Genomic DNA, 70,797 nt, shown 5'->3' with positions numbered 1-70,797 from the left:
TCATTTAGACTCTAGAGCCGCTGATTATGAACATTACAACATCTCCCATCATAATTATGCAGATTGTGTGTTGGCTCTATATATTAGTCTCGGTGAGTGACCAAAGCGTCTTATACTAGCTGAGTGTACAAATGAAAATAATGAGTATGTGTGTCAAATGTTTTTACAACTTAACCTAGAGAAAACTAAGGTCATTGTTTTGGGCCCCATAAAAGAAAGGTCAGCACTCATATTGACTCCATGTCACTCAGGACATCAAATCAAGTCAGAAATCTGCATATAATTTGGGACTCAGACCAGAAATTCAACAACCACATGAAACGTTCTCATTGAGAATAATAAAGTCAGCTTCCTACCATCTCATAAAAGGTTTCCTGACTGAACAAGATTCAGAGAGACTTGTTCATGCCTTTATTTCCAGCAGGCTGGCTCATTGTAATGGTGTGTTTATATGTGTGAGTTAAAAATGTGTTAGACAGCCGCAGCTCACCAACACAAAAGAGTGTGTCAAAGGAAACACTTCAAAATCTTACTTCTTGTCTTTAATGATTTTAATGGTCTTTGGCCTAAATTAATCTCAGATTAACTAGCAGGATATGAAACATCCAGACATCTGAGGTTCTCAGGAAGATCTATAATAAGTGTTTCAGTCAGAAGAAACCAGGTGAATCAGATTTTAGTTCCTACACTCCTCACGTATGGAACAAACTTACTGAACACCTGTGGACCGCTGACACACTTAAATCGGGCCATAAAATGTTATTATTTGCTCAGGATTTCAAATAAACAACAGACAGAACTATTAGTTAATTGCCTTTTGTCTGACGGGTGCTTTTAAGAACAAACGTGCCTTGTATTTTCCTCAATTGTGTTTTTCAAGTCCAATATACTTAATTGTACGTGTGAAACATTCATTTAAAGTGCAGCTATTGTACATCTACAGTACTGTTTCATTCAGTGAGAGATTCATGGTGGTCCTGCTGCTATATCTACCCGGGTGGACGCTGCACAGGTCGGTGTTCTCTGCCCGGACCGGCGCTCCTCTGCAGCCACCGTGTCCGCTCCTCACGCACCGCGGTCCAGCTGAAGCCGCTCCGTCCCGCCCCGCAGACGGGACTCGGCTTCCGGCTGCACAGCCCGAGCATGACACGGCCAAACTTACTGGAGAGCATGTTGCCGACCTGTTTGGTGCCTTTCAGGAGTGAAGGTGCTCACTTGACCCACACGGTCCTCCTCCTCTTCTTCTGTTATTGCTCTTCTTCGGCTGTGAAATATACCAAGCTGCTCTCCGGTGAGGTTTCACAGTACTGCCATCTACTGGACGCCGAGCTCTTTGCACCTCACCTTTCCTCAGAGCAAGTTCTCGTCATGTTGTAAAGGTTTTACTGATCTATCTCATTTAAAGTAGTACTTGTGATCAGTCCCGACAGGTCGGCTGCTGCTCAGAGCTTCGACCACTACGAATACAAATGAATCATTCAAAGCACTCACTTCATGTCACATTTTTTGTAAGAAAGTTGCTTTATTAAAAAAAGAAAAATGGATTGATTGAACTGTTTTCTTGCACTCACGGGAGTAAACGAAATCCTTAATTTTTCGGACGGTGAGTCTGATAGAAAACCCTAATTTCTTTGATTGCACACTTGTACAGAGGTAAACATGAAAAGCTTTCCTGTGCCTAAAGAATCAAGTGGATGCTCCTCTAAAGTGACATTCAACGTTTGCATCAGTTGTTGTGAAAACAACTTCAAAAACCTTGAAAAAAGTATAACGCCAGGAGCTGTAGGCTACATTACATGAAACGACATTACGTATGCATCATTGCGCTTCGGACAAAACATTGGATGGAATATGTATCAATGCAACTCACATAATTCAAATACATCAAATCTGAGGTTCGAGTTTAAGTACATGTGGTTATTATAAGATTGTCAGAAGAAAGGGTACGAGTGCTTACGGCCCTGGCAGGGGATTTGAGGTGATATAGAATAGTATGACTGATTTCACTTGATATTTTACAGAACTGTTGATTTGTCCAGGATAGCCTGTCTCTGCTTAGTTGGCCCAAGAGCCGCTCATATTGCTGGGCGATATATCAAGATTTGGCCTTCGAGGTTCACCTGACAGTTTAATTGTTCTGTGATTTATACTACTTTCTGTTTCCATGTTTGCACAAAACATTGTTTGAACAGCATCTGCAGTTGACAAGGTGAAAACATGTCTACCTTAATGTGAACATATTGTATATGTCTCTGAAGAGCAAGCTCGTGGCCTTTTTTTTTTTTTGCTCTGTATATGTTTAGTTTACATTTTGCAGTTGCCATATCGCTCAGCCCAAATCTAATGTGATGCAAAAAGAAGCTGCAAGAATCAAATGTTTCATTTTACTTGCAGGTAACTCTGGATGTGTCCAGTCATGAATTCATTGCTATATTTGCCCTACATACATTTGAATTGCCACTCATGCAATGGTTGTGTTTCTCTGGTGAAGCCACCACAGCACTAGTAGGCAGTGCGGATCGTTCAGGCAGCGCGAGCAGCCGGCTTATCCTTCCATCCACTGCCTGCTGGATTTTACCACCGGAAGCTGCTCCGTTCTGCGCAAAGCCCTGCTGAGACTCTCGGTTCCGACTTCCTTGTTTGGATTCCTGCCGCTGCATCCAGGGGAGGGCAGGAGATATGGGCAAGGGGAAAGACCTGAGCGACGATGTCAAACACCAGATCGTGGCGGCCAGGAAGCTGGGTCGGAGTCTGTCTGAGACGGCGAGGCTCGCGGGGTGTTCCCGAGCGGCGGTGGCCAGGATCTACCAGCAGTGGTCCAGGGATGGGACGGTCACCAGCCGCCGCCAAGGGGTGGGCCGGCCCAGGCTCATCGACAAGCGGGGGCTGCGCAGGCTGTCCCGGCTGGTGCAGAACAACAGCACGGCCACGGTGGCGCAGGTCGCACACCACTTCAACGACGGGTGCGGGAAGAACGTGTCGGAGCACACGGTGCATCGCGCCCTGCTGCGCATGGGGCTGCGGAGCCGCAGGCCGGTCGCGCTGCCCACCCTGACACCCGCACACTGGCAGAAGCGGCTGCAGTGGGCCCGCGAGCACCGCGGCTGGTCCGCGGAGGACTGGAAGAAGGTGGCGTGGTCCGGCGTGTCCCGGTTTGTTTTGCACCGGGCGGACGGGAGGGTGCGGGTGCGTCGCGAGTGCGCGCAGGATCCGGCGCCGGCGTGCGCCGTGGAGCGGAGGAGAGCCGACGAGGACAGCGTGATGCTCTGGGCCATGTTCAGCTGGGAGACGCTGGGATGCTGCATGTGTTTGGGAGACGGCGCGACCCCTGCCGCCTACTTGAACATAGTCGCAGACCACGTGCACTCGTTCATGTCGGCCGTGTACCCGGATGGCGGCGGCGTCTTCCAGCAGGACGCCGCCCCCTGCCCCACGGTGCGGGACTGGTTCCACGAACACACGGACGAGTTTAAAGTGCTGGCGTGGCCTCCGAACTCCTCGGACCTCAATCCCATCGGTCACCTCTGGGACGCGCTGGAGGAGCACGTGCAGTCGGTCACGGATCCGCCCCGCAGCGTGGAGGAGTTAAAGGACCTGCTGGTGACTTCTTGGTACCGGACCACGGTGGACTCCTTCAGGGGGGCGGTGGAGTCCATGCCCGGCCGCGTCGCTGCGGTTTTAGGAGTGGGCGGGGCGCAGAGCGGTCCTAATAGTTTGGCGCATAAACATTCGACCACAGCGGACTGCCAGGCGACAAAAGATGAGAGTGCGAGCGCAGAAGCGGAGTGGTTGGCCAGTTATGCCTTTAGTTTGTGTCAGAGCAGCTTATTATCAGGGGCGTATGGAGAAGACCTGGACTCTGGAGCCCAACATGAAGCGGGGCTGCAGTGGGGGGGCCACACCTCTGCAGATATTAATCCTGTGTGAGCAACAGTATAAATACAGGGGCAGGATCAGTTTATTGCACAGGTGGCTTGGTTGCTTTTCAGTTCAGAACAGATTAATTCCCCCAGGAGGGTTCCGCCCCACCCCTTGACAACCATAAGATTAAATCTTGGTGCCAACAGGGCATCAGTGAGGTTTAAGTTTGGGAAGACTTTTCCAGAAAGGCTTTTGTTGTAGGAAAATATGCATTTAATCATGGCTTTTTCTGTTTTATTTGTGGGAATGCATCTGCTAACCAGAGGTCACTTCTACTGCACCTTTTAATATTGAATATTGAGCTGTTCAGTGAATCAAGTGTTTGATGTCTTGTTTTTGTATGTGAAACTGACCCATCAGACTTTTGACCCTCTATTGCATTTTTATTTTATTTTTTTTATGTAAACATTTTCTAAAGTCAATCCCCAATCCATCTTTTAAATATGTTTATAAAGGCATGGAGTGAAGGAAAGTATGGACTATAGACGTCACTGATTGTAGAGTGTTTACTTCATTGGCATCAAGACCAAAGACACCGAGAGCGAAGAGAAGGACAAACAAATTTTATTGGACATTTACAATAATGTTTGGAAAAATGTGAATCCTGTTACGTGTTAAAATGGTACAACTTGCCTTTTTAGTGTCTCATTAACTTTTGCATAATGATACCAACGAAAGCTCCTACCATTCAAAATGTGTTGTTCGCCAGTCACACTTTAAGAAGAACATATTTACAATGAAAGAAATGTATGACGGGAAGGTTTCACCTACACAACTGCCTCTACAATGAGACAATGCTGCTCAACTCATGGAATTTAAAATGGTAAAATGCACAGATCAGGGCGTCAACTGTGCTCCTCAGCGTCTGCTACGACGGGAGGGGGACGCAGACCTGAAAGAGAGGCGTGGACACGACATTAATACTGCACCAGTCACAGTTTCCAGTGCAGACTACAAGATACAGGCATGCAAAATAGCCCGCCCCACCAAACATGCTGCCAGAAGCATTCAACATTGTGTCAACATCCCAAAAAAAAAAAGTTTGGTTCTGGAGATTCTAGAAAGGAAACGTATCCTGCAGAGCAAAGCCACACGAGCAATTCTATGTTTGTTTTCAACTAAGGAAAGTCACATTTTATTAAAAAGGTGCTTCGAGGATTAGATAAGGCAACAGTGGCAAAATGTAAAGTGGGTTAAGTTAGGCTAAGAGCAAATTTGCATTTGACAGAGGAAGTGGTTCAGAGTTGACACGGCTAAGCTGGTGGCTGCATTTGACAGTTTTTCTTTACTCAGCAGATCAAGTCAAAGGACTCCAGAGAAATGACATTGATTAACACAAATGAGGAAATACAGTAGGTATAAAGAAAGAGGAATTAAACGAATACTACCTTGATCGTGACTTAGACTTGTGTTTGCGGCTTGCCTTCTTACCAGACTTGTGAGATTTTTCCGTCGACCTTGAGCGACTACGTTTGGATTTTTTAGATTTCTTTTCCTTGCTAACTTCAGGGGAAGGGGATCTACTGGAGTCAGAGTCTGAGTGTCTCTTGCTAGCTTTGGCAGAGCCCTTCTTGCTGGCTTTGCTGTCTTGTCGAGAGCGTTTGTCACTATGAGAGTCCGTGCATGAGTCACTATTTTTCCTTTTCTTTGATTTGCCATTCTCCTCCGCTACCGCAGAGCTGCCTTTATCCTTCTCCCTCTCTTTGGCCTTTGGCTTCTCTTTTTTTTTGTCTAGTTCTTTCTCCCTGTCCTTGTCTTTATCCTTCTTTTTCTTGTCTTTTTCATGGCTGCGACTCCGGTCCCTCCTCCTCTCTCTGTCTTTGCTGGAGGCTTTCTGTTTGTGTTTGCTGCTGCGGCTGTGGCTGCTGTCCCTGCGCTCCCTGCTCCTTTTCCTCTCCTTCTCCTTCTCCCTGTCCCGGTCTCTGCTGCGACTGCGGCTGTCTCTGCCTCGGGCTCTCCCCCTGTCTCTGTCCCTGGACCTGGATCTACTTCTACGGCTCCTGCGGTCTCTGGAATCGCTGCGGTCTTTCTTGTGGCGGCCGGACCGCTCCACGCTGCTCCTCCTCCTGTCCCTGACCTTCTCGCCGCGGTGCCTGTGGGAGCTGTGGCTGCGGCTGCGCCGGCGGGCCTTGTGGGAAGAAGAGCGACTACGCCTCCTTTTCCGTGGCGGCGAGGAAGACCGAGAGGAGCTACGAGAGGACGCCGAGGAAGAGGACGAGGAGGAAGACGAGCGACTGCTGCTGTGGCTGGAGGTGGAGCGGGAGCTGCTGCTGTGACCGTTTGCGGGGGACTCACTGGCACCTCTGGCAGATCGCTCCTTCCCTCGCCCCGAGTGCTTGACCTCGCTACCCTCCCTCTCACTACGGGACCTACGCCTCTCTACTGAGGGCTCTGCCTCCCTCTCCTTTGTTTCCTGCTTGTGTGCATTTTCTAACGGGCTCTCTTCATATTCTCCCCTTTCCCTGCTCAACCTCTCCTTTGCCATCTCTTCTGTAAAACATAGAAAAGATGCAGGTTAAAAAGAAAAAAAAGCAACAGCGGCTACTGTGAAGACTGAGAACACGATACACTACTTGTGTTCAGCTCGAGTTGTTGCGTGAAAATTAAACTATATCGGTGACAGATTTTCCATATATCTTTACAGCTGTAACTGCAGGCCTTTGTTGATTCTAGTTTGAAACTATTCCGTGGACACAAGCCTTCAGTTCTTACCTCTTGCAAGCTGAGCCTCCTGAGCTTGTTTCTCTTGCAGCTGCTGCATCTCCCGCTCTTTCCTTCGGAAAGCGTCCTGCTTCTCCCGGATGCGGTGGCGCAACTCTTCCTCGTCCGTGTCGGAGGACTCGGATCCCCGGACGCTGCGGCCATCCTCATCCTCGCTCTCATCTGAACCATAGTCACCAAGCCCGCCTGCCACAACAGATCCCCCGATTGTTGAGTGTTGGGACGGCGGCCAAGATTCATTCTAGCACTGAGCTTCCAATTATGAAACCACTCAATCCCAACCCAAGGTCTCACATGAAAGGCACTTAACCTGCAGTTTAGTATTCCCCACCAATAAGCCTTTGGAAATCAAAACATATACATACAGCTCTTAAACAGTTTAAACACTCACGTAAATGCTTTACATTGGATTGCATGCGTCCATTATCTAAGTCAGAGGCCACTTGTGTCTAAGCCACGTGGGTGCCGAGTGTGGTGTAAACAGCTCTCCCCGATATCCTAATAACGCCTCGTCATGATCTAAAAATAAAGCCCACGTTCCTTCCCTCCCCCCAGTGACAGAAAAGGGGATACTCACTGAGACCAGTCAGAGAAGCCAGTGCACTTGACTGTGCCAGCTGTTTTGCAGGAGCTTTGATTCACATCAACAACAGGAACAACATGTTAAAACACATACTGCCATTTTCTCAAAGGCAAGAGAGCCGCTAGAAGGGGGTCACAGATAAAGCACTATTCACAAGAGCTGCCGTTGGTCACAAAATAAAAGAAAAAAAAAAAAGAAAATGGAGAAGAGAGAGAAGGTTAAAACAAACAAACGAACGAACGAACAAACAAACGTCTGTCACACAATCCAAGTCAAACAGTCGAACAGGAGGGAGAGAACCAATCTGTACTAATGCACAGTCACTTCAATGGAGGAAGTCACTCGTGTCTAAAGGTGAGTTCAGGTCGCAGTCAGTGCTGAGACTTCATTCAGTCGTACAGCTTTTCAGCCAGACCTTTAATACCAGGATGAAGAGGTTTCCAAAAACTCTTTATGACAAACATTGCTCTGCTTTCTCCATCTGATGCATTAGCAGAGAATGGTTGAAAATGCATATCAAACGTATTCCCGTGTTTGCTGCTAGATCGCCCCCTTTAGAGGGCGTGAGTACGTCTTTTAAAGAGATCAGATTTGATAAGATTGGATTCTGTCCATACTTAAAACATATCGTCTTGGTGACGAGCAGAGATGATGTATAAACTAAAAAAGACAAGAGCAGACCTCGAGTGGCTTTTCTATGAGTCTCTCTGGCTACGTGCAGGATCTCCTCATTAGTAACCTCGAGAAGGATCTCTGTCAGAAGAGTTTTGGTGATGATCATCTGGAAAGACAAGGAAAACATATGACAATGGTTCCTGTTGGAGGAGTCTGCAGTCAGTGAACATAACGTTACTAATCAAACTGACCAGCTGGAACTCTTTCTCCTCCTCAGTCATTTCAGGCTCGCTGTCCTCTGCAGGAGGGGAGGGGCTGCGGCCAGAAAACTCCTTCTTTATGGAAACCTTCTCCTCCTCTTCGTTGTCATCGTTCCCTTCATCATCACTGTCCTGGTGAAGACAGAGGCGGAGGCAGGCTGAGTTTCAACCAGCATAAATGCAAGAGGAAAGCACAGCCACAAACAGCTGTGTTTGATTATATTGTTGCCAAGTCCAGAAATTAGTTGCTTACAAATTTACTCTTGCGGGGTAAACGTGGCACGTCGCCAGGCTCGTCCGCCTCGTGATCTTTGACATCATCTTTTGTCATTTCCGAGCGCTCCTTCTCCATTCGCTCCCGCTCCAGCTTCTTCTGCTTCTCCCTGTCCATCTTTTCAAGACCCTCGCGGATCCACGCGGGTAGTGTCCGTCTTTTTACGGCATCTGAAGAGAAAATTTAGGGTTTGAATTGCTCTTCCTGTTAACTACACGTTATTTAACACTTTTAAACTGTAAGTGTAAACTTACGCTTTTAACCTGCTTAATTTTCTATCCAAAACACGTTAAAAAAAGAGGGTTGAAAACTGCCCTTGTGAACTGAAGTGTGCAATCTTGATCTCAGTTTTGATCATTCGAGTGAAAACATGCTGTGTTCTTTCAAGGTCAGCTGAATTAGGTCGATGCTTTATGAGACCTTTAAAGTTGAAATACTGTTCACACAGCTGACAAAAAACGCTTATTTATCTATTCAGGAATGTTGAATTGTTGACATTAAAACTAAGATTTCCACCTTTTTATCGGGATTCACCAACGGGTAAACAGTTTATGATCACAAATTAAATAAAATTTTTGGGGGGTGACTATGTTCTGTGCTTTGTGGAGTTGCTGAATCGTCTTTTATCAATGAAGACAAATACCTGAGCATTCATTTTGAATGAATACAAAATTAAGTTAGATAAGCAGCAACACAACAGACATATAATAATTATATGTGCATGAAATTAACATAAGATCTGTTCAATCAGCAATCATTGTTTAAGGGAACCCCCCCCCCCCCCCACACACACACACAGATGAATCAATATTTTATGGCCTTTGACGAATGATTAGAACACTGTGCCAATTTTGACACAATGGCAGGAAAAATGTGCAAGTGTAAGGAAACTGAGCCGGGGCATCTATAAAACCTGTGGATCCTACAAGGTCAGCAGTCGGCAACCTGCAACAGTCAAAGAGCCTTTCGGGCTCGTTTCCCACTGAGCAGAAACACTGGTAAAACCATCATGACATAAAACTGAAGATAACACTGCATATATCAATTTTAACGTCTATGCTACGTAAAAATACTGAGGAAAGGTGGATGGAAAATAAAAAAGAATAAACAAAACCATGTTTAAAAAATGTAATAAACATATGTAAATAAATAAATGCACTGATGAGGACTCAAATCTCTGGTCTCCCCACACGGCAGATAAGAGTCATAACCACCACAGCAGCTGCACAGGTGAAGCAGCTTCCTACAAAGATTTTATCACTGCATCACGCAGGTCAATCTTTTCGACAAAGGTTTTGGTCCCTATTACATCTTCTCATTAAAAATACACTACATAAGTGAGGAGGGGGAGAGAGAGAGAGAGGCTGCAGCTCCTTTCAGACCAGAAGCTTGTGACCAACCAGGAATCGAGCAGCACCTTCTCTGTGTTAAGAGTCATCCGTCCCCCGACCCCGCCTGCCTGCGCGCCCACCCGCCAGACGCCGCTATAATATTATCTATTATTCAATATATGCAGGAGTTTAGAGATTTTAGAACCATGAGTGTGAGCGGTGTGGCTTTCAATGTCATTCAGTTGTTGTATTGATCTTGATTATTGAATGTTAAGTGAATAATTGCCACTGTCTGTGGCAGTGAGGTGAAGAAGTGAAGGACTTTCGTCAGCATCGTTCCTCTACAGGTCTGTTGACTGATAGTGATGATTGTCACTCTCAACAACCTGCAATATCTAATAATCTCATCGGCGGGAAACTCTCCCATTATTGTTTACTTGAGCCGCTTTCCGCACACTGGTTGATTTTTTGACTCGGTTTATTGAAACGTTGGCGCTCCACAAAGCACCGCGGCCCAATGAGGAGGTGCAGACACTCCTCTCCGTAACAGGAGAGGAGGAAATTCAGCATGAGCTGTACGCCACTGTTCAGGATGACAAAACATTCCACTGTGTCACAGAGAACGGAGGCTTGCGGCTTTTCTCAAGCGGCCGCAACTTCCACGTTGGTGTCACGAGTACTGTTGCGTAATGACGTTAAATACCTGCATGTTATTTGGCGTTCACAACACCGCCTACATTTTAACCGTACTCTCTGTGGTAGGATTACACAATAGAGTTGGGTCTGGGTGTGCTTCGCCATAAGTTGCCGACCCCTGTACAAGGTATTTCTGTTCTGCTTGACTAAGAACTAAAAAATTCCCAGCAGGGAATTGCTAAAGCTGCACAAACAGCAATTCCCTGCGGGGATCTCCTGGTTGAGGGATTTTTGTGAATCTCTCTTTGACATGCATCACACATCTGTAAATATTTGCAGATCAAATATACCTTCTTGAGGAAACTGTATATTTATAGCATGTGCTTGTTTAAGTAGGATTAAGCAGCCAGACATGCTTCAAACATTATCCAGGAATGAAATCATAGACTTGGCCTACAAAATCTCTAGATCAAATGAATTGAATTCTGTGAAGCCACACTTACGGAACTTAAAATATCTGCAGCTAACACCTGCAACTGCACACCTTCAAACGTCTGCCAGCATCCACACTGCAATGTGTGAGGGATGTGCTGGTAACAGACAGTAGACCTATACAGTTCTAGGCAGGTGGCCAGAATGAGGTGGAAAAACTGCTGTGCATTTGCTGGGTTGAGCTACAAAATGTTTTGATACACAAAAACATGAAATCTGAAATTTCATTCGAAGCTCAGCTCAGTTCCCGACTCACCTAATGGAGCCGGGGCCTCTGGTTTGACAGGGAGCTGGATGGGGGATCTGGGCCGCTCTCTGAACCCAGGGGGTCTGGCTTCTCGTCTGTTCTGAGGAGGACCCTGCCAGTATGGTGAGTGGAAGCCGGCAGGTGTTGGGGAAAAGGTTGAAGCTGCTCCATGCTGCGGAGAAAAAAGAAAAATTGGAAATGAAAACAGTAGTTCCGACTACTGTCCTCTTCTTCTAGAAGACTGAGTTGTTATTTTAATCTTTGCTAGAACATGTTGACTTAGATTCATCCAGCACTTGTGACTGGGATTAAAGAAAATCGGTTAAAAAAAATAAAAATAAAGCTTATAAAAATAATACCAAACCATGCTGGATCCTCAACAAGCCAACACTTTTCACTGCAAGCAACGACTGATACACCTAGACGCCTGGAGCCGGCACAGTTTCTACTCATGGCGCCTTCTGGTTTTACTTGGCTGTTACATTTAAACCAAAACGGTTCAACAGTTTCTACTGTAGCATCTGCATACCTGATAATCAAACTGGTTCATGGCCATGGGGGCCATGGCGTAGCTGTCGGGCTGTGCCCCATACCCATGGCTGTTCTGGGGGTAAACCCCGTGGTGGGCCTCAGAGTTGAACTCCACGCTGTCCTGGCTGTTGCTGTCCTCGCTGGGGTTCACCACATCCATTGGTCCTGACCCTGGAGGGATCCATGTCTGATCAGGGGGCGGTGGAGGAGGAGGGGGCTGGCCATGCATTCCCCACTCTATTGATGACATAATATTTAATAAACAAACAAAGAAATAAATAAAAATTGGAATGGCAGAAGAGAGAGATGTGTATGAATAACAAACTACCTGAAATGCTTTTCTTCACTTTACCTGGCTGCCACATTCTGCCAAACGCTGGGTCACCCTGGAAGGTACCGTGATTGCCCTGTGCAACAGCTTCAACGCTGGGGATGTCTTGTCCATTGGGCTGCATGTTCTGCGGTTCTGCTCCGGTCGACTCCTTCTGGGCTATCCATGCCTGTGCCAGGGCAGCCCAGTCGACTTGACCTTATAATAAAACACATCAAAGACAAGATATAGTGTGCACTCGACCTTCCAGCTGTAGTCATATCCTGTTCATGTGGAAAATAAGACTTAAGAGGGGTTTTTCGCTCCCTCACTCACCAGGATCCTGCTGGTGCTGGAAGGACTGCATCCACTGCTGTTGGCTCAGAGGCCACTGCGGCCAGGGTTGTCCTCCCTGGTCCCACATTGCTCCTCTCCGGGGTTACACCTGAAGCATCCACAGCAGCGAGTCAACTGGGAATCTCTGACTAACAGCACATGAGCTGGCTGGCTGCGTCTTTGAGCAATGTGTTTATCCTTCGATCAACCGACTGAAAGCGGCTTCAGCTTCGATGCATCTGCTAATTTTAGCACACCGACCCGGCTAGCTGTGTTAGCGACCCGAGCTAATCGGGCACCGTATCCCCGTTATCACGGCTCAGCAGACACGGAATGTTGTGATACGTGAAACAAGAGATAAATTTAGTCTCGGGGTAGAGATTACGACCCCCTGCAGCTGTCTGGGGGTCCTGCGTTCAACGGCTGAGAAAACTCACCCGAGCTAAAGGAAGCTAATGCTAGCCGAGCTGAGTTTGAAGGCTCGCAGGCAGAAATACAGTAAATCCTCACGGCCAAACGGGACTTGTTTTTGCAGTAGACTTATGTTTTGACGGGGAAGTGTGAGGGTAAATCTCGAGCAAGCTGTGCTTTATGTGACAAAACTCCCACCTTTTAGCAGACACTGTCGCTCCGGCGTTGCAGCTCCGGTTCAAAATGGCGGCGCTGGTGAACGGAGGAAGTGTTGCTTTGCTGCGTTCACGGACCGTCGGGACTTTAGCTATACAGAGCTTGAAGGGAAAGCTGGAAATTCAGTGCGTGAAAACAAAATATCCTTAACAATCTCGCCAACACTTAATATAATGTTGAGGTTAAGGTTTTTTTTTTTTAATAGGTTTATTGCCAACCACTATTTTCTATATTGAAGTCTAACTTTCGTATTGATTCTAACGCAATAATGTCTGCAAGCAAAATGCCTCCAGCCCCAAGGTGAGACTAGAAAATTCCAGGGGAAATTTTATCGCAACAGATGTGGATCTTCTTTGATCTCCTTCATGAGGTGCCTCTCCCATCCGCTGTTGTATGGGAAATAATTTTTTTGCAGTTTTTTGCAATTTATTCGGAAATGGTCTGCTGGATTGTCAACAAAAGTCATAGGAACATATTACCGAACGTTCCCGCTCGTTTTGATGAGATTTTTGTTTCCGTGCTCCCAAGTCATGCGCCAAAAATGAATGGCAGAAAAATATTAATGACTAGAAAATTTCTGAGGAAATTTTGTGTGCCTGCCTCGCCGTTGAGCTCCTACATGAGGTGCCTCTCCTATCCACTTTGTATGTGACATATTTTTACAGTTTTATGGGATTTTATTTGGAAACGGTTAGCTGATTCATTAATGAATGTCATAGCAGCCTATTCCCGCACATTCTGCACGCTTTGATGTGCTTTTTGTGTCCGTGCTCCCAACGGTGCGAGACTAGTTGCTCTCATAAATAACGGCAGAAAAATTATGATATAGAATCAAAATGTTGCTTAGGATAGTAATGTTTGTGTCTTGCCTCTTAAAGAGGCAGACACAAGAAATAAAACAAGGATGGCAACACCAGATGAGCAAACTGTCCTTGTCTAATTTTTAGAAACTTGTTTTTACTCCACCTCTGTGAAACGTTTGCAGTCAGGGGCTTTTCTTGGAATTAGCCATTTACATTAGAGTCTGGATTGTACGAGCAGCACTTGAATGCAGCAAAATGGACAGCCCAGATGCTGATGAGAGCCCAAACAGAACACTGAAAGATGTACTTCATGAAAGTTACATAACTGTGAGTTTCTTCGAAACAGCCAATGTGGTCATATTTGATGTATTTTTGTATATATGTATGTCTGTGCATTCTTTATGCATCATACTTTGCTGCAACACTAATTGTATGGGATACATCTTGTGCCAGTTGAAAGGGAATTCAAATTTATTATATCAAAATCTTAATGGTCTAATTGGAGGATTTATCTATAAATTATTTTTGCACTGATGTGCATGTGTGGAGCCTCTGAGAGGCCTGTTGCAGACACTTCCACAACTGGATCCTTCAGGATCCTTCTCCAACTCTCATTGTCCCCAAAAACTGAGAGAAAAGCTGGAAATCATTTAATAGTTCTGACTCTTTCCAGTCTAATAGTCTGAGTAACAATATCTATTCAACTCTACAGTTAGCGTATATTCAAATCCTTTACTATGCTTTAACAGTTGCAGGTAGTTTTCACAGCATAAAGACGATTCGAATTGCAAGGTTTCTGATGAAGACTCTGATGAAACGGAACATTTCCAAGTTGAAAAGTGTACCCGAGTGAGTTTGGTCAGTTTGCTAAACAAGATGCTCCATTTTTTTGAATTAAAACCACAGGACTTCTTTGCGATCCATTTCTGACGCTCAGCCACCGAGACAAGCAAATACAACAAACCAGGGAGTGTGCTCAGATGTTGGGTACTTTATCACTGTACTGACAGATGAAGTTGTTGAACTCTGTCATTGTTTGTCTTCCAGTTTGCAGTCGTCCTCTGAGATCACGAAGATCTGTCCCAATCGCAGCTTTGACAATGAGAAAGCTGCTCCTCAAAGCTCCGGCAGCACCAGCGGGTCTGAGCTGAGCGGCAGAACTCAACCCTCAGTTCAGAAGAAGAGACATGAGGTCGACGCAGTGTTCCATCAGGTATTTGTTAGAACTTCAACTTCCTCCCTGAAGGACTTATTCACCTTTTTCTTTTTTTTAAACAAACACCAGGACATTTTAACAAGTTAACTCTTTGCTGACTCGTTAATTAAAGCTCGGTTGTGTAAAATGAAGAACAGACGATGTGCGCTGCTTCAGACTGCACCCCTCATCCCATGAAGATGGCCGAGATCGCCTCTGGGCAAGAACAGACCGACAACATCCCACATAAGAAACGCCGTGTCAGCACAAGCTGTCGTGAACAACTGAACACTATCGTTTCCATAGGCGCTCTATAATACGAATGCTTATGTTCATTTCTCACCCACGACATTATCTTTGCTCTGGCATTCTAACAATTACAGTATGCTTTTAATGTCATTCAGTCACGGCTAGAAGAACTTCTGTCAAACGCAAGAAAAGCAAGGTCACGCTGTTCTCCGATAAAAAGACAATGCCTGCTCCATTCTTCTCTACTGTGGCCTCAGAAGGTTCCTCCATTCAGGTTGTGTCTCTTTACATACGAGTGTTGTAATTGATAAAAACTTGACATTTACAGTTCATGTTGATTATCTTTTGAAATTAGCGTTCTTCTTTAGAAAAAAAAAAAATCCTTGTTTCCTTTTATCACTAAGAAACAGCTTGCAGGCTTTGTCCCTCTTTTCTATGAAGTGATATTCTATTTTGAATGCCCCATTAATTCTCTTCATTTATTGGATTTTCAGCTCGTCGCGGCACCCCAAGATTTACAGCATTTAAATGTCAAGAAAGTGTATGAAGGCGCTTGTTACTGTGCTTAATCATACATGTCAAGCATCACACTTGATATATGTGTTAACAATTCTCTCTTGACAATGAGAATTTATGTCAAAGCTTAAAATTTACAACCTAATAATAAATAGAAAAATGTTTGATTTATTTTCTCTTGCGGCTTTTCAAACAAATTAATGGGCCTTGTGTGTGATCGGTGACAAATATTCAGCAACAGCAGATGTCATTTCCGTTTATTGCAAATTGGGATAAAATATCTGAGGACTCGTTTTGCGATTTCCAATTCAGCATCGGAGAGAAATGCACACGCAGCTTCAAAAGGGTTCATGATATTCACGATGTCAGACTGCGACATTAACACTTATATTGGAAAACCCTTCCAATTTTAATCTAGTTTCTTTCACACTGGAAACAAACTATTAAGCTCACGAATTAAATGGCAGTTTCTGTTTACAATAAGGGTGAAACAAAAGAAAAGAGGAATTTAAAACATTTGAATAACTTCATACACGAGACAGAGAGGGAAAAATGGATCCAAGTAGTTTATAGCACCGACTTTTATGACTGATAGTCATTTCTTACAGCTTTGCTTGTGTATATCACAAAAAGAAATTGCTTTTCGGATCAGAAAAACTCAGCAAACTTGTCAAAAGCAATATATATATATATATATATATATATATAAATAATCAATCCGTGGTTAAGTTATGAAGGTCTCGGGTTGTAAATGCAGCAATAATCTCCTGCAGCTAAAGGTATGAGGCAGGTAAGCTCAGACGATGGGACACATAGTTCAGTTGATGAGATATTGAAACGTTCTTTTATCAAACTGTCAATTTTTGACCTGTGACAGAAATGTATAAATAAAAAATGTCATTCAAGTCGCGGTATCTTTCGTTTTAATAAAAGGCAACCGGACTTGCTAAAGTTTCTTTTTGAGCCTTGTTTTAGGATAGTTTGTCTTCATTTGTGACTGATAGATTATAATTTAGGAGCAGTTCAGATGAAACTAAAACATGCCCAAGAATTGAAAAGCAGATTTACAGTCACTGCATTTTAAATACAAGCTTTGCTTGCTGGGAGAAAAGAAGAATGGTACTGCGGGTATTTTGAAATATATATATTTCTTATTTTTATTTATTTTCTTTAATCATCACTCGATAATATGTATGGACGGATGTATGATACACTTTCCAGGTCAGTTTGGTTGAACATAAAACATGTCTGAATCTCATGCCACAGCTGCACTGTGGGTAATAATGGAGGTTGATTAAAAAAAAAAAAAAGAGTAAGTAATGAAAGGAAAGTTTAAATATGTATTGCAATTACTGGATTCTTTCATTCAAACTGCCCACTGTCTGTCAATGTTTATAAGACCTACTCGTTTAAAAAAAAAAAAAACTCCAGTATTTCATTTAATTCACACACAATGGAAGTGGGGCCTTCGTTACAAATGAGGTGCATCTGCCCACCTTGCTTGCTTTGTTCCGTCAACCATAAACATTTACAGATGTCCTTCCAAGATGAATTCAAACAGCAGAATCTGTGACAGAAACATTATGTTTTGGGCCTGAAATGAGACCGAGGCTCCATTCAATGGCCGTTTCAGTACTCCAAATTGATGAGTCGGACTCAAGTGAACCAGCTGCTGCATTTTACCGGCACATGATGACATGGTTTGGTGACGTCCCGGGTGTGTAGCTGCGCTACAACTCATTGCCAGTTGCCACTATTTTCTCCCCCACCAAAAAATATGTCTGATATATATATTTATAACACATCCGTGCGTTAACGAATGACACGCAGGTGTGGCGCTTCCACGCGATACCTTGGTGTTGTGATGTGAACGCAGTCTGAAGCCGCCCGCCGCCCCCCCCGAGGGCACGAGCAGTGTGGACGTTTGTGCGAGAAAACGCTGCGTTTTATGGGGTGTGCGCATGGCGAGGACGGAGGTGAGGCGGATGGCAGCTCGCATGGTGAGAGCAGGGAGACACGTAACCTCCGCTTGCTGGTAGAGGAGCACTTCAGCAGCACCCTATTAGTTTCTTACAGCTGTCACCCACACAAGGGGGAAGGGCGCCTTTCATTAAGTGAGATTAAATCACATCGAATGCTGCAGCAGCATGTCCTCCAGCCAGGAACCCCCCCTCATTCACCCCCAACCTCGTTCCCACTTTAAAAATAGAGAAAATACATTTCAGAAAAGATTTGCTCTCTTTGTTGGTGGCGGCCTGACAACCTGTTTTAAAATGCCGCGGCGGCGTGACCGGGGTGTCACGGCGTGTGGCGACGGGGGAGGACGTGTGAGGCGATGTTTCTGGACGTTGCCCTTTTCCCAGATTCCACACCCACCTCCTCTTCACCAGCTCGCGACATGTTCTGAAGCAGTCCCGCTTCGCACCCGTCAGGCCCGATAACGGGCCGAGAGGGGCCGAATATGGCAGGGCGGGATCGGCGGTGACAGCCGAGAGGGATGCTCGACGGCGTCTCGCTTACGGGAAAGAAACTGCGTGACATCGGCAACGCAACCGGGGGAAAGAAGAAAAAAAAAAGAAGAGCAAACATGAAATTCAGCGTGATCTCTCCTCCGCTCGTGCCGACGCGCAGTGCAACGCTGGGAGGAAAAAAAATGAACGAAGTTTGACGGTTTATAAATTAGATTTATTTTTGTTACAATATGTTGTGGACTCATTCCAAATTGCAATTATCTCAGTTTAAATGTCATTTTTCTGGAACAAAAACAGTTCTGAAGAAGAAAAAAAAAAAAAAAAAAAAAAAGCAACCCCTGCACGCCAGAAGCACCATGACTTTGTATTGTGTCTAGTATGTACAAGTACATAAACTCACTACTGTGTTTGATTACAGTAAGTTATACGGTACATAAATAATCCTCCATTTCCTCTTCACATTTCCCTCTGCATATGTCTTCTTCTCACCGTGCACACATTTCTGAAGCAGAGGCACTGGATTTGTCTCGTTTTCATAAGAAAAATAATAAACCTCCTGAACGTGATGCATATGTCCAACAGAAAGTGAAAAATCTGTTTCACTCAGAATGTGGCCGTACAAAAAAGATGAAACGCTCATGAGATGTAGATGTACATTTAAGGAAGAGGCAATACATTCATCGTAACATTGACCCATGTTTGCAAAAAAAAAAAAGAAAAAAAAAAGTTTTTCTTTTTAGGCTGAAAATCTTTTAAATAATTACTCTGTGAAGCAACCTCACCGACGGCAGAATAGAAGAAAGAAAGAAAGAAAAAAAAAAAAGCCCGCTGACTTGTCATCAAACAGCTGAATGGGATGTTTCCATGGTAAACACACTGAAGGCAAAGAAGGTGCTTCTGTTGAATCGATCAACATCAAATACGCTTGTTTGTGCTGCGACACTGGAGAACTCTGGGGCTGACCCCGAGAGAGAGAGAGAGAGAGAGAGAGAGAGAGAGAGCGAGAAGGCCCCGTTAACGAAACTGAAATGACGTCAACTCTGGACTCGGACTCGTCTTTGGCTCGACGCAGCTCGACGACGGTCGGACGCCGATACATTCTGGTGCGAGGAAAGACAATCCGATCCACTTCGGCTGTAAAATAAGTGTTGTGCTCCTCCCCAAAGGTGCCATGTGCAGCGCTTTCAAGCGGGACTGTGACGGGTGGGGGTGATTATCGGAGCGGTTTTGAGAGCCGAGGCCCAGAGAGAACTCTTCTCTCCACAGATTGCATCTTTTCAGTGCAGCACAGCAGCACCTGAAGTCCCACCGTCACTGAACCTGAGACCTTTTCCTCATGGAGAGTCTCACAGAGTTGTATCCAGAGTACAACTATATATAAATATCTGATAACTACGCTTTTTCCTAAAGAGTGTACCAAACAGGCAGTGTCCAAAATCTTCAGTACGTGTCTTTTTAAAGTCGCTGATATACGAGATCTTTTACGACAGTGCTGTGATAAAGAACAGTTTTACTTAAAACAGAATCACAGTGCGGGGAAAGGACATTGCTGGAAGTCTGCAGAAATGTTTGTCTATCCTCTCTTTAAACAGACAACGGTTCATCGGGTGTAGTCAACGTTTCCTGTATATGTTTGTTGGCTTCCTCTTTGTGTGTCATTGAGGCTGAATTTATACCAACATATCAAAACATTTGAATATCATTGAAGAGTTTATTGTTACGCTTGAACATTTCAACTTGAAACATTTAAAAAAAAAATATCTTGTGATATTTGTGTCCTGCTGTTAAAATAAAGAGAATTTATGAATTCTAATACTGAAATTTAAATTTTTAATTCAATTATGCTAGAAAGGAGCTTTTTTTTTTAATTTTTTTTTTTTTATAAGTTTTTTTTAATCATCTGCTTGAGAAATTCGTTTTTCCATATTGAGAGATTCACTCTTTGGAATTGTTTCTATTATTTAGAAATGTTACTAGTTTTCAATAAAACATTAATGTGGTTCAGTGTCAGGATAGCAGAGAAATGTTCTCTTTACACACGTCCCAGTAATCTATAACTTTAAAATGTAAAGACGTCTAAAAATGGAAAAATATTTGTGGGCGTATATGGATTTTTCTTTTTGCAGGCCACTCCTTTTTAAAAGGACACGAGTTGAATATTTTGCACACTCGCCGTTGTGTACGGTCACATTACCTCTGAAATCCAAGTCTTCAGCTGATTTCACGCGGCAGGCCCAGATCTGAAGCAACAGCCACTTACAGACGTGAAAAAGTTACACATAGCACCTTTATACTACATTCGCCTGTCTCTCACTCATACTACGTGTGCACGAAGGCACACGCACACAAACGCCCCCCCCCCCCACACACACACACACACACACACGATTGACATCAAGTCATTGCTGAGTGCAGCTTAACATGCAATACATCTGCTTGTTTCCAGTTGTGGCAAACTCCCTCATGCAGTTCACGCGTCAGTCCTGCGACCGACCGAGAACGAGACGGACCAGTTCAATAACACTCGTTTTCTCCTGACCTCTTCTTAAAAAGGCAGGACGTTCAAAAACAGAAGCCGGAACTATAAACAGAAAACTTAAAAGCCTGTTTATACTTTATATTTGTGTGATTCTTTTGAAGTTTGAATTTAAGTAGGATGAATTGGCAAAGTGTGAAGCGTTTCCCGTCACCCGCCTCGGGCCGACTCACGGACGCCGTCAGGGGGAGAGAGGCTTCGGCGAAAACTCAATGCAGAGCAAAGTGACGACGTGGCGGAAAAATGCGTTCGCTGGTCACATTAGAGCATTTCCTCGTAGAAGAGCAGGTATGCCTGAGAGTTGAGTACCCTGGACTCTGGTACCGTCTGAACGGTGGTGTCACTGACGTACACCCACTGGCCCTGGCAGCTGCCGCCGGCGTCCTTCGCACCTAAAAACAAGACATCAGCAACTGTAACATCAATACAGTATTTATATACAGTGGGGCAAAAAAGTATTTAGTCAGCCACCGATTGTGCAAGTTCTCCCACTTAAAATGATGACAGAGGTCTGTAATTTTCATCATAGGTACACTTCAACTGTGAGAGACAGAATGTGAAAAAAAAATCCAGGAATTCACATTGTAGGAATTTTAAGGAATTTATTCGTAAATTATGGTGGAAAATAAGTATTTGGTCAATAACAAAAATTAAACTCAATACTTTGTAATATAACCTTTGTTGGCAATAACAGAGGTCAAACGATTACTATAGGTCTTTACCAGGTTTGCACACACAGTAGCTGGTATTTTGGCCCATTCCTCCATGCAGAGCTCCTCTGGAGCAGTGATGTTTTGGGGCTGTCGCCGAGCAACACAGACTTTCAACTCCCTCCACAGATTTTCTATGGGGTTGAGGTCTGGAGACTGGCTAGGCCACTCCAGGACTTTCAAATGCTTCTTACGGAGCCACTCCTTCGTTGCCCGGACGGTGTGTTTGGGATCATTGTCATGCTGGAAGACCCAGCCACGTTTCATCTTCAAAGCTCTCACTGATGGAAGGAGGTTTTGGCTCAAAATCTCACGATACATGGCCCCATTCATTCTTTCCTTAACACGGATCAGTCGTCCTGTCCCCTTAGCAGAAAAACAGCCCCAAAGCATGATGTTTCCACCCCCATGCTTCACAGTAGGTATGGTGTTCTTGGGATGCAACTCAGTATTCTTCTTCCTCCAAACACGACGAGTTGTGTTTATACCAAAAAGTTCTATTTTGGTTTCATCTGACCACATGACATTCTCCCAATCCTCTGCTGTATCATCCATGTGCTCTCTGGCAAACTTCAGACGGGCCTGGACATGCACTGGCTTAAGCAGGGGGACACGTCTGGCACTGCAGGATTTGATTCCCTGTCGGCGTAGTGTGTTACTGATGGTAACCTTTGTTACTTTGGTCCCAGCTCTCTGCAGGTCATTCACCAGGTCCCCCCGTGTGGTTCTGGGATTTTTGCTCACCGTTCTCATGATCATTTTGACCCCAGGGGATGAGATCTTGCGTGGAGCCCCAGATCGAGGGAGATTATCAGTGGTCTTGTATGTCTTCCATTTTCTGATAATTGCTCCCACAGTTGATTGTTTCACACCAAGCTGCTTGCCTATTGTAGATTCACTCTTCCCAGTCTGGTGCAGGTCTACAATTCTTTTCCTGGTGTCCTTCGACAGCTCTTTGGTCTTGGCCATAGTGGAGTTTGGAGTCTGACTGTTTGAGGTTGTGGACAGGCGTCTTTTATACAGATAACCAGTTCAAACAGGAGCCATTAATACAGATAACGAGTTCAAACAGGAGCCATTAATACAGGTAACGAGTGGAGGACAGAAGAGCTTCTTAAAGAAGAAGTTACAGGTCTGTGAGAGCCAGGGATCTTTCTTGTTTGAAGTGACCAAATACTTATTTTCCACCATAATTTACGAATAAATTCTTTAAAATTCCTACAATGTGAATTCCTGGATTTTTTTTTCACATTCTGTCTCTCACAGTTGAAGTGTACCTATGATGAAAATTACAGACCTCTGTCATCATTTTAAGTGGGAGAACTTGCACAATCGGTGGCTGACTAAATACTTTTTTGCCCCACTGTATTTAAAAAAAAAGCAGCATTCTAGGCCATAATTGCAACAATGACAACTACATTTTGAAACATTTTTAAATGTTTATACTTTAAATGTGAAATATCTGATTAAACGATTTACTTTTCAAAAAAATAAACACCTGTAACATGATTTTTCTTTCGAGAGAAAATGGGGCCTCATGATCATTCGGAGTGTAATGTAGTTTTGTAAATGCCCAATGCGCCCCTCGGGAGCCATGGGGCGAACTAAGGAATATGGTGCAATTAGGTAAAATTCTCCAAAATAACATTTGTGAATTGTTGAATTTAAGCGTTTTGGCTGCTCCACATGTTTGTTTTGGCACAAGTTTTATGGCAGGTGCCTTTGCCGATAACATCCTGAGCGGCTGTGGGTTAAGGGTCTTCCTCAGACGCCCTCCGTGGTGACCCGTCAACAGCAGGACTCAAACCAGCCAACTTCTGGGTGCCAGATTTCTTCCCTAAATTGCTGGACCCCACTGGACCCGAGATACTCATTAAATGGTGTAATTTGAATAAATTGATTAGGTTGCATTTAGATCTAACAGGCGTTTCTGGCCTACAGACTCAACAGTCTATATTTGAGGCATGTTTTAAAAGCTTGTTTCCTGTATTAGGACAAAAACCACAGGGCGATGTAGACATATAATCAATGCTACAATTCAGCCTACATGACAAGATAATATGCACTTGCTCCTACAGATAAAACGAGGCGGGTTAACCCTTTAATCTAGTGTAATTGTGAGTTCCACTGCTACATAACATACAGATGACTCTGTGTGAGTCTTATATAGTATGTTAGCAGCAAGGACAACTAGAACCTCCAGCTTACCGGCTGCTGGAAAAGCAAAAGAGAGAACGGCAAGACGCAAAAAGAATGCAAAGGCTTTCATTCACATTGTGCGTTGTGTAGGGAGTCTTCAAGGCTCCACAAATACTGACTGCCACATATAAAAGCAAATAAAAGATGTTTAAGGACCCAAATCGATGAACTCCGACCTGGCTGGTTCTTGTGGTGCGGCTCCGATTTCCTCTGGGGGACACGCACTTTCACGTAGGCTGTGTAGTGTCCGCCACGCATCGAACCGCTGTGTTCAACGATCCCGTACAGACTGTAAAGGACGCGTTCACCGGTGGCCAGGTTCTGTGCAAAAATGGGATGAAAAACAAAAGCGAAATAAGAGAAACTAGAACATTTCAGAAGGAATTTTTGGCTGTGCCCGCCGCTCAGTGCCAAGGAGCAACCCCCTCCGTTTAGTGTTTTTCACCAAAGTCCCATCCGCTTTGACTGGCAAGTGTTTTTGTAGTTTTTATTTTTGCAGTAAACAGTTTGCCGAATCGTTAACAAAAGCCACAGCACACCATTCTAGAACCGTCCGCATGTTTTCATGCTCCCAAAATAATAAAAATAAACCTGCACCTAGGATAGTAATCTTTGCCCCCCCGCCGCCGAAAAAAGAGAAAAAAACAACAACTTAGAAAGCTGAAACTGAAAGCATCAATGAAATTAAAAAAAAAAAAATAAATGTAGAGAATTCTTTTAAAATCTCAACTGACTGTGAACTTGTGTGTTATTTTGGTGCGAGTGATGTCGTGATACCTTGCAGGATGCAGAACAGAACGGAGCCAGATCCAGGATGAGAGGGAAATCAACATGGCGGTTCACCTTTCGTAGGTTCATCCCAGCCTGACGTTGGCAAAAACATAACAACTCATTTTTTTGTATACGAGACACTCATAAATAATTATTATGTAGGGTGGATTGCTGCTGAAGAGAAAGTTTGTGGGGTTTTTTTTTTTACCTGGTGGAAACGTTTGAGATGCAACGTGATAACAGGAGGCAGCAGAGAAATCAGCATTTGCTTCCTGGCGCTGGTATAAATCTTTTCCACCCTCTTCTCTGTGAAAACAATAAGAAACAAACACAGAGAAATATCAGGTTAACCTGAGAAAACATGAGCTGTGCTTAGTCACAAACACAACAACCTTTCTCTTTCAACAGACGGCAGACTGGTGGGGGCTTGGAGAAAACTTCAAGCCGCAAAGAAACATTGTTGGCTCTTCACTCAGACCTTCTATCTGAAATGCAAAACGCATGCTGCGGCTGACGAACTCTGCAGGGTGAGTCATCCGAGTCAAGGACTGAGGTGGCAGACCGTGTGTGGAAGCGCGCTGGCAGCTGTACGAGTGTGAGGAACATTGTGAGACACACATTCAGCCGGCTCGTGAGTGGACGGTGCTGCCGGGCTGGACTGAGGACTTTTTCTATGGATGTTTTCATGCTCTCGTCCGCAGCCGTTCGATGGACTCTATTGTAAAGGAGATGAATTCAAGCTTCCTACAAGCAATGCGTGAAGGACAAAACTAACCAAAACTGCCAACTCTCAAACTCGAAGGGAACGACACTTTTTTTTTTAATGCAATATCCAGGCAAGACTTTTCTAAATGACTAAATAACATTCACGGACAATTTGGCAGCAATACTACACTTTATTCTCTGTTGAGAAGACAACGGCAGCCCCTTTCAAACATGATGCAGTTCTGTATAAAACATTGGGTGGGAGAATGGAGGAAGTTATCGACCAAATGATGGAATAAAAGGTAGACAACAACATGCTGGTGTCACGGGTGGAGCGTTTGATTCCTAAACGTAAACCCGTAGTAAAATCCAAAATGATGAGTGACATTGGACTGGATGTTCGATTCTGTATTAAAATGAATGCTAACGGGTTAAAGTGCCTCTTTTTTCACACTATTAAGGTTAGAGGAAGGAAGGAAGGGCGATGAACGGGTAAATAGATGTTTACATGGATGGAAAAGCCTTATTCCAAAATGGGTTCAATTCATTTCTTTCCTTAAAATTGTTCACACAATATCCCACAATGACAATGTGAAGAAAAAAAAAAAAAAGTTGACACAGCATTGTCTCAGGAGTTTATAGAGAACATTCTTTGACTTCATGCTTTTTGTTTGTGCTCTCACATGAACCGTCAACTGTGGGACCTTGAATAGACGGTGTGTGCCAATGAAGGTGCAGAAACGTCACGACAAAAGCTGTGAAGACATATGAACATGTGGTTTTTCAGTTTTATTTTTTCCCCGGAATAAGGTTGCAACAGAATAAAATATGAAGAAAAAAAATAAATATGAAGCGCTCCAAGTACTTTGTGGATGCACTGTGTGGTTGGGGGGATGAACAGATATGGCGACATAAACTCTTGTTAGACACAGGCTCAATAAAAGCCCTTTCTCCTATTTAAAACCGCACAAAGAAAAAGAGACAGCAGCAGTTTTCAATGTGCTACTTATTGTTGGTTGAGGCGGTTTTGGGAAAGAGAAAAATAATAATAATGCATTGGTTTTATATAGTGCTTTTCTGGACACTCAAAGCCGCTTTACATTTCATTATTCATTCCCTCCATACTGGATGGTGTTAAACTACGTATGGAGCGAGAGCTGCCCTGGGGCAGACTGACGGGAGCAAGGCTGCCAATCTGCGCCATCGGCCCCTCCGACCACCTCCAACCACTCACTCTCACACTGCATTCACCCAGGCAGTTTGGGTTTCAGTGTCTTGCCCAAGGACACTTCGGCATGTAGGCAGGGAGAGATGGGAATCGAACCTGCAACCTTCATATTGGGAGGCGACCGCTTTACGGCTGTTAATGTAAATAAATAAATAAAAAATTTTGGGGGGAAACTTTCTTCTGGATTTTAAGGGGTTGGAGGTGAACTCGTCACCTTGCTGGCCTGATTTAAGATGCAGAGTCAGATTTTATTCGTGTCATGGAGAGAAAACTTAACCGGGACTAATTGTTGAATCTAGATTTACCTGCGGAGCCGCTCTTGCGCAGCTGCTTCTGCCGCCGCTCGGTGCAGCTCTCGCAGAGCAGCTTGTTGTTTCCCATCAGCAGCTCCACGGAGGTGAACTGGTGCAGGCAGGACTGGATGGAGCACTCTTTGGAGCAAGGTGTGTAGCTGTGTGACAGCGCCTGGAACGCTCCCTGGTGGTGCTGATGGTGGAGGTTATCTCTGGCTGGTGTGTCTCCCTGCTCCTCAGGGGAACAGTGCGAGGAGGCCGAGCAGTCCCCTGGAGTGAAGCCCAGGTTGACTTTGTAAACCGCCGTCACCAGCTGCTCGACGGCGCCACCTTGTCTGGCGGAGGAGGACGAGGAGGGCGAGGAGGCGGAGGCGGGCGTCGGGGACGGGGTGAGGGTGGAGGTGGAGGACGGGGTAGACGTGTGCCCGTGGCTGTGGCTGGAGGAGGGGGCGCGTGGGGCCCACTCGCTCTCGGAGGCCTCGCTGTCTGCGTCGTTGCTGCTGTCCTGAGCGGCCGAGTCTCTCTCGCTGCCGTCCGACAGGCTGCCGGCGGCGGCCATCTTGCACACCGAGACGCCGCGGGCCGAGCCACCGGCCACCACTTCCTCGTCTGGCCGCTCTGCGCCGCAACCTGCTCCTTTCTCCTCCACAGAACTGGAAGACCTCCTGCTCAGCTGCTTCTGTGGGAAAATCACATAAACGGTTGTTTTCTTTTACTTTGTGTTTGTCCAGTTCAGCACTGCGATCCAGGAGGAATGACACTTTTAGAAATGTTCTAACGAATAAAGAAAGTGAATTTAGAAGCCCCGTCTCGATCATTTCAAAGCACCAAACAGGCAGATACTTTTCGAACTAGAAAGAACTTGTACTACAGCTTTGAAAATAAAAAGATGTGTGGAATGTGGCACGAGGGAAGAGGTTGAACTGCAATGTAGTAAACAATTTGTGATGTGGAATGTGCCGCATACTTTCATCTTGTGTGCCACATGCCAGAAACGGCTGTAGCTTCATATTTCCATTGATAAACCTATAGCACCTAACACGGAATCTGAAGGTGATATGAATAAGATTACCAGTTTGATGATTATTTCTCCATTAAAATAGAAATTATATTATTCATTTAAACATTACCCAATCATTTATTTGATAGCATTGTTCCCACAATGGAAACCTGCAGGTTGTTTTTTTCTTTGAGAATGCAAATCTAATAAACTGTCGGCATGTGACCAAGGCCTTGCGGTTTTCTCAAAACCACAAGAGAGAAAATTACACTTTGAGTATAAATATCCACCACAAATCAAGAGAACCATCCACAAGCTGCAGAACTACGGCGCAGTGATGATCTTTGCGTGCACTCTCACCTGCCCGCTCAGCTTCCTGGTATTTCTGTTGACTGCGTGCGCTGCAGAGAGAGCCTGCTCGTTGTGAGCGTCCTGCTCCCGGCCGCCCTTCCCGAGCCGAGCGGGGTTGGAAGGTTTTGAAGTCTGACAAGGAAAATAAAAAAACAAACAAAAACAAAACAAAGCATTATTGGTGGACGTATAAAAGCTCTACAACTTTATCTGCTTCAAACCTTGAAATCACGAGTGGAACTCGGCTTGCCACGTTCACGTTTTGACAACATTCGTTGGTGTGGAATCTATACGGGCTTATAGAGTGGCTGCAGTCGGCACTTGTGCACATTACGAAGAATGTGCGATTGGCACAGGCAGAGGTCCTTCTACTTGACAATGATTTATTTTGTAGCTGCTCACCCTCTCTTCTATAATGGGCAAAGAGATGTCGATGAAGGCTTCCTTCACAGTGGAGATCTGAAAGAACCACATACAGGTCAGTGAAACAATATGCATCTTCACCTCTTCGGTAATACTCAAAATTATGTTCAGTTCTGCTGCAGATTTTCAGCAATTCTATGAGGAGCCATCTGCTCCGCTCTTTTTATTCATCGCTGCTCCACACCTGGTGCTTTCTTACTTCAAGGATTTTCCTCAGCTTGCAGTGTGGCGTCGGCTTTGTTAACCACAAAACGAGTGTCCACATTTTACTGTAAATGCCTCCTGTAAACAGTTGGTGTTTGAGCTGGTCCTTGAAGTGCTTTTTGTTTTTTCTACGGATTTCTTTGGCTTATGTTATCAGCAGAAGAGCATCCTTTTGTTCAGAATATCAATCAGAAATGTTCCCTGGCTGTCACAGCCGCTAAAGAAAAACCTTGCCTTCGGGTCAGAAACAAATAATTACACATTTTCGGATTGTAATGAAAAACAGCGTGCCGCCGGGGACTGTGTGGCGTTCTATTATGCATCTCCAGTTCAACGCAATAAGCTGGAACAATAAAAAAAAGTGAGAAGGATTTCAAAACAAATTTGAAATTGGTTACGCATGTAGTAAATTTGTGTCTTTTCTGGGAAGCCCAACAAAGTTTCATCTGGATGCCTGCCTGGTCCAGTGCTGATGACTCAGAGATTGTGACTTTCTTCTCCCACGTCCACTTACGTGCTCGCACTCTTCACACATGATTGTGTTGGTCAGCTCGCCTACGAAGATGCGATCCACAAAGTTCATCTTCACCCCTTCCTTTCCATAAGCTGAAGAGATAAAGAGACGGTTAGTGTTACGAGATTAATCAATGATGAAGTGATCTAAAAATACAGAAAATAAGTGGTTTTAAGATACAAGTTAATCTGTATCTTATAGAAAAGAAAGCTTGTGAAATTGTATTGATACAATCTCTAAGAGTAGAAACAGTATAGATGAGCATCTACGTTGGGAAGCGTGTTGCAATTATAAGAAAAACTGCCTTTTTACAAGGTGTGAAATTAAAAAAAAACAAGAAAATAAATTATCAGTTTATTAAAGTCATTTAACAAAGAGCACACTGACTGCTCTCCCCTGCATCAGATATCTCTACCAACTGAGCTGCATCCCCTCAGACCACCACTAGATGGGACTATAGATCTTGCTTATCGATGCAGTGCAGCCTTCATGTGTACCTTTGACTTGGCGTTTGGTCTCCTCGTCTGCGGTCTTCTCGGTGGGATTATTGAACGCCTTCAGAATTCCCGCTTTGACCCTCTGCCAACACAGAACAGCACAGCCCAGCGTTACAACGATAATAATGAATGCACGTTAATTATATGAATTGTATACTTGCAATTCATTGTGGTGTCTTGAGAGAACTCTCTCATACACCCATTATAGAGATATCACAATCTAGCCTGCAGCTCAGTTTGACAGGTACACCCATTTTAAGCATCATTAGTGTAAAATAATTATTGTGCATGTCCAAAAATGTTAACATGTAAATGTATTCATTAACTGCGTGTGTGTGTGTGCGTGTGTTCACCACGGGGAGCTTTAATCGAAGGTGACGTGGTCAGTGACTGTGTTGGTGAAAGAGCTGTGAAGAGGCACAGCCACAGTAAACAGCCAATCAATAGATAATTGGCCGTGGTCTATGTCTGAGCCGAGACCAGTCACCCCCAACCCCCCTTTACTGACCCCAGACCCACGCACTGGACTGGCTATTTAGGTCATAAAGCCCCGTTAATCCCAGCATGGCAAGTCTGCACCCCGAACTCAGTCAAACTGGGCTGTAGCTCTCCTACTAATTAATTACCAGCAACCCCCCCGCCCATAAGCCCACTTTTCTTCCTCTCTCTCTACCCCCCTCTCCCTATTCCCCCTGAAAATACCAGGGTGCACTGTCCCACATGGGATGGCCCACAGGGAGGGTGGGGGGGTCAGGCAGCGTTATCAGAGCTGCTGGTAAAAGGGTGCAGGGGTGGAAACTAAAACGAAGACGGGGCGAAGAAGGACAGTCCATGCCCTGAGAGAGTAATACCTACTGTCTCGGCTAATTGGTGATAATTGACCAGGGCCCAAATTAGCATATTCAGATCTCTGATACTAATGGCCGATCAACACAAACATTTAGGGCCTCTAAAAGGTTGATGATACACAAGGAAAATTAAAAAAAAAAACTCTGCTTTCTCCCTGACATATACATACAAGATCTTTTGTATATTAGCCACACCTTTTGTATGGTTAAAAACAGTGGATAGATCAGGGTTAGTTTTAGTTAAAATTATTTGGCATGTTTTGTTAGCTGTAAAAAAAAAAAAAAAAAAAAAAAAAAAAAAAAGATTTGCAAATTGTGTCTTATTGAACAGGTTAGCAACTGTTATGATGCACAACATGTTTTCACCTGAGAACAAATCCTGGACAGAGTACAGCTAAAATGCCACTGTATCTCAGAATATGCTGTTTAAATGATTTTCAGACAGAAAGATTAGAGCAGCCCCCCCCCCCTTTACCTCTTTGATTAGATTGGGACACAGGCTGACGAGTGTGTGCGTGTGTGTATGGGGGGGGTGGTCCATGCACAATGGAACGGCCCTGGAGCTCATTCAGCAGCTGTGGGTTTCCCAAGATCGCACAATGATGCCGGTCGTGCCACTTGCAAGTCCCCTAAGTGGCACAACTGTCAGCGTTCACAAGTTTGAATGGGGAGCCGCAGAACCCCAGCCTGTGGCCCCTCCTGGGCCCCGGGCTGACCACTAACACACCCGCTAACTTCTCCTCCTTGGGTTTACATATCCACTGGTGGGGCCAAGGGGCTGGCTCGGCCCTCAAAAAGGCTGCTGTGGGGTCTCCTAATTGCCCTGTGAAGAACCAGGAAACAAGGAGGCGGAGGTGTCGGGGGGGGGGGGGGGGGGGGGGTTCTTTTCTAGCCAACAATATGGCATCACAAGGTTTTTAAACAGGAAAACTGGCAAACAGGCACAGCCAGGGACAAAAACAGAGGGTATAGTCCAAATGAAGTCGTATGAAGCACGACTGAAGAGCTGATGAGATTGAAAACACGTCAGTGAAAAAAAAAAAATCACTTTTATGTTTTGTTCACGATGAAAAGTTGAGGTAGAACAAGTGACGCTGGGTTCTACTGCACTGTAATCCACTCACCAGTGAAATACAGGGCGAACACAAGAATTTGAGGCACAGAAGCATGAATTGATCGTGCACGTCTTAGGACAGGGGAGACAAACAAAATAAACAATGGGAGAACATGCAAACTCCACACAGAAGGTCGAGACAGAGGGTCGTCTCACTCACTTATCTGTACACTATGAATATAATATAGCTCAGCTCAAGCACCAACAAAGAAAAATGGACAAGAACACCAGAAGCACACGGACCACTTTGTATGTATCTTAAGTCTGGACCTTGGACCTTTGGGTCAAGCAAATAGAAAACTTCAGCGAACTTTTAAAAACACAAAAGAAAAACACTCAACAAAAGGTCTTGGCAAATGAATCTAAAACCAGTGAAAGAAGTGTGCACATAACATATGTAAGCTCACTTTAGTCTCCTCCACGCGAATGGAGTCCAGGAGGTAGTGGAGAAGCTCCTGACTGTCTTGTTGTTGGTAGCCCTTGAACCGCGGAGCTCTGAGGGAGAGGATTCACATAAAAAAAAAAAAAAAAAAAACACAAATGAAAAGTCAAGACCAACACGTGACAGAAAGTCATGAAAAGAAAGTGAAGGGAAGGAATAGTCACATACCATTAAAATAGACTGTCATTTCTCCAAAGAAATAAACCAAACACATTATTGAAGGAGAAGAAAACCACTGCACACAAAGCAAGTCCATAGAGAACCATTACAAAAGAAGAAAACTACAATTTGTCTATGTCAAGGTTGTGACATTAGTTTTTTTTTTTCCTGCTGTTTTGTGTTTGTAAAATCCAACCTGACAATGTAGCTTTGTGGTACATTCACTGTTTATCATTGTGACATGACTCATACATTTTAACACTGATGAAGCCAAGGGATTACAAACAAAATACTTGCTGGAGACCGAAAGCAACACTATACATTACCAGCATTCCAAAATATTTGTACTTTGAATCTTATATGGAAAAGCAAACAGAACGTCCTGTATGAGCTCAGTCAAAGACAATACTTTGTTGACGGAACTTTAGTCTGTTACAGTTCAATTACTCCTGGATTATTCTGTTGGCAAAACCGGGTGGGCCTCCACCTTGGACATTAATGCCAGAGCTGTTAGAGGGGAGTCTCTCCTTGGGTATGACCCCTGGCGGTCCACGCCGGGGCAGATGTGCGGACAGATGCCAGGGGCAGATGCGGCTGGAGCCGTTTGCAACCTGTTGTTCCCAGCCAGCCACATGACTGAAGGACAGGTTGGTCCGAAAGGGAAAAACACTCAAGGAGAGGCCACATTTCTAGTTTAAAGCGTAAGCGAGGTTATCAGACAAATGCTGGTAATATTTGTAGAATGGGAGGTCATGGTGGTGTTGGTGGTGGGTCAACTCCTGTGATACAAGAGTAGGGGACATTTGCATCTCTTTATAGACCTCATGTTCAAACATGAGCAGACTTTAAGCCACTTCAAGGACAGTTTTCTTCTAGCTACGAATGAACTTCAGATTACAAGTACTTCATTTGTGGATATAGAAGACACTTCAAATGAGCTATCTATTCGACAAAAACAGACATGTGGCTTGAAAATGGCCGTCCATGGCTGGAGGAGAAAAGAGCCAACCACCTGCCTCCAACACAGGTCCTAACCAGTAGGTCTGGAGAAGCCCAAAGTCACCCTCACACCCTTTCCATATAGACTTCATCTCTGTCTGCTGTGACCTTTATGTGTGGACACATGGGGCTGGGTGGGCAGGAGGGCGAAAACGCACATATGTCATTTATTCACCCTCCTCTTGAGAGAGCAACCAGCACAGGAATGTCGCCATCTTGTTCTGGTAAGAAGTGTATCAGTCAACTGGGAAAGAGGAGAAGACAACATTCAAATCAAAACAGAGGGAAGGGATGAGAGGGGGAAAAAAAAGAGTTAAGAAAAAAAAGAGAGTGAGAAAGATTAAAAAAAAAAAAAAAAAGAAAAAGTGTGGCTGGGATCAGTGGGAATGAGAAGGTCTGGAAGCTCATCCCAGTGGAGAGAAGCAGAAGGGCCCTGTAGCGCTGCTCTCAATCTGGACGACGCAAACAGCTGCGGTGCTAACACAATTAACAGCCGGATGAGTTAGTACCAGACACAAGGCCACACAAGACCCTCCCCACCCCCTCACCCCACACACACACACACACACACACAATAGAAATGTGACTCAATGATGTACAATATGGTCATTAAATTGTTGAACAAAAAAATTGTCGTGAAACATATACTTTTCTATACATTTTATTTTATTTTTTAATTGAAAATGAAATCACCCTTTAATGGTTATTTCAGTCTGGAATAATTAAAAGAAAATATTATAGGAAAATATTTCCAGTTGTCATCCGAAATGATTTTAACTGGCTCCCAATTTAATATTCCTAAGAATAAAATCATTATCAAATTGTGGTTCATTAAAGTTATGTATAGATAAATTACCAATATAACTAATATCTACCATCAAAATAGCTCTGGTGCAACACACACCATTTAAAAATATTTAAAATGCATGGGATTAATTATGCTTTGACACTTAAGAGTTTTACTAAATACATTTGTATATTTATTAGAATTATTTTTTGTCTCCTGAAACATAACTCTAAATTATGTCAGCTAATATGCAAACTGTATGCAACATGTCATTTGTCTTAATATAAACTGCAAATCAATTTATTTTTTAATTTTCAACAACGTCCCAATCTTTTTTAAACTGGTGCGACATAAAATATATTTTGTTTAGCCTACATATTTTGATACTGCAAGGGAAGACAGATTGCCTATCTTTTTCTCCTGTGGAGCTTTTTTTTTTTGTATCATTTACCAGCTAAATGAATAAAAACTTTGTTCATATTTCCGAGCTGAAGTTGAAGTCTCAGTCACAAACAATGAACCACTTAATATCACCCTTAAGAGATGATTTGCAATGAGTCTTATTCAAAAGAACATACTTGATTTAATCAACATGTGGCCATTGTGCAGGTTGTGTTTCTCCCTGTTTTCAACATAAAGGCATTAGCAATTTATTTCAAGGTTTCCTACATTCACAGGTACACCAACGTGAATAGCTGCAAACTTCCAATCCTTGGACTGCAGTCCCCAGCTCTGAATATGTGCACATGCCATTATTTCGATTATGTTTAAAGCCCCTGGGAATATCGGTTTCTTTTCTTAATGCGTGTGTACTGTACGTGTGTTTGTGTGACCTGGATGCCGGCACTAGATGAAAACCATTCTCGTGCTGTGATACTACTCTCGGGGATGAAAGGATGCTCACAAGGCTTATTTATAAGACAGGGGTATGTGGACATTCATGCACAGATAGAGAGGGGAGCCGGCGTACCTTTCTTTTTTTATTTTGCAACATAAGAAAGTATCCAGTGGCGAGGGCTGAAAATTCAATCAGTCCTTGAAAGAAGCTGGTGTACATGAATGCTTGTGTGTGGCCTTTTTGTCCGGCCTATGCATCGGACGCATGCATACATAGAACACCAAGAAAGACTGCTCAAGTATAAGAATATAATGTTTTATGGTAAAATGACTGTTAAAACAGCATTAGAGCCGGAGGTTTAAATGAAAGTTGAGTTTTCCCTGTCTTGCCACTGACTACCGACTCGCCTCTGACTGGCTTTGTAGTCCACTGGTTACAAGCTGAGACCCTCCCTGGCACCAGATACAGAGTGTGGTGCTGACCATCCAATATGTATAACTTGGCAGTGGTCCGAGAACAGACCAGACCCCCATCCTGTTGGCAGGCGCTTAAGGAGGCAGGCTGTAGGGGTACTCAGCTGGTTGAGGTCAAATCCATTTGAACACACGAGCACGTACACTCAACAGGGCTCCAGTAGAGCACGTAAACACTCAAAACAAGCCCCCAATCCGAGCTAGAAAGCCTTATTAACCTGTCTGACAACACAAACATGCTGGGAAAGACAGTCGGAAGGAAATAGAAAAGTGCTGTTAATCCCCATAGGTCAAGGGCACAGCCAACCCTCTTTGAGAGAAGAGAACTTGCAGTGGCAAGCGAGAATGGCAGGACACATTCACAGAGCGCAGTCATCGTTAAGGTCGCTGGAATTACAACAAAAAAAGAAGAAGAAGAAAAAAAAAAAAAAAAAGAGTAAAAGTCCCAGTAAACAGGAGCGGTTCTTGACCCTGCCCTCTCAGCTCAAAGCTTTAGACCCGGCTCCATGTAGAATAGTTGCTGCATGGAGGAGGCTGATAAAGAAGCGTAGCAAAGCCGGTGCTATTTCTGAAAATAAATACTGGAATCATGCACACACACCGGATGTGAATGTAAGGATGATTGGAATATAAAAATACCTAAGTGTGTAACAACTGAAACCACAAGAAATATTGTATTCACACAAGTAAATAGGTCCTACAATCAGCGCATTTATGAATAAGAGTCACCTTGAAATGGTACCAACAGGAAAGACTAGAAGTGCGATTTAGCACATGTCAGATTCATTCATAGGCTGGTGAAAAGAGAAAACTAACTTCACTAAGTAAAGAACAGGAGCACAACAGAAGAAAACAAGGTGAGTAATTTAACATTACAATGCCTCCATTACATTTACTTGCTTATAAATAAACAAATCAAATCGCATTTTCGTGCATCTTCTGGTAACTATTCCTAAAAACTTAAAAAAGAAATTATGTCTGCACTCGCTATAATGTGCGTAGACTGACTTCCTGGCCTCAAGGTTACGTGTGACGTAGCAGCAAAGAGTGAGGGTGAAGCTGCTGAAGCTTAACATCACATCTCTGCATTCAAATGCATGTTAGTGGAATTGATGAGCCCTATTTGATATTATACATGTATGAGTGACTAAAGGTGTGTGCAATGGTTGCTGTCTGAATGCACAATTGCCTGCATGTGCGGTGCAGGCTGAGGTGGTGTCAGGTGAGGTGGCAGGCCACACGCACACGCACACGCACACACACACACAGTGGCCTGTTTGATGAGAGCGAGGTACCAGAATAACTGTCAAAGACGCACCAGAGATGTGTCCACTCATCCAGCGTCAAATGCCCTGGTCACCCACCTGCACTACTAAACAGTGCAACCGCCCTCCTCCACCTACACCTACACCTACACCTACACACACACACACACACACACACACACACACACACACACACACACACACACACACACACACACACACACACACACACACACACACACACACACACACACACACACACACACACACACACACACACACACACACACACACACACACACACACACACACACACACACACACACACACACACACACACACACACACACACACACACACACACACACACACACACACACACACACACACACACACACAACCAGTGTGGACCCAACCAGCAGGGTACCACTCTCCAACAGGAAGTGAGCCAACCACATGGCCACCGTGAATTCACAGCAATGTGAGTGTCTGCCCGTTTATGCCGCCCGTTAGACCTCGCTCTGGATGAAACACAACGCAGGTGGTCTACAAATACCTGGCAGATGCTCGACATTTCAGAGGGCGCCATCTTGATCTCACAGCTTTAAAGGTCCCGTATTATGCACAATTCCCTTCATAATAGTTTTCTAAAACCTGCCGACCTCAATAAAATCCAGCCTAAAATCTCAACCTCTGTAGAAACTCACGTTAAATCCATAAAACTATTATATGCATAATAAGAGAACATGTCATAAGCACACAAATGCACTAAATAAACAATTAAAATAAGTAACACAAACAGGCTCCCCGGGCGGGTTTCCACTGATCTTCTCTCCAAGAGGAGCTCGGAGTAGGCGTGGACAGAGACAGCTCACTGCACAGACACAGGAACAGCCTGTTCTCAGTAAAGCTCAGTAGAGGGACTTTTAGACTGGCTGAATTTCAGGACCAAGGCTGGATTTCTGCAAAACACACTTTGAATACAACATCGTTATAACTCTGACACCTATGTGAAATGGTTTGAAAACTTCATAATATGGGACCATTCAGGAGTCCACTACAGGAGGAAAATACAAAAGCAGGGGAACATGGTGAAGTTCTCATAAATATGTGCTGCACCCAAATGAAAACTCATTAATGGATACAAAACATCATTGGAGTGTAATTTTATGCAAATTCCTTTAATCCCCACTGTAACAAGTCCCAGACACTTAACTACTTTACAATATATAATATTACAGCCATGTCATTTATATTCGTTGACGTCTGATTAAAATGTATTAGCGGTATAAGCTGCAGTTAAAAGGTTGTATATATATATAAAATGCTATATATACGTTTTTCATTCGTTTTTTTGTAAGTTTGTTTTTTTTTGCTTGTTTTGTTTTCCTTTACTATTTTGTTGCATCATATATTTGGTTGACTGAATAAACTACTACCGTATTTTTCGGACCATAAGGCGCATTTAAATGTCCATATTTTTTTCAAAAATCAACAGTGCGCCTTACATTCCGGTGCACCTTGTGTATCACTTCCAGCTGTGTTTACGGACCTAGCTGCGCCGCTGAGGATTTTGCCCATTGGATTTTGCCGCCTCGCGGAGTAATACACATTATGTACTGTAATATTGTTGTGTTTATTTAATGACCCTACAATGGCTCCTGTGAAGAGACACGCTTACGAAGCAGGATTCAAGCTTAAGGCCATCAGTCACGCAGATCAACATGGAAATAGAGCAGCTGCGAGAGAATTTAATATCAACGAATCAATGGTACGTAAATGGAGGAAGCAAGCAGACGACCTGCGCCAAGTAAAAAAGACTAAAAAAGGTTTCCGCGGGAACAAAGCAAGATGGCCAAAGTTGGAGGACAACATTGAACAGTGGGTCATTCAACTGAGAGCAGCGGGTAGAAGCGTCTCTACTGTCACTATACGACTCAAGGCAACAGCAGTAGCGAGTGATATGCAAATCAACGACTTTCAAGGTGGCCCTTCTTGGTGCTTTCGTTTTATGAAAAGACATAATCTCTCCATACGCACAAGAACTACCGTCTCACAACAACTGCCAAAAGATTACGCTGAAAAGCTGGCCCTTTTCCGCACCTACTGCGTGGGAAAGATCGCTGAAAAGAAGATCCGCGTAGAGCACATAACCAACATGGATGAAGTGCCACTCACCTTTGATATTCCCATGAACCGTACGGTCGAGAAAACGGGGACGAGCACGGTGTCTATCCGCACCACAGGGAATGAAAAGTCATCTTTCACGGTTGTCCTCAGTTGCCAGGCAAACGGCCAGAAACTACCACCGATGGTCATTTTTAAGAGAAAAACTGTTCCAAAAGAAAAGTTTCCAGCTGGCGTCATTGTCAAGGCAAATGCAAAGGGCTGGATGGACGAGCAGATGATGAGTGCGTGGCTGAGCGAAATTTACGTGCGGCGACCGAATGGCTTTTTCCACACATTTCCGTCTCTTTTGATCTATGACTCCATGCGTGCCCATCTCACCGACGCCGTCAAAGACCAGGTAAAGAAAACAAACTCGGAGCTCGCCGTCATTCCCGGTGGATTAACGAAAGAACTCCAACCGCTGGATATTGGCGTTAACAGGTCGTTCAAAGTTAAACTGCGAGCAACGTGGGAGCGCTGGATGACAGACGGCGAACACACATTCACCAAGACAGGGAGGCAACGCCGGGCGAGCTACTCGCTTATCTGCCAGTGGATCGTGGATGCCTGGGCCAAGGTTTCCGTGACAAGTGTAGTTCGAGCGTTCATGAAGGCAGGAATCATCACGGAGCAGCCAAGTAACAGTGAGAGTGAGTCGGATGAGGACGAGAGGGATACAGGTGTGCTTGACGCCACCATCGCACAACTGTTTAACTCAGACACTGATGGCGAAGATTTTGAAGGATTTGCGGAAGAGGAATGAACTGACAAGTATGTGTATTGTTTAGTATTACACGAGTTATAGCTGAATTTTTTGAGTTTTTGAAATTATTCAGTTTATTTCGTATTTCATGAATAAAAACTAAAAAATGAGTTGAGTTATTGAAATTGTTGAGTTTATTTAGTATTTCATGAATTACAATCAAAAAATGTTTTATTTAAAACAAATGTTTTAATTATTGACTTTATAATAAATAAATTGAGTAACGTTTGACTTGTCTGGCCGTTTTGTCTCGCTTAATTGATGCGCCTTACAATCCGGTGCGCCTTATTTATGAAGATTGACACAGCTATTTATAGTGCACCTAATGATCCGGTGCGCCCTAAGGTCCGAAAAATACGGTACTACTATATAAAAGTGGATTAAATGTGACAGGTATATGGCAGCAACTAGACCAGAGGTCCTCAAACTTTTCACAGTGTGTACCACCTGGGAAAATAGCGAGCTCTCTAAAATACCGTCATCATGGTTGACCTAAAAATTTGTCATCATTTAAATTTCATTATGTATGTCTTCGAGCTTCTGACTTCTACAAAAGGCCGCAGTGAGAAACCTAAAAGCCACAAGAAGTGGAGAGTGGAATGTGAGAGAAACTTCATGGCTGACATGAAGCGTTGCATCTTACTTCTGGCAGAGCTGGTTGAAGAGCATTTTGGGATTAATGGGGCCTTTCCCCGCTTCTTTCATATTCTGGAGGAAGGTAAACATGGCTGCAGTCAGAGGTTCTGGGCTGGGCAGCACGACCGTCAAAGAAGTCTGATGGATGGAAGAAAAAATAAAAACAGCCGTTATTCCCACCCTCAGGATTGTTAGAGGGCAACAGGTCGAAATATTCAGTGAGACTTTTGAATGAATGTTTAATGCATTATGAGCACATTCATATGACAACTTATATGGCAATATTTAAAAAAATATATATATATAATAAGTTCAGTAGCCTTATGTTTAATAAATCAGGATGCAATGGCTGCTTAATTTATTAAAACAAACAGATGAGATGGTTTCAGGCTCTGTTCATAATAACACAGTGCTGTCACTTTACTCAGAGCTCAGTAAGTCACACTATATTTTTATTTCACGTTTGTTTTACCAGGTAGGTCAGTTGAGAAACAGTTCTCAATTAAAATGACAACCTTGACAAGAGGCAGCGAGGAGGCACAAAGAAATATATAGAAACAAATGTATACAGTGTCACACGATGTTAAAATAAATGAAGTTGTATTTACAGTGTTTGCAGTGACTGATATTATTAATCAAATTGATAAAAGCTCAAACATAAGTGGGGTGATACGTCAATATTGGTTTTATGGTATTTATGAAAGAGGAACGTGGAATAAATGTAGAAAGTTTTAAGGTCTGTTGCAGATCATTTCAGTCATCTGCGACTAAAGGAGGGCTTTAGGTATGACCAGACTGATGAATTTACTAGAACGTAGACTGCAATTAGCATTGCATATTATAGCATATTGCTGATGTTTAGTGGACATTGAGTTAAAAATTCCTTTTAAAACACGTCTTTGAAGTTGATAAGTTACATTACTTGGATGAATTCTATAAGTATACTTCTTTTACAGTCATATAACACTGTTGTGTAGTTGTAGAAAAGAAATGTTAAAAAGCTAAGACCACATTATATCAACCATTTAAAACCATTTAAGAATGTTGTCATAAGTTATTGGATACGGTATAATGAACAAATGAATAAGTTGTTTTATAACGCTATGTGTAGGCGAAATGTGTTCATAATGAATTTTACATGTTTCTATCTTCAGATTGGTGCAAACTGATAAATATGATCGGTCCAAAATTCAAGTAATTATCAAGCATTACTTTGACTAAAACATGAAGGAAAATAAAGTGAACATTTTACCAGATTGGTCTCGACAGCGGGGCAGATCTTCAGTTTGTACCCCTTCTCCTTTACTTCCTGGATGAGGTCGATGAGCATATGAGTCTGGGACAGGTTCTGTGCAGAAAAGACACAGGGTTACTCCCAAATAGCCACGATCATAGCCTTTTTCAAAGCATTAGGTAGTAATTATGATTACAATGTAATTATAATCATCAGAGGTAAGAAAAGGTACTGAAAATACTGTCACACCAGTGGTGACAAATGCTGGTAAGACCCTCAAATCCCCCGATTTGGACTAACCTGGTGTTTAATGTCTTGGTCAAGGACACTCAGACACTTATTTAATCAGGGTGAGATGGGAATCTAACCTGCAACACTGTGAGTAGAACGCAAACCACTCCAACTACTAAGCCACAGCCAATCAAGCTTTAACCTGAGTGCAGGTATTTGATTAATTTGACCTGTGTAAAACATATCCAATCAAACACGTTTGTCCGACAAAATCAAAAAAAATAAAAAAAGATATTCAGTTAACGGTCCCGTGTTGTGCAAAATTCTACTAATGGTTTTCTAACAGTAATACGTGTCCCCCTAGCCTGTGCATGAGGCCCCAGTAGTGAAGAAAGTCTGTCTTCTCGCTCACTTGCTTGCTCCACCTTGGCTGAATGTGTGCTCATACTGGCGAATCAGAGATTTTCCCTTCATGATGACAACATGTGAAATAACCACTCCCTCTTTGACCTACCCACAGGTAGATGAGCTCTGCCCTCTAAAATTACGAGCGGGTGCCATTTATTTCTTCTTGCAAACGCTACCGAAAAAACAGATATCGGCGGAAGTCGGTATGGACAGACACAGCTCGTTAGATTTTAAAGGTACAGAGACAGAAACAGTTTTCAGTAGATCTCACGAGAAGGACTTTTAGACTGGCTGGAATTCAGGGACCAAAGCTGGAATTGGAGCAATACACGTTGAATACTTGTTGAGGACTTGATAAGCCTAGGCTTCGTCCTATCCCTTTTCGAACGAGTCAAAGTGTATTATATCAAAATGGGCTTTTTTATTTATTTTTGAATAATTTTTTTCCCTTTTGTTTTTTCCCCATTTGTTTCATGTAATTTTAAATTGTTCATTCGTTCGAAATAAACAAATAAATAAAATCAAATACAATGTTGTTGGACCTCTGACACCGATGTGAAATTGTGATTATATGGGACCTTTAAGTTTCAATGTGAACACATATGCACACAAAGGAGGAGTGTAATGGCTAAAATGAGGGTGTACTATGATTTTAAAACTATTGAATTAGATTACATGATGGAATTTGTACTGTTTCAGTGAAATTACATTAAAAAAATACTCGTAAATTACAAGTACAGTGTGAGTATTTGTAATTCATTATTTCTACCTCTAACAATCACATCCATGAGCTCATTTTAAATTTTCACATTCGCACACTCCATTATTGTTCATCAAGGCTTGATAACCGGAAAAGACAAGAAACCAAAGTGATGATATTCAACAAATATGAAAATGCATCTGCACTCAGCTTGTGGCAATTGAATGTGGTCAATTAGAAATCCCCTTGTAAAATGTTATCTCCATTTGAGTGGGATTTGGCAAACTTGTGGTGAGTGTATTATTCTGAAAGGGGGCTTTCAAACGGTCTGTGATCTGTGAGTTTCAAATGTAGAGAAGATCCTTGGTGAGGAGATGGCTTGAAGCAGTCATTGTCCCTTCATGTTAGGGAAGCATCTTTTCCTTCCCTTTCGAGGGATATTTGTTTTGTCACATCCCGGCAATAAAGACTGTTGCTATGGAAAACGCACAATGGAGCCGGCATTGTGATCACAGACACAGCTCGTCCTCTGACAATTATGTGTTTTCACCAGAAAGATTGCAATTTTCAAGGAGACAATACAAACAGACAGGGAGAGGGAGGGAGAAGCATGTAAAGCGCACTCACTCGAATTTCAATCAACGAGGGAGACCCTGAGGGTGATTAACAAAATGGCGGAAAAAAACAGCTTCATTGTTGAAGAGGCATGTCAGTTTGCAGTCACCATGACATGACCAGAGAAAGACTGAGGGAGCTCTATAGCCGTGTTGTGTTGAGAACAAGCTCTGCACCAACCGGGAGCCACTCGTGTGCAGGCAGGTGAATGCATCCACGCCAGGCGTTGCATTTACCGCTGCATTGAATATACAACACAAAATTACCTGTATACACTCTCAGTCATTGTGCGGCTGAAATCTGGTTCACTATACGCTCGACTGACAATGAAGGATCACTTGAGGAGGACATACACGTTTGTGGCGTCAAATTACAATGAATATCCTTGTGATTCATTTAGTGGATGCAGAGAAAGTGGGAAGTTGTAAAAAGCATGTATGAACTTTGAGATGTACTTTAAAATGATGTGATCATATCTAATGTTTGATTGACAGATATCTTATTTCATCCATCATATCTCATTATTGTAAATAAACCTTACACAGTCACACTGGTTGCATGTATTACAGAAATTACATTCTACAGAGATACACCTTTAACAAGGTCTACCATGCACTGCACTTCACTGGCTTAAGTTTTACAATTGCTTTTAAGATTTTATTGCTTGATTTCAAAAGGTGAGGGCCCCTTACAAGCCTAAATCCGTACTCTTTACAAAAAGTAACCGAGCTGAGCCCTTGCTGTTCAGACTTCTGTTGTGGAACTCAATACCATATGTTTTATTGATTAATGGCATTTCATATTTTCACTATCTTCATATTTCAAACTCATCTGTATCAGTTCATATTTAGTTTCCTGCCTTGTTCTAATGAATGAAAATAAAATATATCAAGATTAAATAAACAGTGCAAAGCAAGGAAAGCACAGAAGTGCATCATTTTTACCATGAGTCATCATCAATGTTTTAAGGCTTATGCCACCAAATGGGACGTTGATATGATCAACGGTCTTACAGTACTACATCGAAGTGTCACTGCTGTTGTCAGTGGGTTGCACTAAAAATGTGAATGGATATTGGCATATGGATGTGATCAGAGCAGCCTCCTGATCAAACATGTAAATACAAATTTGATGGTGAATGGGTGGAAAATGAGGGCCCAACGCATATGCCTACAAATTTTCTTGGATGTAGGTGAACCTAGTAGACATTAAAAACGTGTCACAATTGTAGGGATTGTTGGTGTTTTGAAAGACATTTGGGGAATGCCCATAAAATACAAAAATTTTCACCAGCTCTGATGTGTGTGCAGATTTTTGTGATGTTTTTACCATGTTTAGGCACAAAAAAAGTGTTTGTTCCGTGTGTCCAATAATAATTACTTGCAATCCGATAGGGTCCGACACTATTTCAAGGCTCAGGCCTTAATTAAGACCTTAATGCTGAGAAGAGACTTTATGGCACCATGTTATCAGAAACACAAAAAAAATCCATGATCCCAGATATCACAGACAGATCTAATAATGTCAAATCAGTGCGATCAGCTGATGGAGATTTTACTGTCTGGTACAATTAAGCGAGTAATTCAATCATCTCTGAAAACAGTAATACCAACCTGCATGACGGCATTGAAGAAGCAGGTGTTACCAAGGTTATTGATTCCTTTGACAGGGACCAGAGTGCTGTTCAGGCCTTGACTCTTGCCTCGCAGCGGGTCAGAGTAATCTGATGGCTCTTCCCGCAGTTTGATGATCTTAGGCGATGCTGCTGGAACACACAAAACAACAGAAAAACGTGACTGAAGTGACACGACAAAAGCCAGAAAATTATAGATGACTGAAGCTGTGGACAGGTTTTGAAAAATCAAAAGAAAATCCCACTTTTTCACCCTAATTAGAATTTCACCAGAGGACTAATGTCAGGCCTGAAGCTGCAGCTGACACATTTTCTAGTCTGGGAATGAGTGTGGAAGTCGGCCTTGAAGGTGGATAAAATTCTGCCCGTCATTAATTTCGATTGTGGCAGAATAGTGGAAAGCGGACAGGGCCCTTAGCCTTGAAACAAGGCTGTGGCTGGGAGAAGGGTGCTGGGACGGCAGCTGGAAGGAGAGCTGGGTCATTTGGGAAAGCAGATGACAGCTGTAGAAGTTTACGCTGGTTAGTGAGGGAAGAGTGGGGTGAGGGGGGGGTGCAGAGATGGCTCTCCAGAGCCAGCTGTTAATCCTGATCACCAATGAAAACTAACCTTCAACAGAAACTAAGACAGATGGTCACACTCTGACACTGCTGGGGACAGGCTAGAGAAGAGGCTGTGGCTGTGTGAGCTGATGCTGTGCCAGCAGCTAACAATGCTAACACCATGATAGCTCAACAATAATAGCGCGCTACTGGCAAGTGGTAGAAGTTACACCAACCCCTGATCCGCTTAGTAACTTAAAAAATATGTCGGATACAGTTGATCCAGGAAGATAATTTTAATTAAAACTTGAAAAGGCCAATAATTATGCTTTTGTGCAGCTTTAAGTGAGCTATAGGCTCATTGTCGTATATACTCTCCAAGAAATATTTAATAATCTCATATGATTTACGTTTGACAATAGATTTCAAATAGTAAAAAGAGGAAAGTTGCTGCAATTATGAAATAAGCAGATGGATCTTATGCAGATGCAGCATCATGAGCTAAGAATGATGTGGTCGACATTAACCAAGTGGTGAAAGCCTTGTTTACACAACGTTTCATGTGAAAACGCATCAATAGTTTCGTGTTTACATGGCATTTACTACTGCCGTTTTGTGCCTGCACAGTAGTAGAGTTTCCGCCATCTACACAGAGACTAAGGACAAGCATTTCTATACAGTTGAACTTTCTGCCGTTTACACAACGGCGGAGTCTGAACATTTTTGGAAATTTCCACCTCCGGCGACGTTTTTAAAAAGTTGCGTTTTTAGTGGCTCTGAGCAACGTTGTCATGTAAACGGACACCCAAAACAGAGGCCACATTCAGACCAGTTTAACCTAAATTCATCCAGACTCCAAACTATCATTGTGGTGCTTCATATACATTTTGAAAATGTTCACATTTCAGACAGTTTTCACACAATATGTATGAGCAATTTCACATTTCTTAAGAAAGAAAATGTGTAATATGAAGGCCTACCTGCAGCTGTGCTCATTTAAAGTAATGCAGAAATTAAGGAAACGAAAACTTGTCGCTTCTCAGTACAAACGATCCGACTGTCATGGGAGGGCTTTGATGCAAATGTTATTTTGCTAAAGATGAAGTGGATGGCTTTCAATGCAGACTCACAGATCTCTCACAAACCTTACGCAACAAACTTTTGTGTCGGTTTTGAACCGAGGGCAACGTGTTTGGCAAATGTTAAATGTTCCTCCCTCTGGTGGTGAGATAAAGTCATCTGGTATATATTTCGACAAAGGGGTTACAATGCAGCCTATGAATCAAAAAACTTTCAACCCAAAGTAATGCAAAAGTAATCGTAAACGTTCCTTAGATCAAGGCTGCTGCACAGACATTTCAGACTGGGTTCATAAATGGAGAGGTCATGTTTTGATGCTCAACTCATCATTTGACATATGACATTTGCATTATAGATGAAATAGCAATGACGTTTACATTGGGAATTGAATTCTTTACAGTAAAAGTAATCATGCAAAAAAAACTACAACATGGAGGGCAGCTTCTGCCCTGCTGCAACTGCCTCGCAGTACGACGTAGGGAAAGGGGAAAAAATAAAATCAAAAATCAGACGATTTGTTGCCGTGTCATTAAAATTTCTCGAAAAAAGATGAGGAATTCTCATGTTAATTAAAAAAATATTTCAGTTAACTTACAAATGCTGAAAAAAATTCTATCTTCCCTGCCGCACAGAGAATTGAACAAGGATTTTCTCTGATGTGGGGAGGAAAAAAAAAAAAAAAACCTATACAAAACGGCAAATTCTCACCAGGACAGGAGGCAGCGACTTAAGACCTGGAGGCTGCAGAGAAATCACATGAATGCAGTAGAATACAAAGAAAGTTTGGTCCGTGAACACTTTAGCCACATAAGCCAGTCAAGAGAGCAGACCGGCGCTGAGGTCACAAGCGTGAACCTGCTTGTATCCAAACCAAGGGAATTCAATTGAACTGGAGACCGTCACGACAACCTGCACCTCTACGCTCAATATGCTTGCTCCTAAACGCACAAATGGCCTTGCCTCGCAGCGTATTCAATTTATAGAACCACTCCTTGTGCACAAGGCATTCAATGAAAAATACTATTCAGCCCTTCAGTGATGGGTAAGCCCGGTGCTGGCTGCTACCCAACGGCGAGCTCTCCCTACTCAAGGACATTAATGTGAGAGTCCTGGTCACAGTTGCTGGAATGTGAACCTTGGACTTTTTTCTTCTTTTTTTACTCATGGCCTGACAATTTGCATTTCATAATATATCAAATTCCACAAAAAATGGAGTTTGAGGAAAAGGGCAACTTTTCTCTTAAGCAGAAGAAAAACTGAAAAAGTACACGCGGCTACTTTTTCGTCAGGTTTTCTTGGCTTGTAGACTTTCAAATACCTCGAAATAAAATGCTGTAGGTTGAGGATGTTCGCATGCAGGTTAGTTGAGCTGTAGCAAACTAAGCAGTTTATAGATTTTTAATAGATGCATGTGAATGTATTCTAATGATTGTTGAAAACATATCATCTGTGCACCCATATGTGATGATGTTCACCTTTGAAGTGTTGTCCATAAACGACGTCCAGTAAACAGTCTCATCATAAATGTCTCTATAACAAATAATATTTTGTATTTTTGTCTTTATTCAGTGGAAAGGAAAGTTTCACTTTTAACATGAAATGTAAGTGGACTCAAGAAGTAAGGCAAGTGTGAAATCTGCATCTGAAACAGTGGAGGCTGGCTCATTATAGACATGACCAGTAATAGTTGTTTATATAAAAGTAAATAGAATTTGGATATACTTAAAACAATACTTCTGTTTGGTTGGATCTGGATTTGGTACAAAGCCCTGGTGTATGCAGCTCCTTGTCCAGTACCAGTCTTCGTCTGGCTTTCAAAACTTACGTTTACACAGACTTTTACATTCTAGTTTCAGTCAGACGAACGACAAACATTTTGTTAGGAGTCTTATAAACCCAGTGAGTGTTAGGAATTGAGCTTGTAAATTCTGGGACTGTTTCGGAGGTTCAGCTTGACGGGACGACACGCTGCCGAGGCACTCCACCCAGTGGTGCTAAATACATCTGGCCCTCTGTGCAGGCAACATCTGGAGGCCTATTTTCATCCTCAATATGCAGCCATAAGGGAGCCCCCATATGTCAATGCTCACAATGCATGGGAAAACAAGTGGAGATGGGGAAGAACGGCGGCTTCGATTGGGAAAAAACAAACAAGCGGTGTGTTTTGGGATTCGGCGCGAGACGGGACAAGTGTGAAATTTGGGCACGCGGGGACAACAGAGCAAAACGTTGAGAGAGAGAGGGCGAGAGGGGGGGGGGGGGCAAGGAGTGTGCTTGCTTGTTGTGGCGTTTATGAGCAAGGACACACTTGACGACACAACATGCGTTTGAGGACTGCGATTGACACTTGAGCGAAGAGAGCGCAAAGGAATGAGGAAGCTGAGAACGGGGATGCCAATGGACACGCTGTGCATCTGGGACCGTCACCCAAGGTAAACAATGTTCGGGGAGCCATCTGGTTGAGACTGGAGGGAGGGGGAGGGGGTACAGAAGAGGGCAGCGCACAGGGGGGGAGAAGGGGAGGGCAGTGGGTGGAGGGAAGGGTTGCAATGAGCACAAGCATATGGAAAAGCAGATTTTTCCTCTCCCTGCAGCAGTCAGCGGAGGCAAATGTCGACATGCGCTGCGTCCACGCTTGACTGTGCCGCGCTCGGCACCACCACCTGGCCCTTCTTGCTCAGCCACCGAGTGTGGGCAGCAGTGACACTGTGGAGCCTCTCCCCAGGGCGGGGGAAAGCATTGCGGTGCTCAGAGCTCGTCCACACGCACGCCTGTACACCAACACCTCCCGCAGTCCCTGCTTGTTTTCACACAAGAGATATACAAAGAAACACCGCGCCAGTTCTCTTTTCTAGAGAGTGACACTTGCACAAGAGAAAAAAAAGAAAACTTTCTTGAATTCCCACGTGAATTGGAACGTTTCGTCACGCCTGGGCCGCTGCATCTGCATCTATCTGATCTCACATAATTCAATATAAATGCATTGAATAAATACGCCACAACGGCATTGAATGCAACAATCATACTGATGTAATTAAGATAAAAACAGGAGTTACATATTTTCAAAAGACTTTTTTCTTTTTTTTCCCAGCTTCCTTAATGTGGTTCACAGTTGGGTTGAGACACCGTCAGATCGCATGGCCACTGGGCTTCATCCATGCATCCATGTTGACTTGCAGCACAGCGTGGAGGGCCAAGGCCAGCTCACTTCATGCAGAGGAGGCAGTCAAGAGGAAGGCCAGGCAACACCAAATGTCTTATTAATTCACTAATTTGTTGTGACTGTAGGGCATGAAAAGCCTGTTTCCTTGCCATCTGATGCCAAGAGGACCCGGCGCAATGTTACTTACAGACACACGTACATGCGCACAGATTTTCACTGCCCACTATCTGGCCTACTTTCATGTGCGGTGGTGGGAATAAAGACAGGATCACTCTTGATTACCTCCATGAAAGCACCACCAGGGGACAAGCATCTTACTGGCTACTGACTCGGCAAACGCGAACCGACAGGAAACTAACGACTGCAAAAGTCAAGAAACGGGATCGCATCACTCAGGGGAATAAAGGTGGAGGAAATCACTGGACACAACAGTGGGCCTTCAGCAATAAACAAACAAACAAAATTCAAATATCTCGCACTTCTTTCCGCACACCGGGCTGTGAAAAGCACACGTTTTCATTTAGTTTTTGTCCTTTTCAGAAAATATGGAAAGTAAGCCTGATTTAATGACGACGCTAAAAGCTGATGACTAAACTGCTTTCACAATTACAGTTGAACCGATTACAAGGTGAAAAGACTGAGAATCTATTTAATTGCTTTTCTTCACCCCCATCAGCCTTCAAAACCAGCCACTTTGCTGACTTTGCGGGGGATGCAGAGGTTTGCAAGTGTGTTTTCGCCAGAGGACTACAAAGGGACATCATTTCTTTCTTTTTTTTTTGGGGGGGGGGGGTTTGATTGGAAAAAGTGACAATGTTTAAAAGAAAAAAAAGACAATTTTTTCCTATTTTGAAAAATCTAATAATTCCATATGAAGAAAGCAAAGAGAAAGTACAAATCTGAGATTTTGTGTTTAAAATAGTGAGAAAGCCTTGTGAAAACACCCATTGTACATCATTTGTTTATTTTTTTACTTTTATCTATGATGCTAAGAATGTACTCAGAAAAACAGACACAGAGAGTCACTGTTTCTTTTTCACACAAACTGCAACGAATAAACTCGGACTGCACTGAAGATAAAAGCTCAAATCTAACAATGGCTTAAAGTTGAACAATTATTTTTTTTTTTGCACATGTACAGGACAATGCAGAAGGCATATAAACTTACACACTATAGCGAGACCTTTATAACATTTGAAAACAATCCCAGCCATAAAACAAGACAGAACTGATGGATTCAATGAGAAACAAGCCCTGGTGTCTATTCAGAACCAACATTTTAATTTGCTCCACAAAGACTCAGCAGCTGTGTTACAAGCCGGAGTCTCGCTCCCTGAGGTCAATTCGCTTTTTACTGGGACTCTGGCACTTGAGCTGAAGGCCTTGATGGTGAGAGAGCACAGTTAATCGACTTTCTTTCTTCCCTGAGCTGTTGTTGTACAAAATTATTATAGATTTTGAAAAAAATCCTTGCCGGGGCTCTTTTGTGCTTGAGGTCTATAGGAAAAAACAGAGTACAACAGCAGCTTCATGTGTAAAACCTGGCCTTCACACTGAAATGCAATTTCACAAGCTCTTCAACTGGCAACAACCGACTATTTTCACGCAACAATGGATGCCCGCTTCTATACCCATTCGCCCGACCGGTGTGGGACAATCGAGTGGCACGAAGGGTGACAGGTAATTTAAAGAGGCAAGGTGTAGGAGAGCTGTAGGTAGCCACTGTCCACCTCGGCACATCTGTGATCGACAGTGGACAGCTGGCTGAACCCTATTTGGTGTCTTTTTTCTTCTGGAACTGGTCATCTGAATCAAGGCCACATAATCCGCATATGTCATGTCTTTACTGCTGCAGCAGTCAAAATGCTTTGGAAACATTAGTGAACCCTTCAATTATTAATACCTGGATTCACATCTGCTCTTGCAAATTCCACAACATCTTCAGAGAGAATAGGTCTAGATTTCTGACTGGGGCACTTCAAAAGCTTGCCAAAGCCATTTTGCAAAGGATTTACCTCCATGTTCAGCGGCACCGTGATGCTGCATACAGTAAAAGATGGTTCGAGTGTTCAGGCAGGCAAAAATGATGATGCTTCCTCCACCGTACTTCACCATGGCGATGTTCTCCTGTGGGTATGGATCGACCTTCTCAGGCCAACACACAGCTCTTGTGTTAGAGAAATCTTGTTTTGTCTCATGAAGAATGATGTGGAATTTTGCAGTCTGTGTTCAAGGATGCCCTGCGTCAGCACTTTTGGAACCTCCGCGCTACTTTTGGTGGCCTTCAATGTGGGCTCAAAACAATTCAGCCTTTAAGAAGGCGCTGTCTGACTTCGTTGCTGGATCAACTCATCTGGACAATCATGCAAAGGTTGTACTGTGACATTGTCTCTTCTTGTAAGAATAATGTAATAAAATTGTCTTAGACTTTTTCAAATCGCGCTCAGCCTGATTTCCTGTGTATTCAGTCTCCCGGGGGTTTTTCTACTAAGAAATTCTCCTGACATCTTGGTTGTTTTTTCTGATCAATTCCACCAGTGTAGCTGTGTTCGAACTGTGAGTGTGCTGGTCGACAGTCTTTAGGTATTCAGTGGTATTGAGGTCTTTGATTGTACTTTTAATGCAAAGAATCTGCTTTCTTTGAGATGTTCTGCATGGACGCCATCACTGGTCGATATTTTACTCATGCTAAACTCATAAACAATAACCCTTTTAAGTGATTACTTCAGATCTTTAGCTGTTAATCTCAGCTTTTTTTTTTAACCTCACAAAGCATTCTGTGTCGTAAAAATATTAGTTATCACATCATTAAAACTCTGAATCCTTTGGTACTCAAGAAATTAAGAGATCGTTGTTCTGCATGCCATGAATGTCATAAATCACAGTGTCTTCATGTCTTTTCATGTCCATTATGAAGATTACTTAGGGTTATTTTGTTTTACAAACAGGTTCTTACTTTACATGCTGCTTTAAATGGAAGAAATAATTCATCTATTTTGTAAAATTATTGAGCGTCAGTCAATAATCTTCACAAATATTCTCGAAAGGTTTGCGTGATTTTATAGAATCCTATATGGCCCAAATCATGTTTTTCTCTGATCGAACTTCAGGTTTGTTCACCCTTGACACCAATTAGCCATCTCTAGTCATTCGATTAAGTTATTTCTTTTTTTTTTTTAACCTTTTGTCAAGGCTATGAACACAAACTATTTATTTTATTATTACTCAGTATTATGTTAGGATCGTTGTGGTTTTCTGTGATTATGATTCATATGCACATCAGATCACATTCTATGAATAATTCGTTTCTTTCAGAGTGAGCAAGACTTTATATAAATTGCTAAACTTCAGTTTTTCACAGACGAGCAATAAAAACCGCGCGCAGGAGTTCATCTTTAAGAGCCACTACAAATTGTGGTGAAGAAGCAAAACTTTGGGGGAGGATAAGCAACGATAACAATGACATTGTGTGAATCCGTCAGGCATTTGTGTGTGTATATTCTGAACACATCTGTCCTTGTATGCCGAGGTCCTGTTTGTTCCTAAAACTCTGTATCCTGTGGTACACAAACTACACACTCTTAAAACACCTTTTAAGCTGGGAACCGAAGAATTCCTCAGGTATGTCATGTACTTGGAGAATAGAAGTTATTCTGATTAATTATGCCTGGAAGAGCTCGTGCTCTGAGCTGCAAAGAATACATTGTGCCATGAGACTTCAGCTCAGATTATTACTGAAACTTAAAACTATTTGAAAGAGACGAGTGTAAAGCACAGGCTGGAGGAAAATGGGATATTTGCTTAACTCAGAAGTTCCTTTTCTTTTTGTTAGACATTCTGTGTTGTGTGTGTGTGTGTGTGTGTGTGTGTGTGTGTGTGTGTGTGTGTGTGTGTGTGTGTGTGTGTGTGTGTGTGTGTGTGTGTGTGTGTGTGTGTCCTTAGAGAGTCAGCGCGCTCCAGCTGTTAGGATCCAGCCACTCTGACTTGTTGAGGACCCTGGCTCCCACTAGTGCAGCACACAGGCCCAGAGGTGGTGAGACGTACAGCAGCTCAACGGAGGAGGCAGGGGACAGAAACAGATAGCAATGGAAAGACAAAGAACGACAGAGCAGAGGCCAAACCCCACGCAGCTGCTCTTGTTCTTCAGGGAACCCAGCCGGGAAGCATCGCTGAAGCGCTTAATTCCTCTAATATGTGCAGTCATGCGACGTGCGAGGTGGGGGCGAGGGTGAGGTGGAGGGTGGGTGGGTATGGGGGGCAGTTGCAGCATCACTCCAACGACTGAGTACGGTGAAGGGGCGGGGGGGGGACCAGCTTGACTGGGTCTGGGCAGGCTGGCCTCTGGCCACAGGCGGCTCGGCACCGGGCAGCAGGGCCACAACGAGCCGGCCACTGAAACCACTTGCGGTATAGTCCACCACCCTGATCGGCTGCAGTCAGCAGGAGGTCTCCCAGGGTGCCGGGAGATGCACAGAGAGACAAGAACAGAAGGTCTGTGTGTGTGTGCACAGAGAGGTAGAGGGGGCTGACATCTACATGGTTGACTGACTGGGTGAGGAGGGCTCAGGTGGCCTGAGTGAGGTGAAAGGACGCCGATGAAAATAAGGCGTCAAGCTGTCCAATGTTAGGATGAACATAACCCGAGGCGACTCATCTCAAGCTCTCTTAAAAACTCGGATTACTCCCCAATTTGCCTTTTGAGAAAGCGGAATCATCATTACATTTAAATATCACACAGTCCTCTGAGCCTGAAGATGCCTTTTAATAGAAAGACGCAGTTGCATTCATTGAAAATAAGATATTAACAAATCTTTATCAGGTTGTTTCTTTCAATAGAGCCAACCCACAACCTATTAACACTCCTGTCTTATTAGATTCACAGTAAGACTGATTCATGAATACTTTGATTCAGGTGACCACAGCCACCAGGGGGAGCAGGTGTACTGCTGTCAACTTACTACTGCAGGTAGTCCAACTTCTACAGTCAAGTAAATAACTCATCTGAATAACAGGGCACCTTGCTGAACTGGAACTGGACACTAGATGGCTTCTAACCAAAGTAAAACCATACACCATTGATATACTCTGTATTTCACCAACAACAGATTCAAAGTCAGACTTATTAATAACTTCAGCCTTCAGCCTGAAAAGATGCATGTTTTGTCAAAGCCTAATTCAACATCAGTGGGTGGCCAGAGACCGAGGATTTTGTTAAACACCCTACCTGATGTTGCCTTGACGGAGTGCTTTTGTAAAAAGTCCAGGGTCTGAGCCAAAGCCTTCTTGTTGCAGTGAGTGGAGAGCTCCTCATTGCATTCAAAACACCTGTTGCGATGAGACAAGAGAAAGAGATGTAGAGAGGAAATGGAATTCCTTGAATGAAGTGGAAGATAATTTCGAGACGCTATCAAATCCAACAACAGAATGAAATGCATAAAAATAAAAATTCACATATATAGAAAATATTTCTTACTTGTATGCTCATAATTGTGGAAATGATTTCTAGATAAAAATGTTGCTTTTATAATTCACTCAGGACACGATCAGATACAATGCAGGCTCCTATTGTTTTCTATGTAAGCGACCACACTTGACAAATGCAATAACAAGCTGACAAACAAATCACAGCAGTGTGTAGTCTTGGCTTGTCAATGACAGTTCAAAATTATCCTCCAAGGTTCCTTACCAGGCCTTCCATGTGCTCAAGCTGATCGTGATGCAGTGTGACTCCGGGTGGAAAGCCTGGTGATGCTTCACGGCGTGCTGGATCCCTGACTGGTTGCAGCCCTGTGAGACGATTCATTGGAACAAAGCGAGTTGAAGACATTCATTCAATAGACATTAAAAACACATCCTGGTTCAAGAAACCCTGCAGGGACATGTGTAAAAAAGTATACAGCTCCTCTTCCTTTTAAAAACAGAAATTGTTTGAGCCAGAAGTTTTTAGGTCAAATACTTTGGAGTGAAAATGTGGCAAGTAATCAAACAGAAAGACATTTGTGTTTTGTTGAAAAGAACATTTGTGTGATGAGCAGCAGCGCCATGTGTCGGCCCAGGAAACATTTGTCAGTTCCTCACTGCCCATGCTCAACAGTTGCAGTTGATTTTCTTTCTTTCACCGAGGAGATATCTTGGATTTCTTTGAAGCTTTATGGAATTCAAGTTTTTACCTCCAACAGTGTGCAAAGCCAATGAGCATGTGTAAGAAAGAAATCAAGGTCCGTGTATTTTGAGAAAGTAAAAAATATTCCAGTACAGGGAGAGCCGATCTGAAACTTTCAAGTGCAAAAATCTGGCTCCTTATATTAAACTGCATTCATGATGGAAACAACAGAAACCGTTAATATATCTGATGATGCTGAAAAATCCCCTCACATTTCAATAATCTATCATGGATGACTTTGGGATCATTGTCTTCTTGTATTTGTCTTATATAGACAGCAACCTTGAAGCGTTTTTGATGGCATGGCTCGGTTGGTAGAGTGGTCGTCTCCTAATCGGCAGGTTTCAAGTTCAATTCCCATCTCTGCCTGCCTACATGCCGATGTGTCCTTGGGCAAGACATTGAACCCCAAACCGCCTGGGTGAATGCAGTGTGAGAGTGAGTGGCTGGTGGTGGTCGGAGGGGCCGATGGCGCAGATTGGCAGCCTCGCTTCCGTCAGTGTTCCCTAGGGCAGCTGTGACTACATACGTAGTTTAATATCATCGAGTATGGCGTGAATGAATAATGCAATGCAAAGCTTCTTTGAGTGTCCAATATATATAAAACCAATGCATTATTATTATAAACATTTAAGCAAATCAAATATGCTCAATCAACAGGCCTCTGCTTATCTCACATCTAATTCTCCACAAAAAACCCCAAATCTCACCTGGAAACCACACTTGAGACACACCAGGACATCATGGGATGCTGCTGGCTCTCCATCAATCATGGTCCTCTCTTTCAGGCACTCAGAACAGACCAACCACACACTAGAGAGGACCGACTTCTTCACTGAGCTCAGGTCCACTGCTTTACTCACATGCTGGCAAGTCAGTCCTGATTGCAATACAAAACACAAGATATGATGCCATAATACAATCCAATTACTTGACGGGACAACACATTAAGTGTAATGTGTCAATATATAATAACCAATTCAGCATAACAAAGGACTGCACCCAATCCTAACTCACAGCTGGATGTATAACAGCCTGTTGCCCGATACTGTTGCAGTAACTTACCACCGACTTCATCAGATGAATCCTCATCTCGAGGTTTCCTCGGCTTATTAGTCCGCTTAGTCATGTCGGCGGCTTTCAGAGAAAAGGGGTCTTTCAGCCGCATCTGGAGCTCCAACAGAAAGGAATGAGGGGGAAACTTGAGCATGGTGTCACACAACTAGGCCAAGTCAACACAACTTAGCAGACACTATCGAATTACTCAACAACAGCAATGTTTACTCAAATTTTACTCATTGTGATATGCAATGTTAATAAAATTAGCCACGTTGAAGTTCATATGTCGCAGTACAGCGATGAGAATGTGTTGCATTTGTTTTAGAGCAGAGTGAATCTAAAAGTCCACACAATTTTCCACTTTAGCTGATTTGTCAAGGTTAAAGTTAAGGGGGGCTTGAATAGATCTTTTGGGATTTGAGAACAAACTTATGTGTCAAGAGTGAATACACAGTCACACTGAGAATGAGCAAACTATCCAAGTCAGAATGAATAGAATATACTAAGCTATTGTGTAAATAAAATAAAACTAATATATAAAAATCTGTAATATGTTCAGTATTGCACAGCATGGGGCAACAGCTTAAAGTGGAGGTCAGTGCAACTATTAAAGTACAGCGACAGTCATAGCAGTTAAAGTGACTGAGGACATTTTAATGCCAGGCACATTATTAAGGTGCAGCATCCAGTATTGGGGTGTGGGACAGTTCAGCAGTCTGAATACATCTGGGTAGAAGCTGTTTCTCAGTCTGGATGATTTTGCCGGGATGCAGCGCAGCCTCCTCAACATGAAGACTCCATCCTAGAGATGAACCAAGGTCTTCTTTCTGTGAGACTACAGCCTTAACTACTACCACTATTTTGATTTTCCATTGTCACATTTCACGATAGTATGTTTACATCTCCAACAAGCCGCTTGGTGGCTGTTACTTCAAAACAATAGAAAATTAAGCTGATCTGCTCTAAAATCTCACGTGGTATGAGCAGGGAGATGATGCGGCCATGTGACTGTAATTTAGACTTAAAGTGGTTTTAGGGGCTGATTGGACGCCCTTGTGCCAAACACTATGTAATGACTGAAATCTGTGCCACATAGAGCAGACAGAGTAAGATCATTTGACTTATCTCAGCCTTGCCAATTAAAACTAAGTGCATTAAGGTTACTTTTACCATGGCGCAGATGTTTGAACCATGTGTGCACTCTTCATCCGATATCCAATATAGGTGAGTCAAACGATGTGTGTATAATACGTCACAAAAACACAATTTATGGATAAAAGCTGGAAGTGTCATGAGTTCATAACACGGGGAGAAGGCCTCAGCTCCCCTCATCCAATCCAGGTTAGCTGAACACAGACGTCTTCATGTGGGTGGAATACATAACAATGGAGCAGTGGGTGAAGATGTTTTCGGGTGTAAAGGCAGTGAGAACTCACCTCTTTATGTCAGCCCCTCTGTTGACTGTGTTAGCTGATGTGAAGCCAACAGTGAGATGTCAACTCTCCAGGCTAGCAGACAGGCTAGGTGCATTAGCTCCTCAGAATAAATATATCGTCAACACGTGTGCCGTATCCAACACTACGTGGAGATATCAAGGCATTGTAGAAGGAAGTAATCAGTACCGATGAAACAGAGGCGTTATCTCATTAACTTTCCGTCCGTGCCTTTGACTTTGTGGATATTTGTCAAGATTTCGGTGCCACCAAACAACATTAGTCAACATGTGACGCAGTACGGCGGCTCGGTGGGGACAAATGCTGCGTTCACGTACACGTGTAAATCGAGCGAAGCAATTAATGTTAACGGGACACGAGGTATATGAGAGGTAGACTGGTGTTTTATAAAACACATGTAATCATCATCAGTCCTTACAATGCTTTTGTATTGCATTAATGTCATTTTATTATCGAGATTGCCTAATAAAATCGAAAGACATTATATGAAAAGGCGAAGTTACAATTATTCCATCTTTATCAAAATGTGAACGTATTCCTTGGTATATTTGTGATATTAATTTATTGCAGTTGACTTAACTCAAAAGAAAACACAAGATTACTTAGTAGGTTAGCCTTTTAAATATAAAGTCTGTGTTTTCAGTTTTCACTTAATTTAACAAGAAAATGTTTGCAGAATGACTATTTTGACCCTGCGGTGAGCCGTACATTTGCGCATGCGCACTCGCTGTTTGGCTGCGGTGGTCGGTGTGACTTCTAGTAGTTGTACCTTGCGGAGTAACTGAGGGTCGTTAATAAAAAGTATATTTGGGGGCTTTAGGTGACCACACATGGCTCTCAGACGGTGTTGGAGGTTTGCAGGTGTCGTACCGCGGCTCTTGTGGAACCGTCCCGTCCTGCCTGGGACTTCCGTCCAGGGAGGTCGAAGCCTTGTGTGCAGCATTGTCAACTCTCAGTCCGGCTGCAGAAGTGAGTCTCACACTCATCACTCTCCCTCCGTGTTTACAGTCTGTTGTTGTTTGGCTGCATGTTGTTTGTGTTGCTTTCAGACAGAGACTTCAGTTCGGCACCACAGAGCACAGATGTGACCTACGAGCAGCTGAAGCAGCTCTTGGTCGGCCGCAGAGCTGTGGTCATTGATGTGCGGGAGCCCTGGGAGCTGCGGGAGTATGGCTTCATCCCCGGATCCATCAACGTGCCCTGTGAGTCTCCCGCACCCACCCCCTCATCACCGATACTCTCTCATACTCTCATTTCCACTCAGATACTCCCCCTCACTTTGATACTCCCACCTCATCTCTGCTACTCCCCCTCACTTTGATACTCCCACCTCATCTCTGCTACTCCATCCTACCCTCTGATACTCTCACCTAGTCTCTGATACTTCCCCATTCAAGTGGGGTACATCACAAGTGTAGTACTGCGGATCATTGTGTGCTTTATCAAAACACACCTTTCTGAACCTGAATGTATTGTAAGTGTAATGTAACCATTAATGCAGTTGTGAATTATATACAAAGAAGTTCAATAAAGTTTAATCCCTGAACTCAAGTTCTCCTAAAAACTTCATTCTCAGATAATCTTTCTTTATCAGATTTAATACAATCTAGGCATATTCACCCCGCACACTAACACTGACTGCTGCGATGTTGAAATACTGGAGTAAAAATGTACTTTGCTGGAATACTCACCCACATTTTTCTGTTAAGTAAATATTCCTTTATTGAAAAATGTTGGAATAATTTACTTAAGAAGGAGAAAACCTTGCAGAAAATAGTGTAACTTTGAATCACTCAATTCAGTCAGTTCAAACATTTCATGGTGTGTATGTCACCCCAGTAAATGATAACAGCCAGGATATTCCCAATATTCCCTAAATGGTCCTTACAATGTCAGATATCTAACTTGCTGAAGCTCCTCACAGCAGTTACCCAGAACGCCAACGTGGAAAATGTCTTGTGTTTACAGTTTTCACCAAGCGGCGTCTCGCCGTGCTTCTGTGTTGTTACAGTGGGACAAGTGAACACGGCCCTGCAGCTGGGACCGGAGGAGTTCAATGAGAAGTACGGCGGTGAAAAGCCTCTGCAGACAGACAACATTGTGTTCAGTTGTCTGGCGGGAGTCAGGAGTAAGACGGCACTCGACACAGCCGGATCACTGGGATATAAGGAGTGAGCAAATATCTGTCTCAACCATTTGTACTCAATATCATTTTTATTATTTATTCTGCTGCTGTGCTCATGCTCTCATGACAGCTTTTTTTTTTTTTCTGTTGGTGTCCTGGTAATGTTTAACTCTTATGTAATATCATAAAATTTAGTGTAACAGGAGTGACCACATCGCACATCTGGCTTTTATGGGTAGTCAGGAGACAAGTTGAGGTCATTGCCTTCTGCCACAAAATCCACCTGTCATGCAGTGCTTTTTAGAAAGATGACGCAGACAGCATTCAGCACATATACGGTGCTGGGTAAAAGTTTTATGCTGCTGCTGGTGGTGGTGGTGGGTTTTATTGATTGCGTTTTTTTATCATTTAATGCAAAGTGAATTAACGGGAGAAAAACCTGTATTTGGCATGACCACCATTGGCTTTTAATGCAGCTTCAGTTCCTTTCAGCACACTTTCACAGAGGGAGATTTTAAACATCAGAGACAAGTAATTACGGATCTCCTGTGGACGCAGTCCGGTTTAGACCACTATGTTCCTTCATATGAACTCACACCATCACTTGTAGGACCTCATTTTCTCCTTTATGTTGAAGGTAATTCATTATTTATTAAATGATAACAAGTAATACATTAATAAATACTAAGTTTGGGGTGATTTTTATTTTCTATATAATACATTTTAAGCCTATCAGCCATTCTCCCACTGACATCACATGATGGATAATACTCCTATATAACACCCACTCAAAACTTTAGTACATTACTGTAGAAGTTAAATGTCTACAGTATTGTCAAATACGCTGTCAAATTTTAAAGTTGTAATGAGCTTGATTTGATTTTTAAGATAAAGTTAATTAAGTTTGCTTCTTATTTCTCTTTCTTTTCAGTGTTCAGCATTACCCTGGAGGATGGAAAGACTGGGAGAAAAACGAACAGCATAAGTGAAGTATAATGGCAGGAGAACAACAACACATATTTCAAGCTGCTTTTTTTTAAGTGAGCACAGGTTATTGTTGAGCGTGAGAGTGTGTAGCAGACAGACTTGTTAAGCATCTATCAGAGATTGAAGGGCTTTATTTTTTATTTTTTAAATCATGTGTGTGAATCCCAAAGAGTGGAATTGGAGGGCTTAACAAACACACGACTGCTGAAACTGTCAAATCCACGGGAATATTACTTGAAGTTACATGTAAATTTCTCTCAGCCAGCCTTTACAATGTATTTAAAATCTCAGACGTAACGTACGACTAACCTTGGAAGGATGTACAGAAAGTGCTAATAAACATGACTCCAGACAATCTATGCAAATGACTACATAACTGTGTACGACCCTCAGCCGTGTGCTGAATAATATGAACTGTTGTCACTTTTCATTCTGCAGTATTGTAAATATTAATCAGCTTGACAGTCCAGTTCAGAAATTGCCAATATTTAATTAAAAATGGAAAAACTGTTATTTACTAAGAAGTGTGTGTTTGGAGGTTTTGTTGTTTTTCTTACACATTAAGGACAAGTTAAGAGTCCGAATCAAATGACTGGAAGGGACATTCATTTGGATGAGTTATAAATAGACTCCGAGAGGCCTGCTGAGGTGACAACACCAGTGTCCGAGATGATTTACTGTATTGCAGCACCGTGTCTAATATCTGCTGTGTCTGGGTATGAATTTACCACTGACACTCCAGGGAACATTAACAGGTTCCTTCATCATTTGTGACAATGAGTTGGTCTGTTTTCAACAGAGAAGAATGTCTCTGCCGAAGCGTGTTGACCTCAGACATGGACTTTGTTCGGTACCTCTCGTCCTCGCTTTTACTACTCGAGCAGAAAGTACAAACAGAATCGGCTCACAATCTCACACTCATGTTCTTTTCGGTCAAACCGACTCGAGTTTATCTGGAAAGTCGAAGGCATCTCGTTGATACTGAGCCGTCGCCTGAAAACAGAAGCTGAGCCATGAGTAAATGATTTGCATCAGAGGTGTTAATACTATTGCTACTCACATTGAATGGTATTTTTCAAGTATGTAAGCGAGGGAAGCCTCCTTTTAAACGAATGTAATTTTAATTTTCTTGATTAATTGAACCTGTGAAAAGCGTTGAAACTTGCCTGGATCGCTATCAAATGATGTATTTTTAAACATTTTGGAATAGTTTAATCCAAAGGCTCTCCATTTATTGCAGTTTTCACTCTATTTCTGGTTTTTGTTCATAAAGTCCTTTGCATTTCTGTGTTTGCTTGGAATTGATCATTGCCATGTAATTAATTTAATTAAATTTGTGTCTATGTCTCTATGTTAAAAAACATGTAAAATATACACCAATAAAGTCCCTTTTAATGTAAAGATCATTGTTTACTTGTTGTTTCTACAATAAAATGTATACACTGCATTTGCTGTGGAGTGAAGTGTAATAGTCTTGAAGTGAAAGGCAGTTCTCACATTCATCCCCAGAGGAAGAACTTTTCTCTTTCACATGATGAGAGGTGTGACCTTGACTCTTGACATCACAGATACTTTAAAGGGTTCGTTTCATTTCGTTTACACAGCAAGATGAGGCAGTCCAAACTAAAGACACATCTTGTGACCATTAGCAAAGCTTAAAAATATTTACTGTACATATTTAGTAGTTAGACTTTTAGATCATTTTGTCACATGGAAAATCTATATCAAATACAGATTTTTTTTTATTAAAGTGGAGTATTTATTTTATACACAATGTATTGTAAATGTATTCGGCATAATCAATCTATGTGTCTTATCTGAGAATAAATTTTAGATATCTGCAGTCTTTCCCAGCTAACAGTGAGGGAAATGCAGAATACATCCTGAGTAGGTCACTTCTAGAAACTTACAATCCAATGTGCATTTTGAATAGTGAAGTCAGGATGCTGTTATGGATGCTGTTAAAAAGAATACAACACATCTGATCTTAACAATTCCAATATTTTTAGTTACTGTAATTTTTTTTATTTTAATGACTGAAATTTCTTGAATTATGGCTTGATATAACTGACTTTAATACATTTCAGATATATGGAAGATTCAGTGTTTGAATTCAAGTACGGTGAAAGTGAAAATCTTTTTAGATGCACCTGCATACTGTAATAGTGTAGATTGAATGTAGTAAAACTAAATGGAACATGGGGAGTGAAGCCTCATAAGAACATGCCATCATGATGAGCCTTGCTCTGTGTATGCGGTATGAATAGAGCTGATCAGTGAAGTCGACTGCTCACATAACTGAAAGATTCCTCCGCATCCTAAAAGTCCCACGCTGCTGCAATATGTGAGGTCAATGGGAAGAAATAGACGCTCACTTCATCCATCAAGACAAGATCTTATAGAGAACAGTAATAAAAAAAGATTTCACAAGCTGGATTTTGCGATTATTATGATTATTATCTATTATTTTCCAAAGTGCTGGAACAAATATTAGGCTTTTCAAGGGTTTGTGGTATTGATGAAAGTCTGTGCAAAGGTCATTGTTGCTGGTGGTCATTATTTACAGTAAAGTCCAGCATTGTCTGACAGCTGACCAAGTGACCCTGTAAATGTCAAAGAAAAAAAGCCCTGAACAGGCCTGCGCACTGTTTTGTGTCCTCTTATCACTGCGTCATGTCAACCGTGAACTCCAGACTATAATCCCCCTCCTTCTCTCCTGCCTCCCGATTTTCCCTCTCTTGCAGTTAATTCCACTTTCCTTTATTCTTCTCCCCCCTGCGTACCCCGGTTTTAATATGTTGAAAGTAGACCAGACTAATAAGTACTAATTTATGTCACATCTTGCCAGATATCTTTGTTTCTCCCGCAGCCACGGCCTCATCAGGTCACCCTCCAGCTTCTGCTCAGCGTTCAATTAAAGTCCCTCGTCCCATCAGAGCAGATCACATCAGAGCTGCACCTACTGGCTGCAGTGACTGGCTGGACCATGCCTGCCCGCCCGCCTGCCTGCATGTCTTGTCTGCTGTCCAGTTCTGGACACTGAGGTGGTCTGATGTACAGTAACCAGGCAAAACATAATGCAATGTTGACTTTGATATGATCGGTATCTGTGTTTTGAGGAAAGACTGACACAATCACTCACTATCCCAGCCCTGTTTGGAGCCTCACAAGCTGCTGACAGATATCTGAGCAGCAGGTCCAGCCTGCTTTGGTGCAGAGGTTCGAGATTCCACAGGTGCTGGATCATGAACTGGGCTGTCTTGTGCACAGAAGAAGCATGACTGGCAATAGGGGAGGTATAAAACCTCAGGTTGGCAGTCAGGGAGAGCAGACACAGGAGGTGGAGCAGCAGTGGTAGTGCAGTACACGGAAGAAAAGTAGCAAAAAGTCACTGACACAGCAATCATGAGCCGCAGCCCAGAGAGAATCTCATCCTATCGCCGTCACTTTGAGGACAGCAGCAGCAGCGCGACATACCAGGTCAGGGTTTCCAGCCCTTCCCCCGTCAGGAGAGAGGCCCGTCATGCCTCCGCCGGCTACTCCTCCAGAGCCGGGGCCGGCAGCATGCGGATGGAGTCAATGGGACGAAGGACCGGCTCAACTGCCCGCATGTCTCGCATGATGGGATCAGGGTAAGCTCTATCACATACATAAACACAGGATTAGACATGTGTAAAAAGGCAATACAGTTTGAATAACGATTTTCTTTCTATGGCTTTCTTTCTTCTTTTTTTTTCTATTTTTGCTTTGTGTAAACTTCAGGAAAAATCAGGAAAACATTTTGCATTGTGTTTTCTGTCTGTGGCTCTTAAGTGCGTTCCCACTGTGTTTACAGAGTGGGGGCAGGAGCCATGGTATGTGTTGGGCCCAGTGGAGAGCCTGCCATGGATCTGGATGTGGCTGCAGCAGAGAACCAAGAATTTCTCAGCACCCGCACAAGTGAAAGGCAGGAGATGATCATACTCAATGACAGGCTGGCTGTGTACATCAACAAGGTAAAACCGCACGATCTGTGAATTGATATACATTTTCCAAACCAGTGTTGAAATAATCTTTTGAAGAAAAAAAAACCCGATTGTATGAAGTCATTCCATTTAAAGACACTCAATTTTGGTGAATTTAACGTGATTACAGGTTCGTTCGCTTGAGCAGCAGAACAAATTACTGGAAGCTGAGATTGAGGCCTACCTCAACCGCTTTGAGAAGCCATCGGGTCTGCGCCTGCTGTACGAGGAGCAGCTGAAGGAGTTGAGAAAGATCGCTGACCAGATGAGGGTTCAGCGGGTGAGACAGAATAATTCCCCACATTGCATTGCTCCTGTTCAGCTGTTCAATAGGGCGTGAGGCTCACACCTCACTGATCTGTAGAGGATCCTTCCAAGCAACGATACAAGACGTCAACTTGGTGTTTTCAAGGTTCTTTACCTGGTAACGGGCTTATTTCTGGCAGGCAAATGGAGAGGTGCCTCAACGCGTTAAGGTGTCATGGAGAGCAGCTGTCATCGCCTGTGTTTTATGCACAGTTGAGATGACTTGATTCTGCACACACACGTACACACACACACACACACACGCACGCACGCACACACACACACACACACACACGCACGCAAGCACGCACGCACGCACGCACGCACGCACGCACGCACGCACGCACACACACACACACACACACACACACATAAAATGCAAATATAATTCACATAAACCATTGCACTCACCTTCAAATCCAACAGACAAGCGTATTACTTACGGATTCTTGGCTTTCAGGACATTTCCTTGGCAGCAAAGGAATCCACAGCTGCTCAACTAGAGGCAATCAAAATCAAATATGAAGAGGCATTGGAGCAGAGGAAGAAAGCTGAGTTAGACATCGAAGCCTTCCGCCCAGTAAGTGCCATTTAAGCATCTTTTTTCACAAACTTCTCCTTCCAATCATTCATCATGGAGAAACCCACATATAACAAATGTTGTGTTCTTCAGGATGTTGATCAAGCCACCTCCTCACGCATTGCCCTGGAGAAGAAGCTGGAGCAGCTGGAAGTTGAAATTGAATTCCTGAAGCGGATTCATCAGCAGGTGGAAATCGTCTTTATGTGTGGATTACTTTTGTGGTTTACGTTTCTTTATGTTTAACTCCATAGCATCGCTATTTTTCCAGGAAATCGAAGAGCTCATGAAGCAAATCTATGCAGCTCATGTGTCAGCTGAGAGTGCGTTTGCCCTGCCTGATCTGGCTGGTGCTTTGAAACAAATCCAAAAGCAGTACGATGACATCGCAGCCAGCAATCTCCAGGTAAACTTGTAATACAACAGATGAGATCAAATAATAGAATCTATGCTGTCAGTTCCTGATGTCTCAGTCAATTTTACATTCCTCATTTGCTAGGATATGGATTCATGGTACAAAAACAAGTTTGAGGACATAACCAAAAAGACATCCAGGCATGTTGATAAAGTTCGAAGTGCGAGAGAGGAAATAGCTGGAGCCAAGAAAGAAGTGAGCATCAAAAGTAGAATAAATATTTGAAAAAGTGTGACTCTTGACCACCGAATTCCCATTATTATGCTAAAATACCGGCAGATCCAAGGCAAGGAACGTGACATGGATGGCATGAAGACAAGGAATGAAGCTCTTGAAGCTAAAATCCGGGAGATGCAGGAAAAGTACAAGAAGGAATTGGAGGACCTGCAGGTAAACACAGTCTCATGTTATTGAAGGGTTCACACCTGATCAGAGCAGTTGGTCATGAACGCATGCTCACACTTTGACGCATGCAGACACAAAGTTACCACAATGGGACATAATTTTCCTTATAGGCTCGCATTGAAGCACTGCAGCTAGAGCTGAAATCTACCAAGGAGAAAATTGCATTGCACCTGCGTGAGTACCAGGACCTCCTGAATATCAAGATGGCCTTGGAGATCGAGATCACTACCTACAGGTACAAAAACAAAGCCTTCAAGTCATCAATACGCTTTGAGTAAATGTTTTTTATTCATTATTCTTTTCTTTTGCAGAAAATTGGTAGAGGGAGAAGACCTGCGGCTTGCTGGCATGATGCAAACTTTGTCACTTACCAGCTGTAGCACAAGTGGCATTGGTACTGGGGTGAGCTTCAGTAGTGGAGGCATGGGCAGTAGTGGAGGAGACATGGGTGGTGTGGGTGGAATGAGTGGTGGAATGACAGGAGCCAGTAGTGGGAGTGTTGGAGGTATGGGGAGTGGAGGTAGAATGGGTGGGGGCATGGCAGCAGGAGGCATTGGAGGCCTGGGTGGACGAATGGGGGCTGAAGGTACCAGTGACAGGAGCGGCTCTACTGGTAGGGCAGGTGGGGTAGACATGACTGGTAGAGGTCAAGGAGGAGGTGTTGGAGCTAGTGCTGGTCGTCTGCATTCTGGTGTTGGAGGCTTGGGTCCTGGTGGAATGGGTCCTGGTGGGGTAGGTTCTGGTGGGGTGGGTACTGGTGGCTTGGGTCCTGGTGGGGTAGGTACTGGTGTTATGGGTCCTGGTGGAATGGGTCCCAGTGGGGTCGCTACTGGTCTAATGGGTCCTGGTGGAGTGGATACTAGTGGAATGATTACTGGTGGGGTGGGCACTGGTGGAATGGGTCCTGGTGGGGTGGGCCCTGGTAGAATGGGTCCTGCTGGGGTGGGTATTGGTGGAATGGGTCCTGCTGGGGTGGGCACTGGTGGAAAGGGTCCTGGTGGGGTGGGCCCTGGTGGAATGGGTCCTGCTGGGGTGGGTATTGGTGGAATGGGTCCTGGTGGAATGGGTCCTGCTGGGGTGGGCACTGGTGGAATGGGTCCTGGTGGGGTGGGTCCTGGTGGAATGGGTCCTGCTCTGGCAGGTATTGGTGGAATGGGTCATGGTGGCTTGGATCATGGTGGAATTGATGCAGAAGGAATGGCAGGTGTGGGTGTTAGAGGCTTGGGTACTGGTGGAGTGGGTGGTGGTAGTGGTCTGGGTGCTGGTGGGCTGGGGGCTGGAGGAATGGGTGGTGTGGGTGCTGGAGGTGTGGGTGTCGGAGGCTTGGGTGCTGTTGGAATGGGCGTGGGTGCTGGTAATGGCATGGGTACTGGTGCTGGTGGTATGGGTACTGGTGCTGGTGGAGTGGGTTCTCGTGCTGCTGGTATGAGTACTGGTGCTGGAGAACTGAGTGGGGTGGGTGTTGGAGGCTTTGGTACCAGTGCTGGCAGTGGGGGTACTGGTGCTGGTGGAGTGGGTGTTGGAGGCTTTGGTACCAGTGCTGGTAGTGTCGGCACTGGTGCTGGTGGAGTGGGTGTTGGAGGCTTTGCTACCAGTGCTCGTGGTGTGGGCGGTGATGGTAGTGTGGGTGCTGGTGGCGTGGGTGCTAAGGGTGTGGGCACTGGTCCTGCAGGTTTCGGTACTGGTGATGGTGGTGTGGAAGGCACAGGGGGTGAGGGTGAGTGTAGTCCAGGTGGGGTTGGAATGGGTGTGGGCAGTGGCACTGCAGGTTCCAGTGGCATTGGCGACTCTGCTATTGGGTTGGGTGGAGAAACAGACCGATTGAGTGCAGGGACTCAAGGAGGAATAAGTGGAGGCAGAGGGAAGGGTAGTGGCATTGGTCCAGCTGGATACGGTGGCATGACAGAAGGAGGAGATGATGTAGGGCTTGCTTTGTCAGGGGGAGGGGGGATGGGAAGGACTGGTGGAGGAAGGGGCACCACAAGTGGTGCCGGTTTTGGATATGGATCCGATGGCTATGACGGCAACATTGAGACTTATGCAGAGCAGGCTGTGGAGCTGACGGAGAGAAGGACGGTACTTATTAGGTAAAGGTACCCGATGAGGTATTATTTATATTATTCTGAGCAGATCTTCTTGTAGCATTCAGGCTCAGGAAATAAAACACATTCTGCTCCATATATGAAAGCTCTAACGTAAATTATCTTAACCTACTTTGCGATAGAATTAAGATTAGGATCATGCTTCTTTTGATCATATTAGCCTCAATTCAGCCTTTATCTTTGTTATCTTTTACAGGACAGTGAAAAATGAAGATGATGTGCTAGAGATGGACCACCAAGAGCAGACCTACATCATCACCGGTGCAGCCGATGACTCTGATGACGACTAAGCAATACAAATTCCCAAGTGACCTCCTCTCACCCTTAAACCTCCCCGCCCCTCTGAGCTTTGCACTGACCAAACCCCATGTCTGGACACTGACCTTTGCCCTTTGCCCTGGAAAAGAACATCATGAATGACCCTTTGCAATTGAGTGAAACATTCAAATCGTGGGGTTTAAAGATCCTTCAACTCTGAACATGTTCTCCAAACCTTTGTGTGTCTTACCCAATGTTTTCTACTAGGTACAAATAAAGCTATCAGCATTCAATTATCTTGTCTTTGATGTCTTCTTCCAACAACGTTTTCCAATCCTCTTCTCATACGGGTAAAGATATATTTTCGCTGAGAAGACACAGATGGTGTTGTAGCTCTTGTATTGAGCTTGTAAAGATAAGGAGGGAAAAAAGGGAAACAAAGTCGAGACGGAAGAGCAAAACAGAGAGAGGGGACAGATCCACCTGAGGGTCAAGGCGGCTGCGTCTGACACTTTCTGGAGGGCTCAGGAATGCGTCAGTCGGATTCCGTCCTGCAGCAGAGTGACGGCACACAGCCGTTTCCTGTCCTCATTCCATCCACATCCACACCTTTTCCTCCTGCTGCTGATCAAGAGAGATCGGGTCTGGCCTGCAGATGCCAAACATGCTCAGTGTCCTGCTCAGGGGGAAAGAAAGAGCAGAGATCTACAGCACACCAATCCTCAGAAACTGCAACAAAGGCAGTGACATGACTAGTGCTCGAGCGGCAATAGCAGTGAGAGCGTCATTTTACTACAGAGAGGAAAAATAAGCTCATGGTACTAAAAGAAGGGGAAAAAAATATAATTTGTATGTTCTAAAAAATTATTAAGCATTTTTTCCTTCTATTATATACATTTCACAAAACAATACATAATTTGACATTTAAGCATAACATAGGATATATTAAATGTGGTTCTAAATGTCATGCAAGGAACAAGAGAATTAAAGCAATTGCAAGCAAATCTAACTGATGTAAACCAGGGCTATGATTGCCTCATACACATCATGTTATTGCCAATGTACCAGCTTCTGACTATCATTCAAATCGCCATCATTGTAATAGAAATAATTTGCCAGATTATGCTGCGGAGACTTCATGTTGAAGTAATCAATATTTCCCCTGGACATCATTTCCACAAGCTCATCCCACCCGAACTCTCAGGGGACAATTAGTTTGAACCCAGAACTGTCATTCGCAAAATAATGAGGAGTCGGGAGACGCTCTATCATTAGGTAACATTTGGTTACA

General features: G+C 43.5%; 5 protein-coding genes across 11 annotated transcripts in view; 2 read left to right on the top strand and 3 right to left on the bottom strand.

Annotated features, from left to right (window-relative positions):
• Positions 1-1,262, bottom strand: part of coq3 (coenzyme Q3 methyltransferase) — an 8,711-nt gene extending 7,449 nt beyond the window's left edge. The window contains exon 1 of the mRNA XM_080472542.1: positions 994-1,262. Coding sequence (XP_080328668.1) covers positions 994-1,172 — 179 coding nt within the window. The 5' untranslated portion in view covers positions 1,173-1,262. The remainder of the gene's footprint in view (positions 1-993) is intronic.
• Positions 1,263-4,468: 3,206 nt separating this feature from the next.
• On the bottom strand, positions 4,469-12,946 carry pnisr (PNN-interacting serine/arginine-rich protein). Of its 6 annotated transcripts, none has more exons than XM_080472362.1 (12): positions 12,867-12,946; positions 12,258-12,366; positions 11,940-12,140; positions 11,610-11,848; positions 11,090-11,252; positions 8,354-8,544; positions 8,092-8,232; positions 7,907-8,006; positions 7,220-7,273; positions 6,634-6,828; positions 5,310-6,411; positions 4,469-4,813 (listed from the first exon to the last, which is right to left on the bottom strand). In XM_080472362.1, exons 2-12 carry the CDS (start codon positions 12,343-12,345, stop codon positions 4,780-4,782), a joined length of 2,508 nt encoding a protein of 835 aa, XP_080328488.1. In that variant the 5' UTR covers positions 12,346-12,366; positions 12,867-12,946; the 3' UTR covers positions 4,469-4,779. The 6 variants fall into 6 exon arrangements, with proteins under 6 accessions (XP_080328488.1, XP_080328492.1, XP_080328489.1 ...); XM_080472366.1 differs by having other exon boundaries at positions 5,353-6,411; XM_080472363.1 differs by having other exon boundaries at positions 5,310-6,408.
• A 7,065-nt stretch (positions 12,947-20,011) lies between these two features.
• On the bottom strand, positions 20,012-58,613 carry usp45 (ubiquitin specific peptidase 45). The gene is made up of 18 exons (XM_080471945.1): positions 58,307-58,613; positions 56,877-56,979; positions 56,522-56,691; positions 55,335-55,435; positions 54,873-54,973; positions 44,844-44,995; positions 41,295-41,390; positions 40,050-40,180; positions 31,919-32,006; positions 29,550-29,631; positions 29,053-29,144; positions 28,314-28,370; positions 27,921-28,043; positions 26,573-27,239; positions 24,543-24,640; positions 24,341-24,427; positions 23,740-23,884; positions 20,012-21,046 (listed from the first exon to the last, which is right to left on the bottom strand). The coding sequence occupies exons 2-18, from the start codon at positions 56,977-56,979 to the stop codon at positions 20,916-20,918; spliced, it is 2,424 nt and encodes an 807-aa protein (XP_080328071.1). The 5' UTR covers positions 58,307-58,613; the 3' UTR covers positions 20,012-20,915.
• A 429-nt stretch (positions 58,614-59,042) lies between these two features.
• tstd3 (thiosulfate sulfurtransferase like domain containing 3) lies at positions 59,043-62,882 on the top strand. 2 transcript variants are annotated; one of them, XM_080472521.1, is made up of 4 exons: positions 59,043-59,293; positions 59,374-59,526; positions 60,336-60,495; positions 61,381-62,882. In XM_080472521.1, exons 1-4 carry the CDS (start codon positions 59,155-59,157, stop codon positions 61,436-61,438), a joined length of 510 nt encoding a protein of 169 aa, XP_080328647.1. In that variant the 5' UTR covers positions 59,043-59,154; the 3' UTR covers positions 61,439-62,882. The 2 variants fall into 2 exon arrangements, with proteins under 2 accessions (XP_080328647.1, XP_080328648.1); XM_080472522.1 differs by having other exon boundaries at positions 60,336-60,452; positions 61,381-62,834.
• Positions 62,883-64,765: 1,883 nt separating this feature from the next.
• Positions 64,766-69,797, top strand: LOC308115070 (desmin). The gene is made up of 11 exons (XM_080472421.1): positions 64,766-65,068; positions 65,272-65,431; positions 65,571-65,720; positions 66,207-66,326; positions 66,420-66,515; positions 66,598-66,732; positions 66,826-66,936; positions 67,021-67,131; positions 67,257-67,381; positions 67,458-67,548; positions 69,445-69,797. Exons 1-11 carry the CDS (start codon positions 64,842-64,844, stop codon positions 69,457-69,459), a joined length of 1,341 nt encoding a protein of 446 aa, XP_080328547.1. The 5' UTR covers positions 64,766-64,841; the 3' UTR covers positions 69,460-69,797.
• Positions 69,798-70,797: the final 1,000 nt, after the last annotated feature.

The sequence above is a fragment of the Lipophrys pholis genome (assembly GCF_963383615.2).
Source record: "Lipophrys pholis genome assembly, chromosome: 9".
Classification (NCBI taxonomy): Eukaryota; Metazoa; Chordata; class Actinopteri; order Blenniiformes; family Blenniidae; genus Lipophrys; species Lipophrys pholis.
The sequence above is the reverse complement of the archived record's forward strand: the minus strand, read 5'-3'. Positions and strand labels throughout refer to the sequence as shown.

Coding starts and splice junctions, on each gene's coding strand:
- tstd3 (XM_080472521.1), top strand. CDS start 59,155: ATGGCTCTCAGACGGTGTTGGAGGTTTGCAGGTGTCGTACCGCGGCTC. Junction 59,527..60,335: donor CGGATCCATCAACGTGCCCT/GTGAGTCTCCCG, acceptor GTGTTGTTACAG/TGGGACAAGTGAACACGGCC. Junction 60,496..61,380: donor GGATCACTGGGATATAAGGA/GTGAGCAAATAT, acceptor CTTTCTTTTCAG/TGTTCAGCATTACCCTGGAG.
- usp45 (XM_080471945.1), bottom strand. CDS start 56,979: ATGCGGCTGAAAGACCCCTTTTCTCTGAAAGCCGCCGACATGACTAAG. Junction 40,181..41,294: donor CCGCTGTCGAGACCAATCTG/GTAAAATGTTCA, acceptor TCCATCCATCAG/ACTTCTTTGACGGTCGTGCT. Junction 29,145..29,549: donor GACCAAACGCCAAGTCAAAG/GTACACATGAAG, acceptor TTATCTCTTCAG/CTTATGGAAAGGAAGGGGTG.
- LOC308115070 (XM_080472421.1), top strand. CDS start 64,842: ATGAGCCGCAGCCCAGAGAGAATCTCATCCTATCGCCGTCACTTTGAG. Junction 66,516..66,597: donor TGAAGCGGATTCATCAGCAG/GTGGAAATCGTC, acceptor CTATTTTTCCAG/GAAATCGAAGAGCTCATGAA. Junction 67,132..67,256: donor AGGAATTGGAGGACCTGCAG/GTAAACACAGTC, acceptor TTTTCCTTATAG/GCTCGCATTGAAGCACTGCA.
- pnisr (XM_080472362.1), bottom strand. CDS start 12,345: ATGTGGGACCAGGGAGGACAACCCTGGCCGCAGTGGCCTCTGAGCCAA. Junction 12,141..12,257: donor CCAGCACCAGCAGGATCCTG/GTGAGTGAGGGA, acceptor TTTTATTATAAG/GTCAAGTCGACTGGGCTGCC. Junction 8,233..8,353: donor TACCCCGCAAGAGTAAATTT/GTAAGCAACTAA, acceptor TGTCTTCACCAG/GACAGTGATGATGAAGGGAA.